This window comes from Spermophilus citellus (genome assembly GCF_964194105.1).
Source record: "Spermophilus citellus genome assembly, chromosome: 15".
NCBI lineage: Eukaryota > Metazoa > Chordata > Mammalia > Rodentia > Sciuridae > Spermophilus > Spermophilus citellus.
Genome location: NC_138195.1, coordinates 6,841,823 through 6,913,911, shown reverse-complemented (window position 1 = coordinate 6,913,911; position 72,089 = coordinate 6,841,823).

Here is a 72,089-nt window from a genome sequence, read left to right as displayed (position 1 = left end):
ATTTCTCCTATATTCATAGATGTATTTGGAACTCTACATCCAACACGGTTTGTGCTAGCTTCTTCAAACTTGACACAATAAAGTAGTTTCACGTTCTATCTCTACGTTTTCGTTCCTCTTAATGTAGCCCTAAGCAGTGACTGGCGAGAAACACTTTCATGGAAAGGGGTTGCCAGGCTGCCCAAAATTACAAATCTCCAGAAATCTCAGCAAATATTTTTTCACCAAAACTGGATGATACTTTCAGGTAATGATCAGTACACTAAGGCGACTAGGTTCCCCAAATTTTGTTCTTCTATGTTGAAGCGTTCGTTTCCAGTAACAGTTTGAATTTTTAGGTTTCACTCTGTTTTCTCCTATATTGATAGATGTATTTGGAACTCTAAATCCAACACGGTTTGTGCTAGCTTCTTGAAACTTGACACAATAAAGTAGTTTCACGTTCTATCTCTACGTATTCGTTCCTCTTAATGTAGCCCTAAGCAGTGACTGGCGAGAAACACTTTCATGGAAAGGGGTTGCCAGGCTGCCCAAAATTACGAATCTCCAGAAATCTCAGCAAATATTTTTTCACCCAAACTGGATGATACTTTCAGGTAATGATCAGTACACTATGGCAACTTGGTTCCCCAAATTTCTTTCTTCTATGTTGAAGCGTTCGTTTCCAGTAACAGTTTGAATTTTTAGGTTTCACTCTGTTTTCTCCTATATTGATAGATGTATTTGGAACTCTAAATCCAACACGGTTTGTGCTAGCTTCTTGAAACTTGACACAATAAAGTAGTTTCACGTTCTATCTCTATGTTTTGTTTCCTCTTGATATAGCCCTAAGCAGTGACTGGCGAGAAACACTTTCATGGAAAGGGGTTGCCAGGCTTCCCAAAATTACAAATCTCCAGAAATCTCAGCAAATATTTTTTCACCCAAACTGGATGATACTTTCAGGTAATGATCAGTACACTAAGGCGACTTGGTTCCCCAAATTTCGTTCTTCTATGTTGAAGCGTTCGTTTCCAGTAACAGTTTGAATTTTTAGGTTTCACTCTGTTTTCTCCTATATTGATAGACGTATTTGGAACTCTAAATCCAACACGGTTTGTGCTAGCTTCTTGAAACTTGACACAATAAAGTAGTTTCACGTTCTATCTCTATGTTTTGTTTCCTCTTGATATAGCCCTAAGCAGTGACTGGCGAGAAACACTTTCATGGAAAGGGGTTGCCAGGTTTCCCAAAATTACAAATCTACAGAAATCTCAGCAAATATTTTTTCACCCAAACTGGATGATACTTTAAGGTAATGATAAGTACACTAAGGCGAATTGGTTCCCCAAATTTTGTTCTTCTATGAAGCCTTCGTTTCCAGTAACAGTTTGAATTTTTAGGTTTCACTCTGTTTTCTCCTATATTGATAGATGTATTTGGAACTCTAAATCCAACACGGTTTGTGCTAGCTTCTTGAAACTTGACACAATAAAGTAGTTTCACGTTCTATCTCTATGTTTTGTTTCCTCTTGATGTAGCCCTAAGCAGTGACTGGCGAGAAACACTTTCATGGAAAGGGGTTGCCAGGCTTCCCAAAATTACGAATCTCCAGAAATCTCAGCAAATATTTTTTCACCCAAACTGGATGATACTTTCAGGTAATGATCAGTACACTAAGGCGACTAGCTTCCCCAAATTTTGTTCTTCTATGTTGAAGCGTTCGTTTCCAGTAACAGTTTGAATTTTTAGGTTTCACTCTGTTTTCTCCTATATTGATAGATGTATTTGGAACTCTAAATCCAACACGGTTTGTGCTAGCTTCTTGAAACTTGACACAATAAAGTAGTTTCACGTTCTATCTCTACGTTTTGTTTCCTCTTAATGTAGCCCTAAGCAGTGACTGGCGAGAAACACTTTCATGGAAAGGGGTTGCCAGGCTGCCCAAAATTACGAATCTCCAGAAATCTCAGCAAATATTTTTTCACCCAAACTGGATGATACTTTCAGGTAATGATCAGTACACTAAGGCGACTTGGTTCCCCAAATTTCCTTCTTCTATGTTGAAGCGTTCGTTTCCTGTAACAGTTTGAATTTTAGGTTTCACTCTGTTTTCTCCTATATTGATAGATGTATTTGGAACTCTAAATCCAACACGGTTTGTGCTAGCTTCTTGAAACTTGACACAATAAAGTAGTTTCACGTTCTATCTCTACGTTTTGTTTCCTCTTGATATAGCCCTAAGCAGAGACTGGCGAGAAACACTTTCATGGAAAGGGGTTCCCAGGTTTCCCAAAATTACAAATCTCCAGAAATCTCAGCAAATATTTTTTCACCCAAACTGGATGATACTTTCAGGTAATGATAAGTACACTAAGGCGACTTGGTTCCCCAAATTTCGTTCTTCTATGAAGCCTTCGTTTCCAGTAACAGTTTGAATTTTTAGGTTTCACTCTGTTTTCTCCTATATTGATAGATGTATTTGGAACTCTAAATCCAACACGGTTTGTGCTAGCTTCTTGAAACTTGACACAATAAAGTAGTTTCACGTTCTATCTCTATGTTTTGTTTCCTCTTGATGTAGCCCTAAGCAGTGACTGGCGAGAAACACTTTCATGGAAAGGGGTTCCCAGGCTTCCCAAAATTACAAATCTCCAGAAATCTCAGCAAATATTTTTTCACCCAAACTGGATGATACTTTCAGGTAATGATCAGTACACTAAGGCGACTAGGTTCCCCAAATTTTGTTCTTCTATGTTGAAGCGTTCGTTTCCAGTAACAGTTTGAATTTTTAGGTTTCACTCTGTTTTCGCCTATATTGATAGATGTATTTGGAACTCTAAATCCAACACGGTTTGTGCTAGCTTCTTGAAACTTGACACAATAAAGTAGTTTCACGTTCTATCTCTATGTTTTTTTTCCTCTTGATATAGCCCTAAGCAGTGACTGGCGAGAAACACTTTCATGGAAAGGGGTTGCCCGGTTTCCCAAAATTACAAATCTCCAGAAATCTCAGCAAATATTTTTTCACCCAAACTGGATGATACTTTCAGGTAATGATAAGTACACTAAGGCGACTTGGTTCCCCAAATTTCGTTCTTCTATGTTGAAGCGTTCGTTTCCAGTAACAGTTTGAATTTTTAGGTTTCACTCTTTTCTCCTATATTGATAGATGTATTTGGAACTCTACATCCAACACGGTTTGTGCTAGCTTCTTGAAACTTGACACAATAAAGTAGTTTCACGTTCTATCTCTATGTTTTGTTTCCTCTTGATGTAGCCCTAAGCAGTGACTGGCGAGAAACACTTTCATGGAAAGGGGTTGCCAGGTTTCCCAAAATTACAAATATCCAGAAATCTCAGCAAATATTTTTTCACCCAAACTGGATGATACTTTCAGGTAATGATAAGTACACTAAGGCGACTTGGTTCCCCAAATTTCGTTCTTCTATGTTGAAGCGTTCGTTTCCAGTAACAGTTTGAATTTTTAGGTTTCACTCTGTTTTCTCCTATATTGATAGACGTATTTGGAACTCTAAATCCAACACGGTTTGTGCTAGCTTCTTGAAACTTGACACAATAAAGTAGTTTCACGTTCTATCTCTATGTTTTGTTTCCTCTTGATGTAGCCCTAAGCAGTGACTGGCGAGAAACACTTTCATGGAAAGGGGTTGCCAGGCTTCCCAAAATTACAAATCTCCAGAAATCTCAGCAAATATTTTTTCACCCAAACTGGATGATACTTTCAGGTAATGATCAGTACACTAAGGCGACTAGGTTCCCCAAATTTTGTTCTTCTATGTTGAAGCGTTCGTTTCCAGTAACAGTTTGAATTTTTAGGTTTCACTCTGTTTTCTCCTATATTGATAGATTTATTTGGAACTCTAAATCCAACACGGTTTGTGCTAGCTTCTTGACACTTGACACAATAAAGTAGTTTCACGTTCTATCTCTACATTTTGTTTCCTCTTAATGTAGCCCTAAGCAGTGACTGGCGAGAAACACTTTCATGGAAAGGGGTTGCCAGGCTGCCCAAAATTACGAATCTCCAGAAATCTCAGCAAATATTTTTTCACCCAAACTGGATGATACTCTCAGGTAATGATCAGTACACTAAGGCGACTTGGTTCCCCAAATTTCCTTCTTCTATGTTGAAGCGTTCGTTTCCTGTAACAGTTTGAATTTTTAGGTTTCACTCTGTTTTCTCCTGTATTGATAGATGTATTTGGAACTCTAAATCCAACACGGTTTGTGCTAGCTTCTTGAAACTTGACACAATAAAGTAGTTTCACGTTCTATCTCTATGTTTTGTTTCCTCTTGATATAGCCCTAAGCAGTGACTGGCGAGAAACACTTTCATGGAAAGGGGTTGCCAGGTTTCCCAAAATTACAAATCTCCAGAAATCTCAGCAAATATTTTTTCACCCAAACTGGATGATACTTTCAGGTAATGATAAGTACACTAAGGCGACTTGGTTCCCCAAATTTCGTTCTTCTATGTTGAAGCGTTCGTTTCCAGTAACAGTTTGAATTTTTAGGTTTCACTCTGTTTTCTCCTATATTGATAGACGTATTTGGAACTCTAAATCCATCACGGTTTGTGCTAGCTTCTTGAAACTTGACACAATAAAGTAGTTTCACGTTCTATCTCTATGTTTTGTTTCCTCTTGATGTAGCCCTAAGCAGTGACTGGCGAGAAACACTTTCATGGAAAGGGGTTGCCAGGCTGCCCAAAATTACGAATCTCCAGAAATCTCAGCAAATATTTTTTCACCCAAACTGGATGATACTTTCAGGTAATGATCAGTACACTAAGGCGACTAGGGTCCCCAAATTTTGTTCTTCTATGTTGAAGCCTTCGTTTCCAGTAACAGTTTGAATTTTTAGGTTTCACTCTGTTTTCTCCTATATTGATAGATGTATTTGGAACTCTAAATCCAACACGGTTTGTGCTAGCTTCTTGAAACTTGACACAATAAAGTAGTTTCACGTTCTATCTCTACGTTTTGTTTCCTCTTAATGTAGCCCTAAGCAGTGACTGGCGAGAAACACTTTCATGGAAAGGGGTTGCCAGGCTGCCCAAAATTACGAATCTCCAGAAATCTCAGCAAATATTTTTTCACCCAAACTGGATGATACTTTCAGGTAATGATCAGTACACTAAGGCGACTTGGTTCCCCAAATTTCCTTCTTCTATGTTGAAGCGTTCGTTTCCTGTAACAGTTTGAATTTTAGGTTTCACTCTGTTTTCTCCTATATTGATAGATGTATTTGGAACTCTAAATCCAACACGGTTTGTGCTAGCTTCTTGAAACTTGACACAATAACGTAGTTTCACGTTCTATCTCTATGTTTTGTTTCCTCTTGATATAGCCCTAAGCAGAGACTGGCGAGAAACACTTTCATGGAAAGGGGTTGCCAGGTTTCCCAAAATTACAAATCTCCAGAAATCTCAGCAAATATTTTTCACCCAAACTGGATGATACTTTCAGGTAATGATAAGTACACTAAGGCGACTTGGTTCCCCAAATTTCGTTCTTCTATGAAGCCTTCGTTTCCAGTAACAGTTTGAATTTTTAGGTTTCACTCTGTTTTCTCCTATATTGATAGATGTATTTGGAACTCTAAATCCAACACGGTTTGTGCTAGCTTCTTGAAACTTGACACAATAAAGTAGTTTCACGTTCTATCTCTATGTTTTGTTTCCTCTTGATGTAGCCCTAAGCAGTGACTGGCGAGAAACACTTTCATGGAAAGGGGTTCCCAGGCTTCCCAAAATTACAAATCTCCAGAAATCTCAGCAAATATTTTTTCACCCAAACTGGATGATACTTTCAGGTAATGATCAGTACACTAAGGCGACTCGGTTCCCCAAATTTTGTTCTTCTATGTTGAAGCGTTCGTTTCCAGTAACAGTTTGAATTTTTAGGTTTCACTCTGTTTTCGCCTATATTGATAGATGTATTTGGAACTCTAAATCCAACACGGTTTGTGCTAGCTTCTTGAAACTTGACACAATAAATAGTTTCACGTTCTATCTCTATGTTTTGTTTCCTCTTGATATAGCCCTAAGCAGTGACTGGCGAGAAACACTTTCTTGGAAAGGGGTTGCCCGGTTTCCCAAAATTACAAATCTCCAGAAATCTCAGCAAATATTTTTTCACCCAAACTGGATGATACTTTCAGGTAATGATCAGTACACTAAGGCGACTAGGTTCCCCAAATTTCGTTCTTCTATGTTGAAGCGTTCGTTTCCAGTAACAGTTTGAATTTTTAGGTTTCACTCTTTTCTCCTATATTGATAGATGTATTTGGAACTCTACATCCAACACGGTTTGTGCTAGCTTCTTGAAACTTGACACAATAAAGTAGTTTCACGTTCTATCTCTATGTTTTGTTTCCTCTTGATGTAGCCCTAAGCAGTGACTGGCGAGAAACACTTTCATGGAAAGGGGTTGCCAGGTTTCCCAAAATTACAAATATCCAGAAATCTCAGCAAATATTTTTTCACCCAAACTGGATGATACTTTCAGGTAATGATAAGTACACTAAGGCGACTTGGTTCCCCAAATTTCGTTCTTCTATGTTGAAGCGTTCGTTTCCAGTAACAGTTTGAATTTTTAGGTTTCACTCTGTTTTCTCCTATATTGATAGACGTATTTGGAACTCTAAATCCAACACAGTTTGTGCTAGCTTCTTGAAACTTGACACAATAAAGTAGTTTCACGTTCTATCTCTATGTTTTGTTTCCTCTTGATGTAGCCCTAAGCAGTGACTGGCGAGAAACACTTTCATGGAAAGGGGTTGCCAGGCTTCCCAAAATTACAAATCTCCAGAAATCTCAGCAAATATTTTTTCACCCAAACTGGATGATACTTTCAGGTAATGATCAGTACACTAAGGCGACTAGGTTCCCCAAATTTTGTTCTTCTATGTTGAAGCGTTCGTTTCCAGTAACAGTTTGAATTTTTAGGTTTCACTCTGTTTTCTCCTATATTGATAGATGTATTTGGAACTCTAAATCCAACACGGTTTGTGCTAGCTTCTTGAAACTTGACACAATAAAGTAGTTTCACGTTCTATCTCTACGTATTCGTTCCTCTTAATGTAGCCCTAAGCAGTGACTGGCGAGAAACACTTTCATGGAAAGGGGTTGCCAGGCTGCCCAAAATTACGAATCTCCAGAAATCTCAGCAAATATTTTTTCACCCAAACTGGATGATACTTTCAGGTAATGATCAGTACACTATGGCAACTTGGTTCCCCAAATTTCTTTCTTCTATGTTGAAGCGTTCTTTTCGTGTAACAGTTTGAATTTTTAGGTTTCACTCTGTTTTCTCCTATATTGATAGATGTATTTGGAACTCTAAATCCAACACGGTTTGTGCTAGCTTCTTGAAACTTGACACAATAAAGTAGTTTCACGTTCTATCTCTATGTTTTGTTTCCTCTTGATATAGCCCTAAGCAGTGACTGGCGAGAAACACTTTCATGGAAAGGGGTTGCCAGGCTTCCCAAAATTACAAATCTCCAGAAATCTCAGCAAATATTTTTTCACCCAAACTGGATGATACTTTCAGGTAATGATCAGTACACTAAGGCGACTTGGTTCCCCAAATTTCGTTCTTCTATGTTGAAGCGTTCGTTTCCAGTAACAGTTTGAATTTTTAGGTTTCACTCTGTTTTCTCCTATATTGATAGACGTATTTGGAACTCTAAATCCAACACGGTTTGTGCTAGCTTCTTGAAACTTGACACAATAAAGTAGTTTCACGTTCTATCTCTATGTTTTGTTTCCTCTTGATATAGCCCTAAGCAGTGACTGGCGAGAAACACTTTCATGGAAAGGGGTTGCCAGGTTTCCCAAAATTACAAATCTACAGAAATCTCAGCAAATATTTTTTCACCCAAACTGGATGATACTTTAAGGTAATGATAAGTACACTAAGGCGACTTGGTTCCCCAAATTTTGTTCTTCTATGAAGCCTTCGTTTCCAGTAACAGTTTGAATTTTTAGGTTTCACTCTGTTTTCTCCTATATTGATAGATGTATTTGGAACTCTAAATCCAACACGGTTTGTGCTAGCTTCTTGAAACTTGACACAATAAAGTAGTTTCACGTTCTATCTCTATGTTTTGTTTCCTCTTGATGTAGCCCTAAGCAGTGACTGGCGAGAAACACTTTCATGGAAAGGGGTTGCCAGGCTTCCCAAAATTACGAATCTCCAGAAATCTCAGCAAATATTTTTTCACCCAAACTGGATGATACTTTCAGGTAATGATCAGTACACTAAGGCGACTAGCTTCCCCAAATTTTGTTCTTCTATGTTGAAGCGTTCGTTTCCAGTAACAGTTTGAATTTTTAGGTTTCACTCTGTTTTCTCCTATATTGATAGATGTATTTGGAACTCTAAATCCAACACGGTTTGTGCTAGCTTCTTGAAACTTGACACAATAAAGTAGTTTCACGTTCTATCTCTATGTTTTGTTTCCTCTTGATGTAGCCCTAAGCAGTGACTGGCGAGAAACACTTTCATGGAAAGGGGTTCCCAGGCTTCCCAAAATTACAAATCTCCAGAAATCTCAGCAAATATTTTTTCACCCAAACTGGATGATACTTTCAGGTAATGATCAGTACACTAAGGCGACTAGGTTCCCCAAATTTTGTTCTTCTATGTTGAAGCGTTCGTTTCCAGTAACAGTTTGAATTTTTAGGTTTCACTCTGTTTTCGCCTATATTGATAGATGTATTTGGAACTCTAAATCCAACACGGTTTGTGCTAGCTTCTTGAAACTTGACACAATAAAGTAGTTTCACGTTCTATCTCTACGTTTTGTTTCCTCTTGATATAGCCCTAAGCAGAGACTGGCGAGAAACACTTTCATGGAAAGGGGTTGCCAGGTTTCCCAAAATTACAAATCTCCAGAAATCTCAGCAAATATTTTTTCACCCAAACTGGATGATACTTTCAGGTAATGATAAGTACACTAAGGCGACTTGGTTCCCCAAATTTCGTTCTTCTATGAAGCCTTCGTTTCCAGTAACAGTTTGAATTTTTAGGTTTCACTCTGTTTTCTCCTATATTGATAGATGTATTTGGAACTCTAAATCCAACACGGTTTGTGCTAGCTTCTTGAAACTTGACACAATAAAGTAGTTTCACGTTCTATCTCTATGTTTTGTTTCCTCTTGATGTAGCCCTAAGCAGTGACTGGCGAGAAACACTTTCATGGAAAGGGGTTCCCAGGCTTCCCAAAATTACAAATCTCCAGAAATCTCAGCAAATATTTTTTCACCCAAACTGGATGATACTTTCAGGTAATGATCAGTACACTAAGGCGACTAGGTTCCCCAAATTTTGTTCTTCTATGTTGAAGCGTTCGTTTCCAGTAACAGTTTGAATTTTTAGGTTTCACTCTGTTTTCGCCTATATTGATAGATGTATTTGGAACTCTAAATCCAACACGGTTTGTGCTAGCTTCTTGAAACTTGACACAATAAAGTAGTTTCACGTTCTATCTCTATGTTTTTTTCCTCTTGATATAGCCCTAAGCAGTGACTGGCGAGAAACACTTTCATGGAAAGGGGTTGCCCGGTTTCCCAAAATTACAAATCTCCAGAAATCTCAGCAAATATTTTTTCACCCAAACTGGATGATACTTTCAGGTAATGATAAGTACACTAAGGCGACTTGGTTCCCCAAATTTCGTTCTTCTATGTTGAAGCGTTCGTTTCCAGTAACAGTTTGAATTTTTAGGTTTCACTCTTTTCTCCTATATTGATAGATGTATTTGGAACTCTACATCCAACACGGTTTGTGCTAGCTTCTTGAAACTTGACACAATAAAGTAGTTTCACGTTCTATCTCTATGTTTTGTTTCCTCTTGATGTAGCCCTAAGCAGTGACTGGCGAGAAACACTTTCATGGAAAGGGGTTGCCAGGTTTCCCAAAATTACAAATATCCAGAAATCTCAGCAAATATTTTTTCACCCAAACTGGATGATACTTTCAGGTAATGATAAGTACACTAAGGCGACTTGGTTCCCCAAATTTCGTTCTTCTATGTTGAAGCGTTCGTTTCCAGTAACAGTTTGAATTTTTAGGTTTCACTCTGTTTTCTCCTATATTGATAGACGTATTTGGAACTCTAAATCCAACACGGTTTGTGCTAGCTTCTTGAAACTTGACACAATAAAGTAGTTTCACGTTCTATCTCTATGTTTTGTTTCCTCTTGATGTAGCCCTAAGCAGTGACTGGCGAGAAACACTTTCATGGAAAGGGGTTGCCAGGCTTCCCAAAATTACAAATCTCCAGAAATCTCAGCAAATATTTTTTCACCCAAACTGGATGATACTTTCAGGTAATGATGAGTACACTAAGGCGACTAGGTTCCCCAAATTTTGTTCTTCTATGTTGAAGCGTTCGTTTCCAGTAACAGTTTGAATTTTTAGGTTTCACTCTGTTTTCTCCTATATTGATAGATTTATTTGGAACTCTAAATCCAACACGGTTTGTGCTAGCTTCTTGACACTTGACACAATAAAGTAGTTTCACGTTCTATCTCTACATTTTGTTTCCTCTTAATGTAGCCCTAAGCAGTGACTGGCGAGAAACACTTTCATGGAAAGGGGTTGCCAGGCTGCCCAAAATTACGAATCTCCAGAAATCTCAGCAAATATTTTTTCACCCAAACTGGATGATACTCTCAGGTAATGATCAGTACACTAAGGCGACTTGGTTCCCCAAATTTCCTTCTTCTATGTTGAAGCGTTCGTTTCCTGTAACAGTTTGAATTTTTAGGTTTCACTCTGTTTTCTCCTGTATTGATAGATGTATTTGGAACTCTAAATCCAACACGGTTTGTGCTAGCTTCTTGAAACTTGACACAATAAAGTAGTTTCACGTTCTATCTCTATGTTTTGTTTCCTCTTGATATAGCCCTAAGCAGTGACTGGCGAGAAACACTTTCATGGAAAGGGGTTGCCAGGTTTCCCAAAATTACAAATCTCCAGAAATCTCAGCAAATATTTTTTCACCCAAACTGGATGATACTTTCAGGTAATGATAAGTACACTAAGGCGACTTGGTTCCCCAAATTTCGTTCTTCTATGTTGAAGCGTTCGTTTCCAGTAACAGTTTGAATTTTTAGGTTTCACTCTGTTTTCTCCTATATTGATAGACGTATTTGGAACTCTAAATCCATCACGGTTTGTGCTAGCTTCTTGAAACTTGACACAATAAAGTAGTTTCACGTTCTATCTCTATGTTTTGTTTCCTCTTGATGTAGCCCTAAGCAGTGACTGGCGAGAAACACTTTCATGGAAAGGGGTTGCCAGGCTGCCCAAAATTACGAATCTCCAGAAATCTCAGCAAATATTTTTTCACCCAAACTGGATGATACTTTCAGGTAATGATCAGTACACTAAGGCGACTAGGGTCCCCAAATTTTGTTCTTCTATGTTGAAGCCTTCGTTTCCAGTAACAGTTTGAATTTTTAGGTTTCACTCTGTTTTCTCCTATATTGATAGATGTATTTGGAACTCTAAATCCAACACGGTTTGTGCTAGCTTCTTGAAACTTGACACAATAAAGTAGTTTCACGTTCTATCTCTACGTTTTGTTTCCTCTTAATGTAGCCCTAAGCAGTGACTGGCGAGAAACACTTTCATGGAAAGGGGTTGCCAGGCTGCCCAAAATTACGAATCTCCAGAAATCTCAGCAAATATTTTTTCACCCAAACTGGATGATACTTTCAGGTAATGATCAGTACACTAAGGCGACTTGGTTCCCCAAATTTCCTTCTTCTATGTTGAAGCGTTCGTTTCCTGTAACAGTTTGAATTTTAGGTTTCACTCTGTTTTCTCCTATATTGATAGATGTATTTGGAACTCTAAATCCAACACGGTTTGTGCTAGCTTCTTGAAACTTGACACAATAAAGTAGTTTCACGTTCTATCTCTATGTTTTGTTTCCTCTTGATATAGCCCTAAGCAGAGACTGGCGAGAAACACTTTCATGGAAAGGGGTTGCCAGGTTTCCCAAAATTACAAATCTCCAGAAATCTCAGCAAATATTTTTTCACCCAAACTGGATGATACTTTCAGGTAATGATAAGTACACTAAGGCGACTTGGTTCCCCAAATTTCGTTCTTCTATGAAGCCTTCGTTTCCAGTAACAGTTTGAATTTTTAGGTTTCACTCTGTTTTCTCCTATATTGATAGATGTATTTGGAACTCTAAATCCAACACGGTTTGTGCTAGCTTCTTGAAACTTGACACAATAAAGTAGTTTCACGTTCTATCTCTATGTTTTGTTTCCTCTTGATGTAGCCCTAAGCAGTGACTGGCGAGAAACACTTTCATGGAAAGGGGTTCCCAGGCTTCCCAAAATTACAAATCTCCAGAAATCTCAGCAAATATTTTTTCACCCAAACTGGATGATACTTTCAGGTAATGATCAGTACACTAAGGCGACTCGGTTCCCCAAATTTTGTTCTTCTATGTTGAAGCGTTCGTTTCCAGTAACAGTTTGAATTTTTAGGTTTCACTCTGTTTTCGCCTATATTGATAGATGTATTTGGAACTCTAAATCCAACACGGTTTGTGCTAGCTTCTTGAAACTTGACACAATAAATAGTTTCACGTTCTATCTCTATGTTTTGTTTCCTCTTGATATAGCCCTAAGCAGTGACTGGCGAGAAACACTTTCTTGGAAAGGGGTTGCCCGGTTTCCCAAAATTACAAATCTCCAGAAATCTCAGCAAATATTTTTTCACCCAAACTGGATGATACTTTCAGGTAATGATCAGTACACTACGGCGACTAGGTTCCCCAAATTTCGTTCTTCTATGTTGAAGCGTTCGTTTCCAGTAACAGTTTGAATTTTTAGGTTTCACTCTTTTCTCCTATATTGATAGATGTATTTGGAACTCTACATCCAACACGGTTTGTGCTAGCTTCTTGAAACTTGACACAATAAAGTAGTTTCACGTTCTATCTCTATGTTTTGTTTCCTCTTGATGTAGCCCTAAGCAGTGACTGGCGAGAAACACTTTCATGGAAAGGGGTTGCCAGGTTTCCCAAAATTACAAATATCCAGAAATCTCAGCAAATATTTTTTCACCCAAACTGGATGATACTTTCAGGTAATGATAAGTACACTAAGGCGACTTGGTTCCCCAAATTTCGTTCTTCTATGTTGAAGCGTTCGTTTCCAGTAACAGTTTGAATTTTTAGGTTTCACTCTGTTTTCTCCTATATTGATAGACGTATTTGGAACTCTAAATCCAACACAGTTTGTGCTAGCTTCTTGAAACTTGACACAATAAAGTAGTTTCACGTTCTATCTCTATGTTTTGTTTCCTCTTGATGTAGCCCTAAGCAGTGACTGGCGAGAAACACTTTCATGGAAAGGGGTTGCCAGGCTTCCCAAAATTACAAATCTCCAGAAATCTCAGCAAATATTTTTTCACCCAAACTGGATGATACTTTCAGGTAATGATCAGTACACTAAGGCGACTAGGTTCCCCAAATTTTGTTCTTCTATGTTGAAGCGTTCGTTTCCAGTAACAGTTTGAATTTTTAGGTTTCACTCTGTTTTCTCCTATATTGATAGATTTATTTGGAACTCTAAATCCAACACGGTTTGTGCTAGCTTCTTGAAACTTGACACAATAAAGTAGTTTCACGTTCTATCTCTACATTTTGTTTCCTCTTAATGTAGCCCTAAGCAGTGACTGGCGAGAAACACTTTCATGGAAAGGGGTTGCCAGGCTGCCCAAAATTACGAATCTCCAGAAATCTCAGCAAATATTTTTTCACCCAAACTGGATGATACTTTCAGGTAATGATCAGTACACTAAGACGACTTGGTTCCCCAAATTTCCTTCTTCTATGTTGAAGCGCTCGTTTCCTGTAACAGTTTGAATTTTTAGGTTTCACTCTGTTTTCTCCTATATTGATAGATGTATTTGGAACTCTAAATCCAACACGGTTTGTGCTAGCTTCTTGAAACTTGACACAATAAAGTAGTTTCACGTTCTATCTCTACGTTTTCGTTCCTCTTAATGTAGCCCTAAGCAGTGACTGGCGAGAAACACTTTCATGGAAACGGGTTGCCAGGCTGCCCAAAATTACGAATCTCTAGAAATCTCAGCAAATATTTTTTCACCCAAACTGGATGATACTTTCAGGTAATGATCAGTACACTAAGGCGACTTGGTTCCCCAAATTTCCTTCTTCTATGTTGAAGCGTTCTTTTCCTGTAACAGTTTGAATTTTTAGGTTTCACTCTGTTTTCTCCTATATTGATAGATGTATTTGGAACTCTAAATCCAACACGGTTTGTGCTAGCTTCTTGAAACTTGACACAATAAAGTAGTTTCAGGTTCTATCTCTATGCTTTGTTTCCTCTTGATATAGCCCTAAGCAGTGACTGGCGAGAAACACTTTCATGGAAAGGGGTTGCCAGGTTTCCCAAAATTACAAATCTCCAGAAATCTCAGCAAATATTTTTTCACCCAAACTGGATGATACTTTCAGGTAATGATAAGTACACTAAGGCGACTTGGTTCCCCAAATTTCGTTCTTCTATGTTGAAGCCTTCGTTTCCAGTAACAGTTTGAATTTTTAGGTTTCACTCTGTTTTCTCCTATATTGATAGATGTATTTGGAACTCTAAATCCAACACGGTTTGTGCTAGCTTCTTGAAACTTGACACAATAAAGTAGTTTCACGTTCTATCTCTATGTTTTGTTTCCTCTTGATATAGCCCTAAGCAGTGACTGGCGAGAAACACTTTCATGGAAAGGGGTTGCCAGGCTTCCCAAAATTACGAATCTCCAGAAATCTCAGCAAATATTTTTTCACCCAAACTGGATGATACTTTCAGGTAATGATCAGTACACTAAGGCGACTTGGTTCCCCAAATTTCGTTCTTCTATGTTGAAGCGTTCGTTTCCAGTAACAGTTTGAATTTTTAGGTTTCACTCTGTTTTCTCCTATATTGATAGACGTATTTGGAACTCTAAATCCAACACGGTTTGTGCTAGCTTCTTGAAACTTGACACAATAAAGTAGTTTCACGTTCTATCTCTATGTTTTGTTTCCTCTTGATATAGCCCTAAGCAGTGACTGGCGAGAAACACTTTCATGGAAAGGGGTTGCCAGGTTTCCCAAAATTACAAATCTCCAGAAATCTCAGCAAATATTTTTTCACCCAAACTGGATGATACTTTCAGGTAATGATAAGTACACTAAGGCGACTTGGTTCCCCAAATTTCGTTCTTCTATGAAGCCTTCGTTTCCAGTAACAGTTTGAATTTTTAGGTTTCACTCTGTTTTCTCCTATATTGATAGATGTATTTGGAACTCTAAATCCAACACGGTTTGTGCTAGCTTCTTGAAACTTGACACAATAAAGTAGTTTCACGTTCTATCTCTATGTTTTGTTTCCTCTTGATGTAGCCCTAAGCAGTGACTGGCGAGAAACACTTTCATGGAAAGGGGTTGCCGGGCTTCCCAAAATTACAAATCTCCAGAAATCTCAGCAAATATTTTTTCACCCAAACTGGATGATACTTTCAGGTAATGATCAGTACACTAAGGCGACTTGGTTCCCCAAATTTCCTTCTTCTATGTTGAAGCGCTCGTTTCCTGTAACAGTTTGAATTTTTAGGTTTCACTCTGTTTTCTCCTATATAGATACATGTATTTGGAACTCTAAATCCAACACGGTTTGTGCTAGCTTCTTGAAACTTGACACAATAAAGTAGTTTCACGTTCTATCTCTATGTTTTGTTTCCTCTTGATATAGCCCTAAGCAGTGACTGGCGAGAAACACTTTCATGGAAAGGGGTTGCCAGGTTTCCCAAAATTGCAAATCTCCAGAAATCTCAGCAAATATTTTTTCACCCAAACTGGATGATACTTTCAGGTAATGATACGTACACTAAGGCGACTTGGTTCCCCAAATTTCGTTCTTCTATGTTGAAGCGTTCGTTTCCAGTAACAGTTTGAATTTTTAGGTTTCACTCTGTTTTCTCCTATATTGATAGATGTATTTGGAACTCTACATCCAACACGGTTTGTGCTAGCTTCTTGAAACTTGACACAATAAAGTAGTTTCACGTTCTATCTCTATGTTTTGTTTCCTCTTGATATAGCCCTAAGCAGTGACTGGCGAGAAACACTTTCATGGAAAGGGGTTGCCAGGTTTCCCAAAATTACAAATCTCCAGAAATCTCAGCAAATATTTTTTCACCCAAACTGGATGATACTTTCAGGTAATGATACGTACACTAAGGCGACTTGGTTCCCCAAATTTCGTTCTTCTATGTTGAAGCGTTCGTTTCCAGTAACAGTTTGAATTTTTAGGTTTCACTCTGTTTTCTCCTATATTGATAGATGTATTTGGAACTCTACATCCAACACGGTTTGTGCTAGCTTCTTGAAACTTGACACAATAAAGTAGTTTCACGTTATATCTCTACGTTTTGTTTCCTCTTGATGTAGCCCTAAGCAGTGACTGGCGAGAAACACTTTCATGGAAAGGGGTTGCCAGGCTTCCCAAAATTACAAATCTCCAGAAATCTCAGCAAATATTTTTTCACCCAAACTGGATGATACTTTCAGGTAATGATCAGTACACTAAGGCGACTAGGTTCCCCAAATTTTGTTCTTCTATGTTGAAGCGTTCGTTTCCAGTAACAGTTTGAATTTTTAGGTTTCACTCTGTTTTCTCCTATATTGATAGATGTATTTGGAACTCTAAATCCAACACGGTTTGTGCTAGCTTCTTGAAACTTGACACAATAAAGTAGTTTCACGTTCTATCTCTACGTTTTCGTTCCTCTTAATGTAGCCCTAAGCAGTGACTGGCGAGAAACACTTTCATGGAAAGGGGTTGCCAGGCTGCCCAAAATTACGAATCTCCAGAAATCTCAGCAAATATTTTTTCACCCAAACTGGATGATACTTTCAGGTAATGATCAGTACACTAAGGCAACTTGGTTCCCCAAATTTCCTTCTTCTATGTTGAAGCGTTCTTTTCCTGTAACAGTTTGAATTTTTAGGTTTCACTCTGTTTTCTCCTATATTGATAGATGTATTTGGAACTCTAAATCCAACACGGTTTGTGCTAGCTTCTTGAAACTTGACACAATAAAGTAGTTTCACGTTCTATCTCTATGTTTTGTTTCCTCTTGATGTAGCCCTAAGCAGTGACTGGCGAGAAACACTTTCATGGAAAGGGGTTGCCAGGCTTCCCAAAATTACGAATCTCCAGAAATCTCAGCAAATATTTTTTCACCCAAACTGGATGATACTTTCAGGTAATGATCAGTACACTAAGGCGACTAGGTTCCCCAAATTTTGTTCTTCTATGTTGAAGCGTTCGTTTCCAGTAACAGTTTGAATTTTTAGGTTTCACTCTGTTTTCTCCTATATTGATAGACGTATTTGGAACTCTAAATCCAACACAGTTTGTGCTAGCTTCTTGAAACTTGACACAATAAAGTAGTTTCACGTTCTATCTCTATGTTTTGTTTCCTCTTGATGTAGCCCTAAGCAGTGACTGGCGAGAAACACTTTCATGGAAAGGGGTTGCCAGGCTTCCCAAAATTACAAATCTCCAGAAATCTCAGCAAATATTTTTTCACCCAAACTGGATGATACTTTCAGGTAATGATCAGTACACTAAGGCGACTAGGTTCCCCAAATTTTGTTCTTCTATGTTGAAGCGTTCGTTTCCAGTAACAGTTTGAATTTTTAGGTTTCACTCTGTTTTCTCCTATATTGATAGATTTATTTGGAACTCTAAATCCAACACGGTTTGTGCTAGCTTCTTGAAACTTGACACAATAAAGTAGTTTCACGTTCTATCTCTACATTTTGTTTCCTCTTAATGTAGCCCTAAGCAGTGACTGGCGAGAAACACTTTCATGGAAAGGGGTTGCCAGGCTGCCCAAAATTACGAATCTCCAGAAATCTCAGCAAATATTTTTTCACCCAAACTGGATGATACTTTCAGGTAATGATCAGTACACTAAGACGACTTGGTTCCCCAAATTTCCTTCTTCTATGTTGAAGCGCTCGTGTCCTGTAACAGTTTGAATTTTTAGGTTTCACTCTGTTTTCTCCTATATTGATAGATGTATTTGGAACTCTAAATCCAACACGGTTTGTGCTAGCTTCTTGAAACTTGACACAATAAAGTAGTTTCACGTTCTATCTCTACGTTTTCGTTCCTCTTAATGTAGCCCTAAGCAGTGACTGGCGAGAAACACTTTCATGGAAACGGGTTGCCAGGCTGCCCAAAATTACGAATCTCTAGAAATCTCAGCAAATATTTTTTCACCCAAACTGGATGATACTTTCAGGTAATGATCAGTACACTAAGGCGACTTGGTTCCCCAAATTTCCTTCTTCTATGTTGAAGCGTTCTTTTCCTGTAACAGTTTGAATTTTTAGGTTTCACTCTGTTTTCTCCTATATTGATAGATGTATTTGGAACTCTAAATCCAACACGGTTTGTGCTAGCTTCTTGAAACTTGACACAATAAAGTAGTTTCAGGTTCTATCTCTATGTTTTGTTTCCTCTTGATATAGCCCTAAGCAGTGACTGGCGAGAAACACTTTCATGGAAAGGGGTTGCCAGGTTTCCCAAAATTACAAATCTCCAGAAATCTCAGCAAATATTTTTTCACCCAAACTGGATGATACTTTCAGGTAATGATAAGTACACTAAGGCGACTTGGTTCCCCAAATTTCGTTCTTCTATGTTGAAGCCTTCGTTTCCAGTAACAGTTTGAATTTTTAGGTTTCACTCTGTTTTCTCCTATATTGATAGATGTATTTGGAACTCTAAATCCAACACGGTTTGTGCTAGCTTCTTGAAACTTGACACAATAAAGTAGTTTCACGTTCTATCTCTATGTTTTGTTTCCTCTTGATATAGCCCTAAGCAGTGACTGGCGAGAAACACTTTCATGGAAAGGGGTTGCCAGGCTTCCCAAAATTACGAATCTCCAGAAATCTCAGCAAATATTTTTTCACCCAAACTGGATGATACTTTCAGGTAATGATCAGTACACTAAGGCGACTTGGTTCCCCAAATTTCGTTCTTCTATGTTGAAGCGTTCGTTTCCAGTAACAGTTTGAATTTTTAGGTTTCACTCTGTTTTCTCCTATATTGATAGACGTATTTGGAACTCTAAATCCAACACGGTTTGTGCTAGCTTCTTGAAACTTGACACAATAAAGTAGTTTCACGTTCTATCTCTATGTTTTGTTTCCTCTTGATATAGCCCTAAGCAGTGACTGGCGAGAAACACTTTCATGGAAAGGGGTTGCCAGGTTTCCCAAAATTACAAATCTCCAGAAATCTCAGCAAATATTTTTTCACCCAAACTGGATGATACTTTCAGGTAATGATAAGTACACTAAGGCGACTTGGTTCCCCAAATTTCGTTCTTCTATGAAGCCTTCGTTTCCAGTAACAGTTTGAATTTTTAGGTTTCACTCTGTTTTCTCCTATATTGATAGATGTATTTGGAACTCTAAATCCAACACGGTTTGTGCTAGCTTCTTGAAACTTGACACAATAAAGTAGTTTCACGTTCTATCTCTATGTTTTGTTTCCTCTTGATGTAGCCCTAAGCAGTGACTGGCGAGAAACACTTTCATGGAAAGGGGTTGCCGGGCTTCCCAAAATTACAAATCTCCAGAAATCTCAGCAAATATTTTTTCACCCAAACTGGATGATACTTTCAGGTAATGATCAGTACACTAAGGCGACTTGGTTCCCCAAATTTCCTTCTTCTATGTTGAAGCGCTCGTTTCCTGTAACAGTTTGAATTTTTAGGTTTCACTCTGTTTTCTCCTATATAGATACATGTATTTGGAACTCTAAATCCAACACGGTTTGTGCTAGCTTCTTGAAACTTGACACAATAAAGTAGTTTCACGTTCTATCTCTATGTTTTGTTTCCTCTTGATATAGCCCTAAGCAGTGACTGGCGAGAAACACTTTCATGGAAAGGGGTTGCCAGGTTTCCCAAAATTGCAAATCTCCAGAAATCTCAGCAAATATTTTTTCACCCAAACTGGATGATACTTTCAGGTAATGATACGTACACTAAGGCGACTTGGTTCCCCAAATTTCGTTCTTCTATGTTGAAGCGTTCCTTTCCAGTAACAGTTTGAATTTTTAGGTTTCACTCTGTTTTCTCCTATATTGATAGATGTATTTGGAACTCTACATCCAACACGGTTTGTGCTAGCTTCTTGAAACTTGACACAATAAAGTAGTTTCACGTTCTATCTCTATGTTTTGTTTCCTCTTGATATAGCCCTAAGCAGTGACTGGCGAGAAACACTTTCATGGAAAGGGGTTGCCAGGTTTCCCAAAATTACAAATCTCCAGAAATCTCAGCAAATATTTTTTCACCCAAACTGGATGATACTTTCAGGTAATGATACGTACACTAAGGCGACTTGGTTCCCCAAATTTCGTTCTTCTATGTTGAAGCGTTCGTTTCCAGTAACAGTTTGAATTTTTAGGTTTCACTCTGTTTTCTCCTATATTGATAGATGTATTTGGAACTCTACATCCAACACGGTTTGTGCTAGCTTCTTGAAACTTGACACAATAAAGTAGTTTCACGTTATATCTCTACGTTTTGTTTCCTCTTGATGTAGCCCTAAGCAGTGACTGGCGAGAAACACTTTCATGGAAAGGGGTTGCCAGGCTTCCCAAAATTACAAATCTCCAGAAATCTCAGCAAATATTTTTTCACCCAAACTGGATGATACTTTCAGGTAATGATCAGTACACTAAGGCGACTAGGTTCCCCAAATTTTGTTCTTCTATGTTGAAGCGTTCGTTTCCAGTAACAGTTTGAATTTTTAGGTTTCACTCTGTTTTCTCCTATATTGATAGATGTATTTGGAACTCTAAATCCAACACGGTTTGTGCTAGCTTCTTGAAACTTGACACAATAAAGTAGTTTCACGTTCTATCTCTACGTTTTCGTTCCTCTTAATGTAGCCCTAAGCAGTGACTGGCGAGAAACACTTTCATGGAAAGGGGTTGCCAGGCTGCCCAAAATTACGAATCTCCAGAAATCTCAGCAAATATTTTTTCACCCAAACTGGATGATACTTTCAGGTAATGATCAGTACACTAAGGCAACTTGGTTCCCCAAATTTCCTTCTTCTATGTTGAAGCGTTCTTTTCCTGTAACAGTTTGAATTTTTAGGTTTCACTCTGTTTTCTCCTATATTGATAGATGTATTTGGAACTCTAAATCCAACACGGTTTGTGCTAGCTTCTTGAAACTTGACACAATAAAGTAGTTTCACGTTCTATCTCTATGTTTTGTTTCCTCTTGATGTAGCCCTAAGCAGTGACTGGCGAGAAACACTTTCATGGAAAGGGGTTGCCAGGCTTCCCAAAATTACGAATCTCCAGAAATCTCAGCAAATATTTTTTCACCCAAACTGGATGATACTTTCAGGTAATGATCAGTACACTAAGGCGACTAGGTTCCCCAAATTTTGTTCTTCTATGTTGAAGCGTTCGTTTCCAGTAACAGTTTGAATTTTTAGGTTTCACTCTGTTTTCTCCTATATTGATAGATTTATTTGGAACTCTAAATCCAACACGGTTTGTGCTAGCTTCTTGAAACTTGACACAATAAAGTAGTTTCACGTTCTATCTCTACATTTTGTTTCCTCTTAACGTAGCCCTAAGCAGTGACTGGCGAGAAACACTTTCATGGAAAGGGGTTGCCAGGCTGCCCAAAATTACGAATCTCCAGAAATCTCAGCAAATATTTTTTCACCCAAACTGGATGATACTTTCAGGTAATGATCAGTACACTAAGGCGACTTGGTTCCCCAAATTTCCTTCTTCTATGTTGAAGCGCTCGTTTCCTGTAACAGTTTGAATTTTTAGGTTTCACTCTGTTTTCTCTTATATAGATACATGTATTTGGAACTCTAAATCCAACACGGTTTGTGCTAGCTTCTTGAAACTTGACACAATAAAGTAGTTTCACGTTCTATCTCTATGTTTTGTTTCCTCTTGATATAGCCCTAAGCAGTGACTGGCGAGAAACACTTTCATGGAAAGGGGTTGCCAGGTTTCCCAAAATTACAAATCTCCAGAAATCTCAGCAAATATTTTTTCACCCAAACTGGATGATACTTTCAGGTAATGATACGTACACTAAGGCGACTTGGTTTTCCAAATTTCGTTCTTCTATGTTGAAGCGTTCGTTTCCAGTAACAGTTTGAATTTTTAGGTTTCAATCTGATTTCTCCTATATTGATAGATGTATTTGGAACTCTACATCCAACACGGTTTGTGCTAGCTTCTTCAAACTTGACACAATAAAGTAGTTTCACGTTCTATCTCTACGTTTTCGTTCCTCTTAATGTAGCCCTAAGCAGTGACTGGCGAGAAACACTTTCATGGAAAGGGGTTGCCAGGCTGCCCAAAATTACAAATCTCCAGAAATCTCAGCAAATATTTTTTCACCAAAACTGGATGATACTTTCAGGTAATGATCAGTACACTAAGGCGACTAGGTTCCCCAAATTTTGTTCTTCTATGTTGAAGCGTTCGTTTCCAGTAACAGTTTGAATTTTTAGGTTTCACTCTGTTTTCTCCTATATTGATAGATGTATTTGGAACTCTAAATCCAACACGGTTTGTGCTAGCTTCTTGAAACTTGACACAATAAAGTAGTTTCACGTTCTATCTCTACGTTTTCGTTCCTCTTAATGTAGCCCTAAGCAGTGACTGGCGAGAAACACTTTCATGGAAAGGGGTTGCCAGGCTGCCCAAAATTACGAATCTCCAGAAATCTCAGCAAATATTTTTTCACCCAAACTGGATGATACTTTCAGGTAATGATCAGTACACTAAGGCAACTTGGTTCCCCAAATTTCCTTCTTCTATGTTGAAGCGTTCTTTTCCTGTAACAGTTTGAATTTTTAGGTTTCACTCTGTTTTCTCCTATATTGATAGATGTATTTGGAACTCTAAATCCAACACGGTTTGTGCTAGCTTCTTGAAACTTGACACAATAAAGTAGTTTCACGTTCTATCTCTATGTTTTGTTTCCTCTTGATATAGCCCTAAGCAGTGACTGGCGAGAAACACTTTCATGGAAAGGGGTTGCCAGGCTTCCCAAAATTACAAATCTCCAGAAATCTCAGCAAATATTTTTTCACCCAAACTGGATGATACTTTCAGGTAATGATCAGTACACTAAGGCGACTTGGTTCTCCAAATTTCGTTCTTCTATGTTGAAGCGTTCGTTTCCAGTAACAGTTTGAATTTTTAGGTTTCACTCTGTTTTCTCCTATATTGATAGACGTATTTGGAACTCTAAATCCAACACGGTTTGTGCTAGCTTCTTGAAACTTGACACAATAAAGTAGTTTCACGTTCTATCTCTATGTTTTGTTTCCTCTTGATATAGCCCTAAGCAGTGACTGGCGAGAAACACTTTCATGGAAAGGGGTTGCCAGTTTTCCCAAAATTACAAATCTCCAGAAATCTCAGCAAATATTTTTTCACCCAAACTGGATGATACTTTCAGGTAATGATAAGTACACTAAGGCGACTTGGTTCCCCAAATTTCGTTCTTCTATGAAGCCTTCGTTTCCAGTAACAGTTTGAATTTTTAGGTTTCACTCTGTTTTCTCCTATATTGATAGATGTATTTGGAACTCTAAATCCAACACGGTTTGTGCTAGCTTCTTGAAACTTGACACAATAAAGTAGTTTCACGTTCTATCTCTATGTTTTGTTTCCTCTTGATGTAGCCCTAAGCAGTGACTGGCGAGAAACACTTTCATGGAAAGGGGTTCCCAGGCTTCCCAAAATTACAAATCTCCAGAAATCTCAGCAAATATTTTTTCACCCAAACTGGATGATACTTTCAGGTAATGATCAGTACACTAAGGCGACTAGGTTCCCCAAATTTTGTTCTTCTATGTTGAAGCGTTCGTTTCCAGTAACAGTTTGAATTTTTAGGTTTCACTCTGTTTTCGCCTATATTGATAGATGTATTTGGAACTCTAAATCCAACACGGTTTGTGCTAGCTTCTTGAAACTTGACACCATAAAGTAGTTTCACGTTCTATCTCTATGTTTTGTTTCCTCTTGATATAGCCCTAAGCAGTGACTGGCGAGAAACACTTTCATGGAAAGGGGTTGCCCGGTTTCCCAAAATTACAAATCTCCAGAAATCTCAGCAAATATTTTTTCACCCAAACTGGATGATACTTTCAGGTAATGATAAGTACACTAAGGCGACTTGGTTCCCCAAATTTCGTTCTTCTATGTTGAAGCGTTCGTTTCCAGTAACAGTTTGAATTTTTAGGTTTCACTCTGTTTTCTCCTATATTGATAGACATATTTGGAACTCTAAATCCAACACGGTTTGTGCTAGATTCTTGAAACTTGACACAATAAAGTAGTTTCACGTTCTATCTCTATGTTTTGTTTCCTCTTGATGTAGCCCTAAGCAGTGACTGGCGAGAAACACTTTCATGGAAAGGGGTTGCCAGGCTTCCCAAAATTACAAATCTCCAGAAATCTCAGCAAATATTTTTTCACCCAAACTGGATGATACTTTCAGGTAATGATCAGTACACTAAGGCGACTTGGTTCCCCAAATTTCTTTCTTCTATGTTGAAGCGCTCGTTTCCTGTAACAGTTTGAATTTTTAGGTTTCACTCTGTTTTCTCCTATATAGATACATGTATTTGGAACTCTAAATCCAACACGGTTAGTGCTAGCTACTTGAAACTTGACACAATAAAGTAGTTTCACGTTCTATCTCTATGTTTTGTTTCCTCTTGATATAGCCCTAAGCAGTGACTGGCGAGAAACACTTTCATGGAAAGGGGTTGCCAGGTTTCCCAAAATTACAAATCTCCAGAAATCTCAGCAAATATTTTTTCACCCAAACTGGATGATACTTTCAGGTAATGATACGTACACTAAGGCGACTTGGTTCCCCAAATGTCGTTCTTCTATGTTGAAGCGTTCGTTTCCAGTAACAGTTTGAATTTTTAGGTTTCACTCTGTTTTCTCCTATATTGATAGATGTATTTGGAACTCTACATCCAACACGGTTTGTGCTAGCTTCTTGAAACTTGACACAATAAAGTAGTTTCACGTTCTATCTCTACGTTTTCGTTCCTCTTAATGTAGCCCTAAGCAGTGACTGGCGAGAAACACTTTCATGGAAAGGGGTTGCCAGGCTGCCCAAAATTACAAATCTCCAGAAATCTCAGCAAATATTTTTTCACCCAAACTGGATGATACTTTCAGGTAATGATCAGTACACTAAGGCGACTAGGTTCCCCAAATTTTGTTCTTCTATGTTGAAGCGTTCGTTTCCAGTAACAGTTTGAATTTTTAGGTTTCACTCTGTTTTCTCCTATATTGATAGATGTATTTGGAACTCTAAATCCAACACGGTTTGTGCTAGCTACTTGAAACTTGACACAATAAAGTAGTTTCACGTTCTATCTCTACGTTTTCGTTCCTCTTAATGTAGCCCTAAGCAGTGACTGGCGAGAAACACTTTCATGGAAAGGGGTTGCCAGGCTGCCCAAAATTACGAATCTCCAGAAATCTCAGCAAATATTTTTTCACCCAAACTGGATGATACTTTCAGGTAATGATCAGTACACTAAGGCAACTTGGTTCCCCAAATTTCCTTCTTCTATGTTGAAGCGTTCTTTTCCTGTAACAGTTTGAATTTTTAGGTTTCACTCTGTTTTCTCCTATATTGATAGATGTATTTGGAACTCTAAATCCAACACGGTTTGTGCTAGCTTCTTGAAACTTGACACAATAAAGTAGTTTCACGTTCTATCTCTATGTTTTGTTTCCTCTTGATATAGCCCTAAGCAGTGACTGGCGAGAAACACTTTCATGGAAAGGGGTTGCCAGGTTTCCCAAAATTACAAATCTCCAGAAATCTCAGCAAATATTTTTTCACCCAAACTGGATGATACTTTCAGGTAATGATAAGTACACTAAGGCGACTTGGTTCCCCAAATTTCGTTCTTCTATGTTGAAGCCTTCGTTTCCAGTAACAGTTTGAATTTTTAGGTTTCACTCTGTTTTCTCCTATATTGATAGATGTATTTGGAACTCTAAATCCAACACGGTTTGTGCTAGCTTCTTGAAACTTGACACAATAAAGTAGTTTCACGTTCTATCTCTATGTTTTGTTTCCTCTTGATGTAGCCCTAAGCAGTGACTGGCGAGAAACACTTTCATGGAAAGGGGTTGCCAGGCTTCCCAAAATTACAAATCTCCAGAAATCTCAGCAAATATTTTTTCAACCAAACTGGATGATACTTTCAGGTAATGATCAGTACACTAAGGCGACTAGGTTCCCCAAATTTTGTTCTTCTATGTTGAAGCGTTCGTTTCCAGTAACAGTTTGAATTTTTAGGTTTCACTCTGTTTTCTCCTATATTGATAGATGTATTTGGAACTCTAAATCCAACACGGTTTGTGCTAGCTTCTTGAAACTTGACACAATAAAGGAGTTTCACGTTCTATCTCTATGTTTTGTTTCCTCTTGATATAGCCCTAAGCAGTGACTGGCGAGAAACACTTTAATGGAAAGGGGTTGCCCGGTTTCCCAAAATTACAAATCTCCAGAAATCTCAGCAAATATTTTTTCACGCAAACTGGATGATACTTTCAGGTAATGATAAGTACACTAAGGCGACTTGGTTCCCCAAATTTCGTTCTTCTATGTTGAAGCGTTCGTTTCCAGTAACAGTTTGAATTTTTAGGTTTCACTCTTTTCTCCTATATTGATAGATGTATTTGGAACTCTAAATCCAACATGGTTTGTGCTAGCTTCTTGAAACTTGACACAATAAAGTAGTTTCAAGTTCTATCTCTATGTTTTGTTTCCTCTTGATATAGCCCTAAGCAGTGACTGGCGAGAAACACTTTCATGGAAAGGGGTTGCCCGGTTTCCCAAAATTACAAATCTCCAGAAATCTCAGCAAATATTTTTTCACCCAAACTGGATGATACTTTCAGGTAATGATAAGTACACTAAGGCGACTTGGTTCCCCAAATTTCGTTCTTCTATGTTGAACCGTTCGTTTCCAGTAACAGTTTGAATTTTTAGGTTTCACTCTGTTTTCTCCTATATTGATAGACGTATTTGGAACTCTAAATCCAACATGGTTTGTGCTAGCTTCTTGAAACTTGACACAATAAAGTAGTTTCACGTTCTATCTCTATGTTTTGTTTCCTCTTGATGTAGCCCTAAGCAGTGACTGGCGAGAAACACTTTCATGGAAAGGGGTTGCCAGGCTTCCCAAAATTACAAATCTCCAGAAATCTCTGCAAATATTTTTTCACCCAAACTGGATGATACTTTCAGGTAATGATCAGTACACTAAGGCGACTAGGTTCCCCAAATTTTGTTCTTCTATGTTGAAGCGTTCGTTTCCAGTAACAGTTTGAATTTTTAGGTTTCACTCTGTTTTCTCCTATATTGATAGATTTATTTGGAACTCTAAATCCAACACGGTTTGTGCTAGCTTCTTGAAACTTGACACAATAAAGTAGTTTCACGTTCTATCTCTACGTTTTGTTTCCTCTTAATGTAGCCCTAAGCAGTGACTGGCGAGAAACACTTTCATGGAAAGGGGTTGCCAGGCTGCCCAAAATTACGAATCTCCAGAAATCTCAGCAAATATTTTTTCACCCAAACTGGATGATACTTTCAGGTAATGATCAGTACACTAAGGCGACTTGGTTCCCCAAATTTCCTTCTTCTATGTTGAAGCGCTCGTTTCCTGTAACAGTTTGAATTTTTAGGTTTCACTGTGTTTTCTCCTATATAGATACATGTATTTGGAACTCTAAATCCAACACGGTTTGTGCTAGCCACTTCAAACTTGACACAATAAAGTAGTTTCACGTTCTATCTCTATGTTTTGTTTCCTCTTGATATAGCCCTAAGCAGTGACTGGCGAGAAACACTTTCATGGAAAGGGGTTGCCAGGTTTCCCAAAATTACAAATCTCCAGAAATCTCAGCAAATATTTTTTCACCCAAACTGGATGATACTTTCAGGTAATGATACGTACACTAAGGCGACTTGGTTCCCCAAATTTCGTTCTTCTATGTTGAAGCGTTCGTTTCCAGTAACAGTTTGAATTTTTAGGTTTCACTCTGTTTTCTCCTATATTGATAGATGTATTTGGAACTCTACATCCAACACGGTTTGTGCTAGCTTCTTGAAACTTGACACAATAAAGTAGTTTCACGTTCTATCTCTATGTTTTGTTTCCTCTTGATATAGCCCTAAGCAGTGACTGGCGAGAAACACTTTCATGGAAAGGGGTTGCCAGGTTTCCCAAAATTACAAATCTCCAGAAATCTCAGCAAATATTTTTTCACTCAAACTGGATGATACTTTCAGGTAATGATACGTACACTAAGGCGACTTGGTTCCCCAAATTTCGTTCTTCTATGTTGAAGCGTTCGTTTCCAGTAACAGTTTGAATTTTTAGGTTTCACTCTGTTTTCTCCTATATTGATAGATGTATTTGGAACTCTACATCCAACACGGTTTGTGCTAGCTTCTTGAAACTTGACACAATAAAGTAGTTTCACGTTCTATCTCTACGTTTTGTTTCCTCTTGATGTAGCCCTAAGCAGTGACTGGCGAGAAACACTTTCATGGAAAGGGGTTGCCAGGCTTCCCAAAATTACAAATCTCCAGAAATCTCAGCAAATATTTTTTCACCCAAACTGGATGATACTTTCAGGTAATGATCAGTACACTAAGGCGACTAGGTTCCCCAAATTTTGTTCTTCTATGTTGAAGCGTTCGTTTCCAGTAACAGTTTGAATTTTTAGGTTTCACTCTGTTTTCTCCTATATTGATAGATGTATTTGGAACTCTAAATCCAACACGGTTTGTGCTAGCTTCTTGAAACTTGACACAATAAAGTAGTTTCACGTTCTATCTCTACGTTTTCGTTCCTCTTAATGTAGCCCTAAGCAGTGACTGGCGAGAAACACTTTCATGGAAAGGGGTTGCCAGGCTGCCCAAAATTACGAATATCCAGAAATCTCAGCAAATATTTTTTCACCCAAACTGGATGATACTTTCAGGTAATGATCAGTACACTAAGGCAACTTGGTTCCCCAAATTTCCTTCTTCTATGTTGAAGCGTTCTTTTCCTGTAACAGTTTGAATTTTTAGGTTTCACTCTGTTTTCTCCTATATTGATAGATGTATTTGGAACTCTAAATCCAACACGGTTTGTGCTAGCTTCTTGAAACTTGACACAATAAAGTAGTTTCACGTTCTATCTCTATGTTTCGTTTCTTCTTGATATAGCCCTAAGCAGTGACTGGCGAGAAACACTTTCATGGAAAGGGGTTGCCAGGTTTCCCAAAATTACAAATCTCCAGAAATCTCAGCAAATATTTTTTCACCCAAACTGGATGATACTTTCAGGTAATGATAAGTACACTAAGGCGACTTGGTTCCCCAAATTTCGTTCTTCTATGTTGAAGCCTTCGTTTCCAGTAACAGTTTGAATTTTTAGGTTTCACTCTGTTTTCTCCTATATTGATAGATGTATTTGGAACTCTAAATCCAACACGGTTTGTGCTAGCTTCTTGAAACTTGACACAATAAAGTAGTTTCACGTTCTATCTCTATGTTTTGTTTCCTCTTGATGTAGCCCTAAGCAGTGACTGGCGAGAAACACTTTCATGGAAAGGGGTTGCCAGGCTTCCCAAAATTACGAATCTCCAGAAATCTCAGCAGATATTTTTTCACCCAAACTGGATGATACTTTCAGGTAATGATCAGTACACTAAGGCGACTTGGTTCCCCAAATTTCCTTCTTCTATGTTGAAGCGTTCGTTTCCAGTAACAGTTTGAATTTTTAGGTTTCACTCTGTTTTCTCCTATATTGATAGATGTATTTGGAACGCTAAATCCAACACGGTTTGTGCTAGCTTCTTGAAACTTGACACAATAAAGTAGTTTCACGTTCTATCTCTATGTTTTGTTTCCTCTTGATATAGCCCTAAGCAGTGACTGGCGAGAAACACTTTCATGGAAAGGGGTTGCCAGGTTTCCCAAAATTACAAATCTCCAGAAATCTCAGCAAATATTTTTTCACCCAAACTGGATGATACTTTCAGGTAATGATAAGTACACTAAGGCGACTTGGTTCCCCAAATTTCGTTCTTCTATGTTGAAGCCTTCGTTTCCAGTAACAGTTTGAATTTTTAGGTTTCACTCTGTTTTCTCCTATATTGATAGATGTATTTGGAACTCTAAATCCAACACGGTTTGTGCTAGCTTCTTGAAACTTGACACAATAAAGTAGTTTCACGTTCTATCTCTATGTTTTGTTTCCTCTTGATATAGCCCTAAGCAGTGACTGGCGAGAAACACTTTCATGGAAAGGGGTTGCCAGGCTGCCCAAAATTACAAATCTCCAGAAATCTCAGCAGATATTTTTTCACCCAAACTGGATGATACTTTCAGGTAATGATCAGTACACTAAGGCGACTTGGTTCCCCAAATTTCGTTCTTCTATGTTGAAGCGTTCGTTTCCAGTAACAGTTTGAATTTTTAGGTTTCACTCTGTTTTCTCCTATATTGATAGACGTATTTGGAACTCTAAATCCAACACGGTTTGTGCTAGCTTCTTGAAACTTGACACAATAAAGTAGTTTCACGTTCTATCTCTATGTTTTGTTTCCTCTTGATATAGCCCTAAGCAGTGACTGGCGAGAAACACTTTCATGGAAAGGGGTTGCCAGGTTTCCCAAAATTACAAATCTCCAGAAATCTCAGCAAATATTTTTTCACCCAAACTGGATGATACTTTCAGGTAATGATAAGTACACTAAGGCGACTTGGTTCCCCAAATTTCGTTCTTCTATGTTGAAGCCTTCGTTTCCAGTAACAGTTTGAATTTTTAGGTTTCACTCTGTTTTCTCCTATATTGATAGATGTATTTGGAACTCTAAATCCAACACGGTTTGTGCTAGCTTCTTGAAACTTGACACAATAAAGTAGTTTCACGTTCTATCTCTATGTTTTGTTTCCTCTTGATATAGCCCTAAGCAGTGACTGGCGAGAAACACTTTCATGGAAAGGGGTTGCCAGGCTGCCCAAAATTACAAATCTCCAGAAATCTCAGCAGATATTTTTTCACCCAAACTGGATGATACTTTCAGGTAATGATCAGTACACTAAGGCGACTTGGTTCCCCAAATTTCGTTCTTCTATGTTGAAGCGTTCGTTTCCAGTAACAGTTTGAATTTTTAGGTTTCACTCTGTTTTCTCCTATATTGATAGACGTATTTGGAACTCTAAATCCAACACGGTTTGTGCTAGCTTCTTGAAACTTGACACAATAAAGTAGTTTCACGTTCTATCTCTATGTTTTGTTTCCTCTTGATATAGCCCTAAGCAGTGACTGGCGAGAAACACTTTCATGGAAAGGGGTTGCCAGGTTTCCCAAAATTACAAATCTCCAGAAATCTCAGCAAATATTTTTTCACCCAAACTGGATGATACTTTCAGGTAATGATAAGTACACTAAGGCGACTTGGTTCCCCAAATTTCGTTCTTCTATGAAGCCTTCGTTTCCAGTAACAGTTTGAATTTTTAGGTTTCACTCTGTTTTCTCCTATATTGATAGATGTATTTGGAACTCTACATCCAACACGGTTTGTGCTAGCTTCTTGAAACTTGACACAATAAAGTAGTTTCACGTTCTATCTCTATGTTTTGTTTCCTCTTGATGTAGCCCTAAGCAGTGACTGGCGAGAAACACTTTCATGGAAAGGGGTTGCCAGGCTTCCCAAAATTACAAATCTCCAGAAATCTCAGCAAATATTTTTTCACCCAAACTGGATGATACTTTCAGGTAATGATCAGTACACTAAGGCGACTAGGTTCCCCAAATTTTGTTCTTCTATGTTGAAGCGTTCGTTTCCAGTAACAGTTTGAATTTTTAGGTTTCACTCTGTTTTCGCCTATATTGATAGATGTATTTGGAACTCTAAATCCAACACGGTTTGTGCTAGCTTCTTGAAACTTGACACAATAAAGGAGTTTCACGTTCTATCTCTATGTTTTGTTTCCTCTTGATATAGCCCTAAGCAGTGACTGGCGAGAAACACTTTCATGGAAAGGGGTTGCCAGGCTGCCCAAAATTACAAATCTCCAGAAATCTCAGCAGATATTTTTTCACCCAAACTGGATGATACTTTCAGGTAATGATCAGTACACTAAGGCGACTTGGTTCCCCAAATTTCGTTCTTCTATGTTGAAGCGTTCGTTTCCAGTAACAGTTTGAATTTTTAGGTTTCACTCTGTTTTCTCCTATATTGATAGACGTATTTGGAACTCTAAATCCAACACGGTTTGTGCTAGCTTCTTGAAACTTGACACAATAAAGTAGTTTCACGTTCTATCTCTATGTTTTGTTTCCTCTTGATATAGCCCTAAGCAGTGACTGGCGAGAAACACTTTCATGGAAAGGGGTTGCCAGGTTTCCCAAAATTACAAATCTCCAGAAATCTCAGCAAATATTTTTTCACCCAAACTGGATGATACTTTCAGGTAATGATAAGTACACTAAGGCGACTTGGTTCCCCAAATTTCGTTCTTCTATGAAGCCTTCGTTTCCAGTAACAGTTTGAATTTTTAGGTTTCACTCTGTTTTCTCCTATATTGATAGATGTATTTGGAACTCTACATCCAACACGGTTTGTGCTAGCTTCTTGAAACTTGACACAATAAAGTAGTTTCACGTTCTATCTCTATGTTTTGTTTCCTCTTGATGTAGCCCTAAGCAGTGACTGGCGAGAAACACTTTCATGGAAAGGGGTTGCCAGGCTTCCCAAAATTACAAATCTCCAGAAATCTCAGCAAATATTTTTTCACCCAAACTGGATGATACTTTCAGGTAATGATCAGTACACTAAGGCGACTAGGTTCCCCAAATTTTGTTCTTCTATGTTGAAGCGTTCGTTTCCAGTAACAGTTTGAATTTTTAGGTTTCACTCTGTTTTCGCCTATATTGATAGATGTATTTGGAACTCTAAATCCAACACGGTTTGTGCTAGCTTCTTGAAACTTGACACAATAAAGGAGTTTCACGTTCTATCTCTATGTTTTGTTTCCTCTTGATATAGCCCTAAGCAGTGACTGGCGAGAAACACTTTCATGGAAATGGGTTGCCCGGTTTCCCAAAATTACAAATCTCCAGAAATCTCAGCAAATATTTTTTCACCCAAACTGGATGATACTTTCAGGTAATGATAAGTACACTAAGGGGACTTGGTTCCCCAAATTTCGTTCTTCTATGTTGAAGCGTTCGTTTCCAGTAACAGTTTGAATTTTTAGGTTTCACTCTTTTCTCCTATATTGATAGATGTATTTGGAACTCTACATCCAACACAGTTTGTGCTAGCTTCTTGAAACTTGACACAATAAAGTAGTTTCACGTTCTATCTCTATGTTTTGTTTCCTCTTGATATAGCCCTAAGCAGTGACTGGCGAGAAACACTTTCATGGAAAGGGGTTGCCAGGTTTCCCAAAATTACAAATATCCAGAAATCTCAGCAAATATTTTTTCACCCAAACTGGATGATACTTTCAGGTAATGATAAGTACACTAAGGCGACTTGGTTCCCCAAATTTCGTTCTTCTATGTTGAAGCGTTCGTTTCCAGTAACAGTTTGAATTTTTAGGTTTCACTCTGTTTTCTCCTATATTGATAGACGTATTTGGAACTCTAAATCCAACACGGTTTGTGCTAGCTTCTTGAAACTTGACACAATAAAGTAGTTTCACGTTCTATCTCTATGTTTTGTTTCCTCTTGATGTAGCCCTAAGCAGTGACTGGCGAGAAACACTTTCATGGAAAGGGGTTGCCAGGCTTCCCAAAATTACAAATCTCCAGAAATCTCAGCAAATATTTTTTCACCCAAACTGGATGATACTTTCAGGTAATGATAAGTACACTAAGGCGACTTGGTTCCCCAAATTTCGTTCTTCTATGAAGCCTTCGTTTCCAGTAACAGTTTGAATTTTTAGGTTTCACTCTGTTTTCTCCTATATTGATAGATGTATTTGGAACTCTAAATCCAACACGGTTTGTGCTAGCTTCTTGAAACTTGACACAATAAAGTAGTTTCACGTTCTATCTCTATGTTTTGTTTCCTCTTGATGTAGCCCTAAGCAGTGACTGGCGAGAAACACTTTCATGGAAAGGGGTTGCCAGGCTTCCCAAAATTACAAATCTCCAGAAATCTCAGCAAATATTTTTTCACCCAAACTGGATGATACTTTCAGGTAATGATCAGTACACTAAGGCGACTAGGTTCCCGAAATTTTGTTCTTCTATGTTGAAGCGTTCGTTTCCAGTAACAGTTTGAATTTTTAGGTTTCACTCTGTTTTCGCCTATATTGATAGATGTATTTGGAACTCTAAATCCAACACGGTTTGTGCTAGCTTCTTGAAACTTGACACAATAAAGGAGTTTCACGTTCTATCTCTATGTTTTGTTTCCTCTTGATATAGCCCTAAGCAGTGACTGGCGAGAAACACTTTCATGGAAAGGGGTTGCCCGGTTTCCCAAAATTACAAATCTCCAGAAATCTCAGCAAATATTTTTTCACCCAAACTGGATGATACTTTCAGGTAATGATAAGTACACTAAGGCGACTTGGTTCCCCAAATTTCGTTCTTCTATGTTGAAGCGTTCGTTTCCAGTAACAGTTTGAATTTTTAGGTTTCACTCTTTTCTCCTATATTGATAGATGTATTTGGAACTCTACATCCAACACAGTTTGTGCTAGCTTCTTGAAACTTGACACAATAAAGTAGTTTCACGTTCTATCTCTATGTTTTGTTTCCTCTTGATATAGCCCTAAGCAGTGACTGGCGAGAAACACTTTCATGGAAAGGGGTTGCCAGGTTTCCCAAAATTACAAATATCCAGAAATCTCAGCAAATATTTTTTCACCCAAACTGGATGATACTTTCAGGTAATGATAAGTACACTAAGGCGACTTGGTTCCCCAAATTTCGTTCTTCTATGTTGAAGCGTTCGTTTCCAGTAACAGTTTGAATTTTTAGGTTTCACTCTGTTTTCTCCTATATTGATAGACGTATTTGGAACTCTAAATCCAACACGGTTTGTGCTAGCTTCTTGAAACTTGACACAATAAAGTAGTTTCACGTTCTATCTCTATGTTTTGTTTCCTCTTGATGTAGCCCTAAGCAGTGACTGGCGAGAAACACTTTAATGGAAAGGGGTTGCCAGGCTTCCCAAAATTACAAATCTCCAGAAATCTCAGCAAATATTTTTTCACCCAAACTGGGTGATACTTTCAGGTAATGATCAGTACACTAAGGCGACTAGGTTCCCCAAATTTTGTTCTTCTATGTTGAAGCGTTCGTTTCCAGTAACAGTTTGAATTTTTAGGTTTCACTCTGTTTTCTCCTATATTGATAGATGTATTTGGAACTCTAAATCCAACACGGTTTGTGCTAGCTTCTTGAAACTTGACACAATAAAGTAGTTTCATGTTCTATCTCTACATTTTGTTTCCTCTTAATGTAGCCCTTAGCAGTGACTGGCGAGAAACACTTTCATGGAAAGGGGTTGCCAGGCTGCCCAAAATTACGAATCTCCAGAAATCTCAGCAAATATTTTTTCACCCAAACTGGATGATACTTTCAGGTAATGATCAGTACACTAAGGCGACTTGGTTCCCCAAATTTCCTTCTTCTATGTTGAAGCGCTCGTTTCCTGTAACAGTTTGAATTTTTAGGTTTCACTCTGTTTTCTCCTATATAGATACATGTATTTGGAACTCTAAATCCAACACGGTTTGTGCTAGCTTCTTGAAACTTGACACAATAAAGTAGTTTCACGTTCTATCTCTATGTTTTGTTTCCTCTTGATATAGCCCTAAGCAGTGACTGGCGAGAAACACTTTCATGGAAAGGGGTTGCCAGGTTCCCAAAATTACAAATCTCCAGAAATCTCAGCAAATATTTTTTCACCCAAACTGGATGATACTTTCAGGTAATGATACGTACACTAAGGCGACTTGGTTCCCCAAATTTCGTTCTTCTATGTTGAAGCGTTCGTTTCCAGTAACAGTTTGAATTTTTAGGTTTCACTCTGTTTTCTCCTATATTGATAGATGTATTTGGAACTCTAAATCCAACACGGTTTGTGCTAGCTTCTTGAAACTTGACACAATAAAGTAGTTTCACGTTCTATCTCTATGTTTTGTTTCCTCTTGATATAGCCCTAAGCAGTGACTGGCGAGAAACACTTTCATGGAAAGGGGTTGCCAGTCTGCCCAAAATTACAAATCTCCAGAAATCTCAGCAGATATTTTTTCACCCAAACTGGATGATACTTTCAGGTAATGATCAGTACACTAAGGCGACTTGGTTCCCCAAATTTCGTTCTTCTATGTTGAAGCGTTCGTTTCCAGTAACAGTTTGAATTTTTAGGTTTCACTCTGTTTTCTCCTATATTGATAGACGTATTTGGAACTCTAAATCCAACACGGTTTGTGCTAGCTTCTTGAAACTTGACACAATAAAGTAGTTTCACGTTCTATCTCTATGTTTTGTTTCCTCTTGATATAGCCCTAAGCAGTGACTGGCGAGAAACACTTTCATGGAAAGGGGTTGCCAGGTTTCCCAAAATTACAAATCTCCAGAAATCTCAGCAAATATTTTTTCACCCAAGCTGGATGATACTTTCAGGTAATGATAAGTACACTAAGGCGACTTGGTTCCCCAAATTTCGTTCTTCTATGAAGCCTTCGTTTCCAGTAACAGTTTGAATTTTTAGGTTTCACTCTGTTTTCTCCTATATTGATAGATGTATTTGGAACTCTAAATCCAACACGGTTTGTGCTAGCTTCTTGAAACTTGACACAATAAAGTAGTTTCACGTTCTATCTCTATGTTTTGTTTCCTCTTGATGTAGCCCTAAGCAGTGACTGGCGAGAAACACTTTCATGGAAAGGGGTTGCCAGGCTTCCCAAAATTACAAATCTCCAGAAATCTCAGCAAATATTTTTTCACCCAAACTGGATGATACTTTCAGGTAATGATCAGTACACTAAGGCGACTAGGTTCCCCAAATTTTGTTCTTCTATGTTGAAGCGTTCGTTTCCAGTAACAGTTTGAATTTTTAGGTTTCACTCTGTTTTCGCCTATATTGATAGATGTATTTGGAACTCTAAATCCAACACGGTTTGTGCTAGCTTCTTGAAACTTGACACAATAAAGGAGTTTCACGTTCTATCTCTATGTTTTGTTTCCTCTTGATATAGCCCTAAGCAGTGACTGGCGAGAAACACTTTCATGGAAAGGGGTTGCCAGGTTTCCCAAAATTACAAATATCCAGAAATCTCAGCAAATATTTTTTCACCCAAACTGGATGATACTTTCAGGTAATGATAAGTACACTAAGGCGACTTGGTTCCCCAAATTTCGTTCTTCTATGTTGAAGCGTTCGTTTCCAGTAACAGTTTGAATTTTTAGGTTTCACTCTGTTTTCTCCTATATTGATAGAAGTATTTGGAACTCTAAATCCAACACGGTTTGTGCTAGCTTCTTGAAACTTGACACAATAAAGTAGTTTCACGTTCTATCTCTATGTTTTGTTTCCTCTTGATGTAGCCCTAAGCAGTGACTGGCGAGAAACACTTTCATGGAAAGGGGTTGCCAGGCTTCCCAAAATTACAAATCTCCAGAAATCTCAGCAAATATTTTTTCACCCAAACTGGATGATACTTTCAGGTAATGATACGTACACTAAGGCGACTTGGTTCCCCAAATTTCGTTCTTCTATGTTGAAGCGTTCGTTTCCAGTAACAGTTTGAATTTTTAGGTTTCACTCTGTTTTCTCCTATATTGATAGATGTATTTGGAACTCTACATCCAACACGGTTTGTGCTAGCTTCTTGAAACTTGACACAATAAAGTAGTTTCACGTTCTATCTCTACGTTTTCGTTCCTCTTAATGTAGCCCTAAGCAGTGACTGGCGAGAAACACTTTCATGGAAAGGGGTTGCCAGGCTGCCCAAAATTACGAATATCCAGAAATCTCAGCAAATATTTTTTCACCCAAACTGGATGATACTTTCAGGTAATGATCAGTACACTAAGGCAACTTGGTTCCCCAAATTTCCTTCTTCTATGTTGAAGCGTTCTTTTCCTGTAACAGTTTGAATTTTTAGGTTTCACTCTGTTTTCTCCTATATTGATAGATGTATTTGGAACTCTAAATCCAACACGGTTTGTGCTAGCTTCTTGAAACTTGACACAATAAAGTAGTTTCACGTTCTATCTCTATGTTTCGTTTCCTCTTGATATAGCCCTAAGCAGTGACTGGCGAGAAACACTTTCATGGAAAGGGGTTGCCAGGTTTCCCAAAATTACAAATCTCCAGAAATCTCAGCAAATATTTTTTCACCCAAACTGGATGATACTTTCAGGTAATGATAAGTACACTAAGGCGACTTGGTTCCCCAAATTTCGTTCTTCTATGTTGAAGCCTTCGTTTCCAGTAACAGTTTGAATTTTTAGGTTTCACTCTGTTTTCTCCTATATTGATAGATGTATTTGGAACTCTAAATCCAACACTGTTTGTGCTAGCTTCTTGAAACTTGACACAATAAAGTAGTTTCACGTTCTATCTCTATGTTTTGTTTCCTCTTGATGTAGCCCTAAGCAGTGACTGGCGAGAAACACTTTCATGGAAAGGGGTTGCCAGGCTTCCCAAAATTACGAATCTCCAGAAATCTCAGCAGATATTTTTTCACCCAAACTGGATGATACTTTCAGGTAATGATCAGTACACTAAGGCGACTTGGTTCCCCAAATTTCCTTCTTCTATGTTGAAGCGTTCGTTTCCTGTAACTGTTTGAATTTTTAGGTTTCACTCTGTTTTCTCCTATATTGATAGACGTATTTGGAACTCTAAATCCAACACGGTTTGTGCTAGCTTCTTGAAACTTGACACAATAAAGTAGTTTCACGTTCTATCTCTACGTTTTCGTTCCTCTTAATGTAGCCCTAAGCAGTGACTGGCGAGAAACACTTTCATGGAAAGGGGTTGCCAGGCTGCCCAAAATTACGAATCTCCAGAAATCTCAGCAAATATTTTTTCACCCAAACTGGATGATACTCTCAGGTAATGATCAGTACACCTAGGCGACTTGGTTCCCCAAATTTCCTTCTTCTATGTTGAAGCGTTCGTTTCCTGTAACAGTTTGAATTTTTAGGTTTCACTCTGTTTTCTCCTGTATTGATAGATGTATTTGGAACTCTAAATCCAACACGGTTTGTGCTAGCTTCTTGAAACTTGACACAATAAAGTAGTTTCACGTTCTATCTCTATGTTTTGTTTCCTCTTGATATAGCCCTAAGCAGTGACTGGCGAGAAACACTTTCATGGAAAGGGGTTGCCAGGTTTCCCAAAATTACAAATCTCCAGAAATCTCAGCAAATATTTTTTCACCCAAACTGGATGATACTTTCAGGTAATGATAAGTACACTAAGGCGACTTGGTTCCCCAAATTTCGTTCTTCTATGTTGAAGCGTTCGTTTCCAGTAACAGTTTGAATTTTTAGGTTTCACTCTGTTTTCTCCTATATTGATAGACGTATTTGGAACTCTAAATCCATCACGGTTTGTGCTAGCTTCTTGAAACTTGACACAATAAAGTACTTTCACGTTCTATCTCTATGTTTTGTTTCCTCTTGATGTAGCCCTAAGCAGTGACTGGCGAGAAACACTTTCATGGAAAGGGGTTGCCAGGCTGCCCAAAATTACGAATCTCCAGAAATCTCAGCAAATATTTTTTCACCCAAACTGGATGATACTTTCAGGTAATGATCAGTACACTAAGGCGACTTGGTTCCCCAAATTTCGTTCTTCTATGTTGAAGCGTTCGTTTCCAGTAACAGTTTGAATTTTTAGGTTTCACTCTGTTTTCTCCTATATGGATAGATGTATTTGGAACTCTAAATCCAACACGGTTTGTGCTAGCTTCTTGAAACTTGACACAATAAAGTAGTTTCACGTTCTATCTCTACGTTTTGTTTCCTCTTAATGTAGCCCTAAGCAGTGACTGGCGAGAAACACTTTCATGGAAAGGGGTTGCCAGGCTGCCCAAAATTACGAATCTCCAGAAATCTCAGCAAATATTTTTTCACCCAAACTGGATGATACTTTCAGGTAATGATCAGTACACTAAGGCGACTTGGTTCCCCAAATTTCCTTCTTCTATGTTGAAGCGTTCGTTTCCTGTAACAGTTTGAATTTTAGGTTTCACTCTGTTTTCTTCTATATTGATAGATGTATTTGGAACTCTAAATCCAACACGGTTTGTGCTAGCTTCTTGAAACTTGACACAATAAAGTAGTTTCACGTTCTATCTCTATGTTTTGTTTCCTCTTGATATAGCCCTAAGCAGAGACTGGCGAGAAACACTTTCATGGAAAGGGGTTGCCAGGTTTCCCAAAATTACAAATCTCCAGAAATCTCAGCAAATATTTTTTCACCCAAACTGGATGATACTTTCAGGTAATGATAAGTACACTAAGGCGACTTGGTTCCCCAAATTTCGTTCTTCTATGAAGCCTTCGTTTCCAGTAACAGTTTGAATTTTTAGGTTTCACTCTGTTTTCTCCTATATTGATAGATGTATTTGGAACTCTAAATCCAACACGGTTTGTGCTAGCTTCTTGAAACTTGACACAATAAAGTAGTTTCACGTTCTATCTCTATGTTTTGTTTCCTCTTGATGTAGCCCTAAGCAGTGACTGGCGAGAAACACTTTCATGGAAAGGGGTTCCCAGGCTTCCCAAAATTACAAATCTCCAGAAATCTCAGCAAATATTTTTTCACCCAAACTGGATGATACTTTCAGGTAATGATCAGTACACTAAGGCGACTCGGTTCCCCAAATTTTGTTCTTCTATGTTGAAGCGTTCGTTTCCAGTAACAGTTTGAATTTTTAGGTTTCACTCTGTTTTCGCCTATATTGATAGATGTATTTGGAACTCTAAATCCAACACGGTTTGTGCTAGCTTCTTGAAACTTGACACAATAAATAGTTTCACGTTCTATCTCTATGTTTTGTTTTCTCTTGATATAGCCCTAAGCAGTGACTGGCGAGAAACACTTTCTTGGAAAGGGGTTGCCCGGTTTCCCAAAATTACAAATCTCCAGAAATCTCAGCAAATATTTTTTCACCCAAACTGGATGATACTTTCAGGTAATGATCAGTACACTAAGGCGACTAGGTTCCCAAAATTTCGTTCTTCTATGTTGAAGCGTTCGTTTCCAGTAACAGTTTGAATTTTTAGGTTTCACTCTTTTCTCCTATATTGATAGATGTATTTGGAACTCTACATCCAACACGGTTTGTGCTAGCTTCTTGAAACTTGACACAATAAAGTAGTTTCACGTTCTATCTCTATGTTTTGTTTCCTCTTGATGTAGCCCTAAGCAGTGACTGGCGAGAAACACTTTCATGGAAAGGGGTTGCCAGGTTTCCCAAAATTACAAATATCCAGAAATCTCAGCAAATATTTTTTCACCCAAACTGGATGATACTTTCAGGTAATGATAAGTACACTAAGGCGACTTGGTTCCCCAAATTTCGTTCTTCTATGTTGAAGCGTTCGTTTCCAGTAACAGTTTGAATTTTTAGGTTTCACTCTGTTTTCTCCTATATTGATAGATTTATTTGGAACTCTAAATCCAACACGGTTTGTGCTAGCTTCTTGAAACTTTACACAATAAAGTAGTTTCACGTTCTATCTCTACATTTTGTTTCCTCTTAATGTAGCCCTAAGCAGTGACTGGCGAGAAACACTTTCATGGAAAGGGGTTGCCAGGCTGCCCAAAATTACGAATCTCCAGAAATCTCAGCAAATATTTTTTCACCCAAACTGGATGATACTTTCAGGTAATGATCAGTACACTAAGACGACTTGGTTCCCCAAATTTCCTTCTTCTATGTTGAAGCGCTCGTTTCCTGTAACAGTTTGAATTTTTAGGTTTCACTCTGTTTTCTCCTATATTGATAGATGTATTTGGAACTCTAAATCCAACACGGTTTGTGCTAGCTTCTTGAAACTTGACACAATAAAGTAGTTTCACGTTCTATCTCTACGTTTTCGTTCCTCTTAATGTAGCCCTAAGCAGTGACTGGCGAGAAACACTTTCATGGAAACGGGTTGCCAGGCTGCCCAAAATTACGAATCTCTAGAAATCTCAGCAAATATATTTTCACCCAAACTGGATGATACTTTCAGGTAATGATCAGTACACTAAGGCGACTTGGTTCCCCAAATTTCCTTCTTCTATGTTGAAGCGTTCTTTTCCTGTAACAGTTTGAATTTTTAGGTTTCACTCTGTTTTCTCCTATATTGATAGATGTATTTGGAACTCTAAATCCAACACGGTTTGTGCTAGCTTCTTGAAACTTGACACAATAAAGTAGTTTCAGGTTCTATCTCTATGTTTTGTTTCCTCTTGATATAGCCCTAAGCAGTGACTGGCGAGAAACACTTTCATGGAAAGGGGTTGCCAGGTTTCCCAAAATTACAAATCTCCAGAAATCTCAGCAAATATTTTTTCACCCAAACTGGATGATACTTTCAGGTAATGATAAGTACACTAAGGCGACTTGGTTCCCCAAATTTCGTTCTTCTATGTTGAAGCCTTCGTTTCCAGTAACAGTTTGAATTTTTAGGTTTCACTCTGTTTTCTCCTATATTGATAGATGTATTTGGAACTCTAAATCCAACACGGTTTGTGCTAGCTTCTTGAAACTTGACACAATAAAGTAGTTTCACGTTCTATCTCTATGTTTCGTTTCCTCTTGATATAGCCCTAAGCAGTGACTGGCGAGAAACACTTTCATGGAAAGGGGTTGCCAGGTTTCCCAAAATTACAAATCTCCAGAAATCTCAGCAAATATTTTTTCACCCAAACTGGATGATACTTTCAGGTAATGATAAGTACACTAAGGCGACTTGGTTCCCCAAATTTCGTTCTTCTATGTTGAAGCCTTCGTTTCCAGTAACAGTTTGAATTTTTAGGTTTCACTCTGTTTTCTCCTATATTGATAGATGTATTTGGAACTCTAAATCCAACACTGTTTGTGCTAGCTTCTTGAAACTTGACACAATAAAGTAGTTTCACGTTCTATCTCTATGTTTTGTTTCCTCTTGATGTAGCCCTAAGCAGTGACTGGCGAGAAACACTTTCATGGAAAGGGGTTGCCAGGCTTCCCAAAATTACGAATCTCCAGAAATCTCAGCAGATATTTTTTCACCCAAACTGGATGATACTTTCAGGTAATGATCAGTACACTAAGGCGACTTGGTTCCCCAAATTTCCTTCTTCTATGTTGAAGCGTTCGTTTCCTGTAACTGTTTGAATTTTTAGGTTTCACTCTGTTTTCTCCTATATTGATAGACGTATTTGGAACTCTAAATCCAACACGGTTTGTGCTAGCTTCTTGAAACTTGACACAATAAAGTAGTTTCACGTTCTATCTCTACGTTTTCGTTCCTCTTAATGTAGCCCTAAGCAGTGACTGGCGAGAAACACTTTCATGGAAAGGGGTTGCCAGGCTGCCCAAAATTACGAATCTCCAGAAATCTCAGCAAATATTTTTTCACCCAAACTGGATGATACTCTCAGGTAATGATCAGTACACTAAGGCGACTTGGTTCCCCAAATTTCCTTCTTCTATGTTGAAGCGTTCGTTTCCTGTAACAGTTTGAATTTTTAGGTTTCACTCTGTTTTCTCCTGTATTGATAGATGTATTTGGAACTCTAAATCCAACACGGTTTGTGCTAGCTTCTTGAAACTTGACACAATAAAGTAGTTTCACGTTCTATCTCTATGTTTTGTTTCCTCTTGATATAGCCCTAAGCAGTGACTGGCGAGAAACACTTTCATGGAAAGGGGTTGCCAGGTTTCCCAAAATTACAAATCTCCAGAAATCTCAGCAAATATTTTTTCACCCAAACTGGATGATACTTTCAGGTAATGATAAGTACACTAAGGCGACTTGGTTCCCCAAATTTTGTTCTTCTATGTTGAAGCGTTCGTTTCCAGTAACAGTTTGAATTTTTAGGTTTCACTCTGTTTTCTCCTATATTGATAGACGTATTTGGAACTCTAAATCCATCACGGTTTGTGCTAGCTTCTTGAAACTTGACACAATAAAGTAGTTTCACGTTCTATCTCTATGTTTTGTTTCCTCTTGATGTAGCCCTAAGCAGTGACTGGCGAGAAACACTTTCATGGAAAGGGGTTGCCAGGCTGCCCAAAATTACGAATCTCCAGAAATCTCAGCAAATATTTTTTCACCCAAACTGGATGATACTTTCAGGTAATGATCAGTACACTAAGGCGACTAGGGTCCCCAAATTTTGTTCTTCTATGTTGAAGCCTTCGTTTCCAGTAACAGTTTGAATTTTTAGGTTTCACTCTGTTTTCTCCTATATTGATAGATGTATTTGGAACTCTAAATCCAACACGGTTTGTGCTAGCTTCTTGAAACTTGACACAATAAAGTAGTTTCACGTTCTATCTCTACGTTTTGTTTCCTCTTAATGTAGCCCTAAGCAGTGACTGGCGAGAAACACTTTCATGGAAAGGGGTTGCCAGGCTGCCCAAAATTACGAATCTCCAGAAATCTCAGCAAATATTTTTTCACCCAAACTGGATGATACTTTCAGGTAATGATCAGTACACTAAGGCGACTTGGTTCCCCAAATTTCCTTCTTCTATGTTGAAGCGTTCGTTTCCTGTAACAGTTTGAATTTTAGGTTTCACTCTGTTTTCTCCTATATTGATAGATGTATTTGGAACTCTAAATCCAACACGGTTTGTGCTAGCTTCTTGAAACTTGACACAATAAAGTAGTTTCACGTTCTATCTCTATGTTTTGTTTCCTCTTGATATAGCCCTAAGCAGAGACTGGCGAGAAACACTTTCATGGAAAGGGGTTGCCAGGTTTCCCAAAATTACAAATCTCCAGAAATCTCAGCAAATATTTTTTCACCCAAACTGGATGATACTTTCATGTAATGATAAGTACACTAAGGCGACTTGGTTCCCCAAATTTCGTTCTTCTATGAAGCCTTCGTTTCCAGTAACAGTTTGAATTTTTAGGTTTCACTCTGTTTTCTCCTATATTGATAGATGTATTTGGAACTCTAAATCCAACACGGTTTGTGCTAGCTTCTTGAAACTTGACACAATAAAGTAGTTTCACGTTCTATCTCTATGTTTTGTTTCCTCTTGATGTAGCCCTAAGCAGTGACTGGCGAGAAACACTTTCATGGAAAGGGGTTCCCAGGCTTCCCAAAATTACAAATCTCCAGAAATCTCAGCAAATATTTTTTCACCCAAACTGGATGATACTTTCAGGTAATGATCAGTACACTAAGGCGACTCGGTTCCCCAAATTTTGTTCTTCTATGTTGAAGCGTTCGTTTCCAGTAACAGTTTGAATTTTTAGGTTTCACTCTGTTTTCGCCTATATTGATAGATGTATTTGGAACTCTAAATCCAACACGGTTTGTGCTAGCTTCTTGAAACTTGACACAATAAATAGTTTCACGTTCTATCTCTATGTTTTGTTTCCTCTTGATATAGCCCTAAGCAGTGACTGGCGAGAAACACTTTCTTGGAAAGGGGTTGCCCGGTTTCCCAAAATTACAAATCTCCAGAAATCTCAGCAAATATTTTTTCACCCAAACTGGATGATACTTTCAGGTAATGATCAGTACACTAAGGCGACTAGGTTCCCAAAATTTCGTTCTTCTATGTTGAAGCGTTCGTTTCCAGTAACAGTTTGAATTTTTAGGTTTCACTCTTTTCTCCTATATTGATAGATGTATTTGGAACTCTACATCCAACACGGTTTGTGCTAGCTTCTTGAAACTTGACACAATAAAGTAGTTTCACGTTCTATCTCTATGTTTTGTTTCCTCTTGATGTAGCCCTAAGCAGTGACTGGCGAGAAACACTTTCATGGAAAGGGGTTGCCAGGTTTCCCAAAATTACAAATATCCAGAAATCTCAGCAAATATTTTTTCACCCAAACTGGATGATACTTTCAGGTAATGATAAGTACACTAAGGCGACTTGGTTCCCCAAATTTCGTTCTTCTATGTTGAAGCGTTCGTTTCCAGTAACAGTTTGAATTTTTAGGTTTCACTCTGTTTTCTCCTATATTGATAGATTTATTTGGAACTCTAAATCCAACACGGTTTGTGCTAGCTTCTTGAAACTTGACACAATAAAGTAGTTTCACATTCTATCTCTACATTTTGTTTCCTCTTAATGTAGCCCTAAGCAGTGACTGGCGAGAAACACTTTCATGGAAAGGGGTTGCCAGGCTGCCCAAAATTACGAATCTCCAGAAATCTCAGCAAATATTTTTTCACCCAAACTGGATGATACTTTCAGGTAATGATCAGTACACTAAGACGACTTGGTTCCCCAAATTTCCTTCTTCTATGTTGAAGCGCTCGTTTCCTGTAACAGTTTGAATTTTTAGGTTTCACTCTGTTTTCTCCTATATTGATAGATGTATTTGGAACTCTAAATCCAACACGGTTTGTGCTAGCTTCTTGAAACTTGACACAATAAAGTAGTTTCACGTTCTATCTCTACGTTTTCGTTCCTCTTAATGTAGCCCTAAGCAGTGACTGGCGAGAAACACTTTCATGGAAACGGGTTGCCAGGCTGCCCAAAATTACGAATCTCTAGAAATCTCAGCAAATATATTTTCACCCAAACTGGATGATACTTTCAGGTAATGATCAGTACACTAAGGCGACTTGGTTCCCCAAATTTCCTTCTTCTATGTTGAAGCGTTCTTTTCCTGTAACAGTTTGAATTTTTAGGTTTCACTCTGTTTTCTCCTATATTGATAGATGTATTTGGAACTCTAAATCCAACACGGTTTGTGCTAGCTTCTTGAAACTTGACACAATAAAGTAGTTTCAGGTTCTATCTCTATGTTTTGTTTCCTCTTGATATAGCCCTAAGCAGTGACTGGCGAGAAACACTTTCATGGAAAGGGGTTGCCAGGTTTCCCAAAATTACAAATCTCCAGAAATCTCAGCAAATATTTTTTCACCCAAACTGGATGATACTTTCAGGTAATGATAAGTACACTAAGGCGACTTGGTTCCCCAAATTTCGTTCTTCTATGTTGAAGCCTTCGTTTCCAGTAACAGTTTGAATTTTTAGGTTTCACTCTGTTTTCTCCTATATTGATAGATGTATTTGGAACTCTAAATCCAACACGGTTTGTGCTAGCTTCTTGAAACTTGACACAATAAAGTAGTTTCACGTTCTATCTCTATGTTTTGTTTCCTCTTGATATAGCCCTAAGCAATGACTGGCGAGAAACACTTTCATGGAAAGGGGTTGCCAGGCTTCCCAAAATTACGAATCTCCAGAAATCTCAGCAAATATTTTTTCACCCAAACTGGATGATACTTTCAGGTAATGATCAGTACACTAAGGCGACTTGGTTCCCCAAATTTCGTTCTTCTATGTTGAAGCGTTCGTTTCCAGTAACAGTTTGAATTTTTAGGTTTCACTCTGTTTTCTCCTATATTGATAGACGTATTTGGAACTCTAAATCCAACACGGTTTGTGCTAGCTTCTTGAAACTTGACACAATAAAGTAGTTTCACGTTCTATCTCTATGTTTTGTTTCCTCTTGATATAGCCCTAAGCAGTGACTGGCGAGAAACACTTTCATGGAAAGGGGTTGCCAGGTTTCCCAAAATTACAAATCTCCAGAAATCTCAGCAAATATTTTTTCACCCAAACTGGATGATACTTTCAGGTAATGATAAGTACACTAAGGCGACTTGGTTCCCCAAATTTCGTTCTTCTATGAAGCCTTCGTTTCCAGTAACAGTTTGAATTTTTAGGTTTCACTCTGTTTTCTCCTATATTGATAGATGTATTTGGAACTCTAAATCCAACACGGTTTGTGCTAGCTTCTTGAAACTTGACACAATAAAGTAGTTTCACGTTCTATCTCTATGTTTTGTTTCCTCTTGATGTAGCCCTAAGCAGTGACTGGCGAGAAACACTTTCATGGAAAGGGGTTGCCGGGCTTCCCAAAATTACAAATCTCCAGAAATCTCAGCAAATATTTTTTCACCCAAACTGGATGATACTTTCAGGTAATGATCAGTACACTAAGGCGACTTGGTTCCCCAAATTTCCTTCTTCTATGTTGAAGCGCTCGTTTCCTGTAACAGTTTGAATTTTTAGGTTTCACTCTGTTTTCTCCTATATAGATACATGTATTTGGAACTCTAAATCCAACACGGTTTGTGCTAGCTTCTTGAAACTTGACACAATAAAGTAGTTTCACGTTCTATCTCTATGTTTTGTTTCCTCTTGATATAGCCCTAAGCAGTGACTGGCGAGAAACACTTTCATGGAAAGGGGTTGCCAGGTTTCCCAAAATTGCAAATCTCCAGAAATCTCAGCAAATATTTTTTCACCCAAACTGGATGATACTTTCAGGTAATGATACGTACACTAAGGCGACTTGGTTCCCCAAATTTCGTTCTTCTATGTTGAAGCGTTCGTTTCCAGTAACAGTTTGAATTTTTAGGTTTCACTCTGTTTTCTCCTATATTGATAGATGTATTTGGAACTCTACATCCAACACGGTTTGTGCTAGCTTCTTGAAACTTGACACAATAAAGTAGTTTCACGTTCTATCACTATGTTTTGTTTCCTCTTGATATAGCCCTAAGCAGTGACTGGCGAGAAACACTTTCATGGAAAGGGGTTGCCAGGTTTCCCAAAATTACAAATCTCCAGAAATCTCAGCAAATATTTTTTCACCCAAACTGGATGATACTTTCAGGTAATGATACGTACACTAAGGCGACTTGGTTCCCCAAATTTCGTTCTTCTATGTTGAAGCGTTCGTTTCCAGTAACAGTTTGAATTTTTAGGTTTCACTCTGTTTTCTCCTATATTGATAGATGTATTTGGAACTCTACATCCAACACGGTTTGTGCTAGCTTCTTGAAACTTGACACAATAAAGTAGTTTCACGTTATATCTCTACGTTTTGTTTCCTCTTGATGTAGCCCTAAGCAGTGACTGGCGAGAAACACTTTCATGGAAAGGGGTTGCCAGGCTTCCCAAAATTACAAATCTCCAGAAATCTCAGCAAATATTTTTTCACCCAAACTGGATGATACTTTCAGGTAATGATCAGTACACTAAGGCGACTAGGTTCCCCAAATTTTGTTCTTCTATGTTGAAGCGTTCGTTTCCAGTAACAGTTTGAATTTTTAGGTTTCACTCTGTTTTCTCCTATATTGATAGATGTATTTGGAACTCTAAATCCAACACGGTTTGTGCTAGCTTCTTGAAACTTGACACAATAAAGTAGTTTCACGTTCTATCTCTACGTTTTCGTTCCTCTTAATGTAGCCCTAAGCAGTGACTGGCGAGAAACACTTTCATGGAAAGGGGTTGCCAGGCTGCCCAAAATTACGAATATCCAGAAATCTCAGCAAATATTTTTTCACCCAAACTGGATGATACTTTCAGGTAATGATCAGTACACAAAGGCAACTTGGTTCCCCAAATTTCCTTCTTCTATGTTGAAGCGTTCTTTTCCTGTAACAGTTTGAATTTTTAGGTTTCACTCTGTTTTCTCCTATATTGATAGATGTATTTGGAACTCTAAATCCAACACGGTTTGTGCTAGCTTCTTGAAACTTGACACAATAAAGTAGTTTCACGTTCTATCTCTATGTTTCGTTTCCTCTTGATATAGCCCTAAGCAGTGACTGGCGAGAAACACTTTCATGGAAAGGGGTTGCCAGGTTTCCCAAAATTACAAATCTCCAGAAATCTCAGCAAATATTTTTTCACCCAAACTGGATGATACTTTCAGGTAATGATAAGTACACTAAGGCGACTTGGTTCCCCAAATTTCGTTCTTCTATGTTGAAGCCTTCGTTTCCAGTAACAGTTTGAATTTTTAGGTTTCACTCTGTTTTCTCCTATATTGATAGATGTATTTGGAACTCTAAATCCAACACGGTTTGTGCTAGCTTCTTGAAACTTGACACAATAAAGTAGTTTCACGTTCTATCTCTATGTTTTGTTTCCTCTTGATGTAGCCCTAAGCAGTGACTGGCGAGAAACACTTTCATGGAAAGGGGTTGCCAGGCTTCCCAAAATTACGAATCTCCAGAAATCTCAGCAAATATTTTTTCACCCAAACTGGATGATACTTTCAGGTAATGATCAGTACACTAAGGCGACTTGGTTCCCCAAATTTCCTTCTTCTATGTTGAAGCGTTCGTTTCCTGTAACAGTTTGAATTTTTAGGTTTCACTCTGTTTTCTCCTGTATTGATAGATGTATTTGGAACTCTAAATCCAACACGGTTTGTGCTAGCTTCTTGAAACTTGACACAATAAAGTAGTTTCACGTTCTATCTCTATGTTTTGTTTCCTCTTGATGTAGCCCTAAGCAGTGACTGGCGAGAAACACTTTCATGGAAAGGGGTTGCCAGGCTTCCCAAAATTACGAATCTCCAGAAATCTCAGCAAATATTTTTTCACCCAAACTGGATGATACTTTCAGGTAATGATCAGTACACTAAGGCGACTTGGTTCCCCAAATTTCGTTCTTCTATGTTGAAGCGTTCGTTTCCAGTAACAGTTTGAATTTTTAGGTTTCACTCTGTTTTCTCCTATATTGATAGACGTATTTGGAACTCTAAATCCAACACGGTTTGTGCTAGCTTCTTGAAACTTGACACAATAAAGTAGTTTCACGTTCTATCTCTATGTTTTGTTTCCTCTTGATGTAACCCTAAGCAGTGACTGGCGAGAAACACTTTCATGGAAAGGGGTTGCCAGGCTTCCCAAAATTACAAATCTCCAGAAATCTCAACAAATATTTTTTCACCCAAACTGGATGATACTTTCAGGTAATGATCAGTACACTAAGGCGACTAGGTTCCCCAAATTTTGTTCTTCTATGTTGAAGCGTTCGTTTCCAGTAACAGTTTGAATTTTTAGGTTTCACTCTGTTTTCTCCTATATTGATAGACGTATTTGGAACTCTAAATCCAACACGGTTTGTGCTAGCTTCTTGAAACTTGACACAATAAAGTAGTTTCACGTTCTATCTCTACGTTTTCGTTCCTCTTAATGTAGCCCTAAGCAGTGACTGGCGAGAAACACTTTAATGGAAAGGGGTTGCCAGGCTGCCCAAAATTACGAATCTCCAGAAATCTCAGCAAATATTTTTTCACCCAAACTGGATGATACTTTCAGGTAATGATCAGTACACTAAGGCGACTTGGTTCCCCAAATTTCCTTCTTCTATGTTGAAGCGTTCGTTTCCTGTAACAGTTTGAATTTTTAGGTTTCACTCTGTTTTCTCCTGTATTGATAGATGTATTTGGAACTCTAAATCCAACACGGTTTGTGCTAGCTTCTTGAAACTTGACACAATAAAGTAGTTTCACGTTCTATCTCTATGTTTTGTTTCCTCTTGATATAGCCCTAAGCAGTGACTGGCGAGAAACACTTTCATGGAAAGGGGTTGCCAGGTTTCCCAAAATTACAAATCTCCAGAAATCTCAGCAAATATTTTTTCACCCAAACTGGATGATACTTTCAGGTAATGATAAGTACACTAAGGCGACTTGGTTCCCCAAATTTCGTTCTTCTATGTTGAAGCGTTCGTTTCCAGTAACAGTTTGAATTTTTAGGTTTCACTCTGTTTTCTCCTATATTGATAGACGTATTTGGAACTCTAAATCCATCACGGTTTGTGCTAGCTTCTTGAAACTTGACACAATAAAGTAGTTTCACGTTCTATCTCTATGTTTTGTTTCCTCTTGATGTAGCCCTAAGCAGTGACTGGCGAGAAACACTTTCATGGAAAGGGGTTGCCCGGCTTCCCAAAATTACGAATCTCCAGAAATCTCAGCAAATATTTTTTCACCCAAACTGGATGATACTTTCAGGTAATGATCAGTACACTAAGGCGACTTGGTTCCCCAAATTTCGTTCTTCTATGTTGAAGCGTTCGTTTCCAGTAACAGTTTGAATTTTTAGGTTTCACTCTGTTTTCTCCTATATTGATAGACGTATTTGGAACTCTAAATCCAACACGGTTTGTGCTAGCTTCTTGAAACTTGACACAATAAAGTAGTTTCACGTTCTATCTCTATGTTTTGTTTCCTCTTGATGTAGCCCTAAGCAGTGACTGGCGAGAAACACTTTCATGGAAAGGGGTTGCCAGGTTTCCCAAAATTACAAATCTCCAGAAATCTCAGCAAATATTTTTTCACCCAAACTGGATGATACTTTCAGGTAATGATACGTACACTAAGGCGACTTGGTTCCCCAAATTTCGTTCTTCTATGTTGAAGCGTTCGTTTCCAGTAACAGTTTGAATTTTTAGGTTTCACTCTGTTTTCTCCTATATTGATAGATGTATTTGGAACTCTACATCCAACACGGTTTGTGCTAGCTTCTTGAAACTTGACACAATAAAGTAGTTTCACGTTCTATCTCTACGTTTTGTTTCCTCTTGATTAGCCCTAAGCAGTGACTGGCGAGAAACACTTTCATGGAAAGGGGTTGCCAGGCTTCCCAAAATTACAAATCTCCAGAAATCTCAGCAAATATTTTTTCACCCAAACTGGATGATACTTTCAGGTAATGATCAGTACACTAAGGCGACTAGGTTCCCCAAATTTTGTTCTTCTATGTTGAAGCGTTCGTTTCCAGTAACAATTTGAATTTTTAGGTTTCACTCTGTTTTCTCCTATATTGATAGATGTATTTGGAACTCTAAATCCAACACGGTTTGTGCTAGCTTCTTGAAACTTGACACAATAAAGTAGTTTCACGTTCTATCTCTACGTTTTCGTTCCTCTTAATGTAGCCCTAAGCAGTGACTGGCGAGAAACACTTTCATGGAAAGGGGTTGCCAGGCTGCCCAAAATTACGAATATCCAGAAATCTCAGCAAATATTTTTTCACCCAAACTGGATGATACTTTCAGGTAATGATCAGTACACTAAGGCGACTAGGTTCCCCAAATTTTGTTCTTCTATGTTGAAGCGTTCGTTTCCAGTAACAGTTTGAATTTTTAGGTTTCACTCTGTTTTCTCCTATATTGATAGATGTATTTGGAACTCTAAATCCAACACGGTTTGTGCTAGCTTCTTGAAACTTGACACAATAAAGTAGTTTCACATTCTATCTCTATGTTTCGTTTCCTCTTGATATAGCCCTAAGCAGTGACTGGCGAGAAACACTTTCATGGAAAGGGGTTGCCAGGTTTCCCAAAATTACAAATCTCCAGAAATCTCAGCAAATATTTTTTCACCCAAACTGGATGATACTTTCAGGTAATGATAAGTACACTAAGGCGACTTGGTTCCCCAAATTTCCTTCTTCTATGTTGAAGCGTTCGTTTCCAGTAACAGTTTGAATTTTTAGGTTTCACTCTGTTTTCTCCTATATTGATAGATGTATTTGGAACTCTAAATCCAACACGGTTTGTGCTAGCTTCTTGAAACTTGACACAATAAAGTAGTTTCACGTTCTATCTCTACGTTTTGTTTCCTCTTGATGTAGCCCTAAGCAGTGACTGGCGAGAAACACTTTCATGGAAAGGGGTTGCCAGGCTTCCCAAAATTACGAATCTCCAGAAATCTCAGCAAATATTTTTTCACCCAAACTGGATGATACTTTCAGGTAATGATCAGTACACTAAGGCGACTTGGTTCCCCAAATTTCCTTCTTCTATGTTGAAGCGTTCGTTTCCTGTAACAGTTTGAATTTTTAGGTTTCACTCTGTTTTCTCCTGTATTGATAGATGTATTTGGAACTCTAAATCCAACACGGTTTGTGCTAGCTTCTTGAAACTTGACACAATAAAGTAGTTTCACGTTCTATCTCTATGTTTTGTTTCCTCTTGATGTAGCCCTAAGCAGTGACTGGCGAGAAACACTTTCATGGAAAGGGGTTGCCAGGCTTCCCAAAATTACGAATCTCCAGAAATCTCAGCAAATATTTTTTCACCCAAACTGGATGATACTTTCAGGTAATGATCAGTACACTAAGGCGACTTGGTTCCCCAAATTTCGTTCTTCTATGTTGAAGCGTTCGTTTCCAGTAACAGTTTGAATTTTTAGGTTTCACTCTGTTTTCTCCTATATTGATAGACGTATTTGGAACTCTAAATCCAACACGGTTTGTGCTAGCTTCTTGAAACTTGACACAATAAAGTAGTTTCACGTTCTATCTCTATGTTTTGTTTCCTCTTGATGTAGCCCTAAGCAGTGACTGGCGAGAAACACTTTCATGGAAAGGGGTTGCCAGGCTTCCCAAAATTACAAATCTCCAGAAATCTCAACAAATATTTTTTCACCCAAACTGGATGATACTTTCAGGTAATGATCAGTACACTAAGGCGACTAGGTTCCCCAAATTTTGTTCTTCTATGTTGAAGCGTTCGTTTCCAGTAACAGTTTGAATTTTTAGGTTTCACTCTGTTTTCTCCTATATTGATAGACGTATTTGGAACTCTAAATCCAACACGGTTTGTGCTAGCTTCTTGAAACTTGACACAATAAAGTAGTTTCACGTTCTATCTCTACGTTTTCGTTCCTCTTAATGTAGCCCTAAGCAGTGACTGGCGAGAAACACTTTCATGGAAAGGGGTTGCCAGGCTGCCCAAAATTACGAATCTCCAGAAATCTCAGCAAATATTTTTTCACCCAAACTGGATGATACTTTCAGGTAATGATCAGTACACTAAGGCGACTTGGTTCCCCAAATTTCGTTCTTCTATGTTGAAGCGTTCGTTTCCTGTAACAGTTTGAATTTTTAGGTTTCACTCTGTTTTCTCCTGTATTGATAGATGTATTTGGAACTCTAAATCCAACACGGTTTGTGCTAGCTTCTTGAAACTTGACACAATAAAGTAGTTTCACGTTCTATCTCTATGTTTTGTTTCCTCTTGATATAGCCCTAAGCAGTGACTGGCGAGAAACACTTTCATGGAAAGGGGTTGCCAGGTTTCCCAAAATTACAAATCTCCAGAAATCTCAGCAAATATTTTTTCACCCAAACTGGATGATACTTTCAGGTAATGATAAGTACACTAAGGCGACTTGGTTCCCCAAATTTCGTTCTTCTATGTTGAAGCGTTCGTTTCCAGTAACAGTTTGAATTTTTAGGTTTCACTCTGTTTTCTCCTATATTGATAGACGTATTTGGAACTCTAAATCCATCACGGTTTGTGCTAGCTTCTTGAAACTTGACACAATAAAGTAGTTTCACGTTCTATCTCTATGTTTTGTTTCCTCTTGATGTAGCCCTAAGCAGTGACTGGCGAGAAACACTTTCATGGAAAGGGGTTGCCAGGCTTCCCAAAATTACGAATCTCCAGAAATCTCAGCAAATATTTTTTCACCCAAACTGGATGATACTTTCAGGTAATGATCAGTACACTAAGGCGACTTGGTTCCCCAAATTTCGTTCTTCTATGTTGAAGCGTTCGTTTCCAGTAACAGTTTGAATTTTTAGGTTTCACTCTGTTTTCTCCTATATTGATAGACGTATTTGGAACTCTAAATCCAACACGGTTTGTGCTAGCTTCTTGAAACTTGACACAATAAAGTAGTTTCACGTTCTATCTCTATGTTTTGTTTCCTCTTGATGTAGCCCTAAGCAGTGACTGGCGAGAAACACTTTCATGGAAAGGGGTTGCCAGGCTTCCCAAAATTACAAATCTCCAGAAATCTCAACAAATATTTTTTCACCCAAACTGGATGATACTTTCAGGTAATGATCAGTACACTAAGGCGACTAGGTTCCCCAAATTTTGTTCTTCTATGTTGAAGCGTTCGTTTCCAGTAACAGTTTGAATTTTTAGGTTTCACTCTGTTTTCTCCTATATTGATAGACGTATTTGGAACTCTAAATCCAACACGGTTTGTGCTAGCTTCTTGAAACTTGACACAATAAAGTAGTTTCACGTTCTATCTCTACGTTTTCGTTCCTCTTAATGTAGCCCTAAGCAGTGACTGGCGAAAAACACTTTCATGGAAAGGGGTTGACAGGCTGCCCAAAATTACGAATCTCCAGAAATCTCAGCAAATATTTTTTCACCCAAACTGGATGATACTTTCAGGTAATGATCAGTACACTAAGGCAACTTGGTTCCCCAAATTTCCTACTTCTATGTTGAAGCGTTCTTTTCCTGTAACAGTTTGAATTTTTAGGTTTCACTCTGTTTTCTCCTATATTGATAGATGTATTTGGAACTCTAAATCCAACACGGTTTGTGCTAGCTTCTTGAAACTTGACACAATAAAGTAGTTTCACGTTCTATCTCTATGTTTTGTTTCCTCTTGATATAGCCGTAAGCAGTGACTGGCGAGAAACACTTTCATGGAAAGGGGTTGCCAGGTTTCCCAAAATTACAAATCTCCAGAAATCTCAGCAAATATTTTTTCACCCAAACTGGATGATACTTTCAGGTAATGATAAGTACACTAAGGCGACTTGGTTCCCCAAATTTCGTTCTTCTATGTTGAAGCCTTCGTTTCCAGTAACAGTTTGAATTTTTAGGTTTCACTCTGTTTTCTCCTATATTGATAGATGTATTTGGAACTCTAAATCCAACACGGTTTGTGCTAGCTTCTTGAAACTTGACACAATAAAGTAGTTTCACGTTCTATCTCTACGTTTTCGTTCCTCTTAATGTAGCCCTAAGCAGTGACTGGCGAGAAACACTTTCATGGAAAGGGGTTGCCAGGCTGCCCAAAATTACGAATCTCCAGAAATCTCAGCAAATATTTTTTCACCCAAACTGGATGATACTTTCAGGTAATGATCAGTACACTAAGGCGACTTGGTTCCCCAAATTTCCTTCTTCTATCTTGAAGCGTTCGTTTCCTGTAACAGTTTGAATTTTTAGGTTTCACTCTGTTTTCTCCTGTATTGATAGATGTATTTGGAACTCTAAATCCAACACGGTTTGTGCTAGCTTCTTGAAACTTGACACAATAAAGTAGTTTCACGTTCTATCTCTATGTTTTGTTTCCTCTTGATATAGCCCTAAGCAGTGACTGGCGAGAAACACTTTCATGGAAAGGGGTTGCCAGGTTTCCCAAAATTACAAATCTCCAGAAATCTCAGCAAATATTTTTTCACCCAAACTGGATGATACTTTCAGGTAATGATAAGTACACTAAGGCGACTTGGTTCCCCAAATTTCGTTCTTCTATGTTGAAGCGTTCGTTTCCAGTAACAGTTTGAATTTTTAGGTTTCACTCTGTTTTCTCCTATATTGATAGACGTATTTGGAACTCTAAATCCATCACGGTTTGTGCTAGCTTCTTGAAACTTGACACAATAAAGTAGTTTCACGTTCTATCTCTATGTTTTGTTTCCTCTTGATGTAGCCCTAAGCAGTGACTGGCGAGAAACACTTTCATGGAAAGGGGTTGCCAGGCTTCCCAAAATTACGAATCTCCAGAAATCTCAGCAAATATTTTTTCACCCAAACTGGATGATACTTTCAGGTAATGATCAGTACACTAAGGCGACTTGGTTCCCCAAATTTCGTTCTTCTATGTTGAAGCGTTCGTTTCCAGTAACAGTTTGAATTTTTAGGTTTCACTCTGTTTTCTCCTATATTGATAGACGTATTTGGAACTCTAAATCCAACACGGTTTGTGCTAGCTTCTTGAAACTTGACACAATAAAGTAGTTTCACGTTCTATCTCTATGTTTTGTTTCCTCTTGATGTAGCCCTAAGCAGTGACTGGCGAGAAACACTTTCATGGAAAGGGGTTGCCAGGCTTCCCAAAATTACAAATCTCCAGAAATCTCAACAAATATTTTTTCACCCAAACTGGATGATACTTTCAGGTAATGATCAGTACACTAAGGCGACTAGGTTCCCCAAATTTTGTTCTTCTATGTTGAAGCGTTCGTTTCCAGTAACAGTTTGAATTTTTAGGTTTCACTCTGTTTTCTCCTATATTGATAGACGTATTTGGAACTCTAAATCCAACACGGTTTGTGCTAGCTTCTTGAAACTTGACACAATAAAGTAGTTTCACGTTCTATCTCTACGTTTTCGTTCCTCTTAATGTAGCCCTAAGCAGTGACTGGCGAGAAACACTTTCATGGAAAGGGGTTGACAGGCTGCCCAAAATTACGAATCTCCAGAAATCTCAGCAAATATTTTTTCACCCAAACTGGATGATACTTTCAGGTAATGATCAGTACACTAAGGCAACTTGGTTCCCCAAATTTCCTACTTCTATGTTGAAGCGTTCTTTTCCTGTAACAGTTTGAATTTTTAGGTTTCACTCTGTTTTCTCCTATATTGATAGATGTATTTGGAACTCTAAATCCAACACAGTTTGTGCTAGCTTCTTGAAACTTGACACAATAAAGTAGTTTCACGTTCTATCTCTATGTTTTGTTTCCTCTTGATATAGCCCTAAGCAGTGACTGGCGAGAAACACTTTCATGGAAAGGGGTTGCCAGGTTTCCCAAAATTACAAATCTCCAGAAATCTCAGCAAATATTTTTTCACCCAAACTGGATGATACTTTCAGGTAATGATAAGTACACTAAGGCGACTTGGTTCCCCAAATTTCGTTCTTCTATGTTGAAGCCTTCGTTTCCAGTAACAGTTTGAATTTTTAGGTTTCACTCTGTTTTCTCCTATATTGATAGATGTATTTGGAACTCTAAATCCAACACGGTTTGTGCTAGCTTCTTGAAACTTGACACAATAAAGTAGTTTCACGTTCTATCTCTATGTTTTGTTTCCTCTTGATGTAGCCCTAAGCAGTGACTGGCGAGAAACACTTTCATGGAAAGGGGTTGCCAGGCTTCCCAAAATTACAAATCTCCAGAAATCTCAACAAATATTTTTTCACCCAAACTGGATGATACTTTCAGGTAATGATCAGTACACTAAGGCGACTAGGTTCCCCAAATTTTGTTCTTCTATGTTGAAGCGTTCGTTTCCAGTAACAGTTTGAATTTTTAGGTTTCACTCTGTTTTCTCCTATATTGATAGACGTATTTGGAACTCTAAATCCAACACGGTTTGTGCTAGCTTCTTGAAACTTGACACAATAAAGTAGTTTCACGTTCTATCTCTACGTTTTCTTTCCTCTTAATGTAGCCCTAAGCAGTGACTGGCGAGAAACACTTTCATGGAAAGGAGTTGCCAGGCTGCCCAAAATTACGAATCTCCAGAAATCTCAGCAAATATTTTTTCACCCAAACTGGATGATACTTTCAGCTAATGATCAGTACACTAAGGCGACTTGGTTCCCCAAATTTCCTTCTTCTATGTTGAAGCGTTCGTTTCCTGTAACAGTTTGAATTTTTAGGTTTCACTCTGTTTTCTCCTGTATTGATAGATGTATTTGAAACTCTAAATCCAACACGGTTTGTGCTAGCTTCTTGAAACTTGACACAATAAAGTAGTTTCACGTTCTATCTCTATGTTTTGTTTCCTCTTGATATAGCCCTAAGCAGTGACTGGCGAGAAACACTTTCATGGAAAGGGGTTGCCAGGTTTCCCAAAATTACAAATCTCCAGAAATCTCAGCAAATATTTTTTCACCCAAACTGGATGATACTTTCAGGTAATGATAAGTACACTAAGGCGACTTGGTTCCCCAAATTTCGTTCTTCTATGTTGAAGCCTTCATTTCCAGTAACAGTTTGAATTTTTAGGTTTCACTCTGTTTTCTCCTATATTGATAGATGTATTTGGAACTCTAAATCCAACACGGTTTGTGCTAGCTTCTTGAAACTTGACACAATAAAGTAGTTTCACGTTCTATCTCTATGTTTTGTTTCCTCTTGATGTAGCCCTAAGCAGTGACTGGCGAGAAACACTTTCATGGAAAGGGGTTGCCAGGCTTCCCAAAATTACAAATCTCCAGAAATCTCAACAAATATTTTTTCACCCAAACTGGATGATACTTTCAGGTAATGATCAGTACACTAAGGCGACTAGGTTCCCCAAATTTTGTTCTTCTATGTTGAAGCGTTCGTTTCCAGTAACAGTTTGAATTTTTAGGTTTCACTCTGTTTTCTCCTATATTGATAGACGTATTTGGAACTCTAAATCCAACACGGTTTGTGCTAGCTTCTTGAAACTTGACACAATAAAGTAGTTTCACGTTCTATCTCTACGATTTCTTTCCTCTTAATGTAGCCCTAAGCAGTGACTGGCGAGAAACACTTTCATGGAAAGGAGTTGCCAGGCTGCCCAAAATTACGAATCTCCAGAAATCTCAGCAAATATTTTTTCACCCAAACTGGATGATACTTTCAGCTAATGATCAGTACACTAAGGCGACTTGGTTCCCCAAATTTCCTTCTTCTATGTTGAAGCGTTCGTTTCCTGTAACAGTTTGAATTTTTAGGTTTCACTCTGTTTTCTCCTGTATTGATAGATGTATTTGAAACTCTAAATCCAACACGGTTTGTGCTAGCTTCTTGAAACTTGACACAATAAAGTAGTTTCACGTTCTATCTCTATGTTTTGTTTCCTCTTGATATAGCCCTAAGCAGTGACTGGCGAGAAACACTTTCATGGAAAGGGGTTGCCAGGTTTCCCAAAATTACAAATCTCCAGAAATCTCAGCAAATATTTTTTCACCCAAACTGGATGATACTTTCAGGTAATGATAAGTACACTAAGGCGACTTGGTTCCCCAAATTTCGTTCTTCTATGTTGAAGCGTTCGTTTCCAGTAACAGTTTGAATTTTTAGGTTTCACTCTGTTTTCTCCTATATTGATAGATGTATTTGGAACTCTAAATCCAACACGGTTTGTGCTAGCTTCTTGAAACTTGACACAATAAAGTAGTTTCATGTTCTATCTCTATGTTTTGTTTCCTCTTGATGTAGCCCTAAGCAGTGACTGGCGAGAAACACTTTCATGGAAAGGGGTTGCCAGGCTTCCCAAAATTACGAATCTCCAGAAATCTCAGCAGATATTTTTCCACCCAAACTGGATGATACTTTCAGGTAATGATCAGTACACTAAGGCCACTTGGTTCCCCAAATTTCGTTCTTCTATGTTGAAGCGTTCGTTTCCAGTAACAGTTTGAATTTTTAGGTTTCACTCTGTTTTCTCCTATATTGATAGACGTATTTGGAACTCTAAATGCAACACGGTTTGTGCTAGCTTCTTGAAACTTGACACAATAAAGTAGTTTCACGTTCTATCTCTATGTTTTGTTTCCTCTTGATATAGCCCTAAGCAGTGACTGGCGAGAAACCCTTTCATGGAAAGGGGTTGCCAGGTTTCCCAAAATTACAAATCTCCAGAAATCTCAGCAAATATTTTTTCACCCAAACTGGATGATACTTTCAGGTAATGATAAGTACACTAAGGCGACTTGGTTCCCCAAATTTTGTTCTTCTATGTTGAAGCGTTCGTTTCCAGTAACAGTTTGAATTTTTAGGTTTCACTCTGTTTTCTCCTATATTGATAGATGTATTTGGAACTCTAAATCCAACACGGTTTGTGCTAGCTTCTTGAAACTTGACACAATAAAGTAGTTTCACGTTCTATCTCTATGTTTTGTTTCCTCTTGATGTAGCCCTAAGCAGTGACTGGCGAGAAACACTTTCATGGAAAGGGGTTGCCAGGCTTCCCAAAATTACGAATCTCCAGAAATCTCAGCAGATATTTTTCCACCCAAACTGGATGATACTTTCAGGTAATGATCAGTACACTAAGGCCACTTGGTTCCCCAAATTTCGTTCTTCTATGTTGAAGCGTTCGTTTCCAGTAACAGTTTGAATTTTTAGGTTTCACTCTGTTTTCTCCTATATTGATAGACGTATTTGGAACTCTAAATCCAACACGGTTTGTGCTAGCTTCTTGAAACTTGACACAATAAAGTAGTTTCACGTTCTATCTCTATGTTTTGTTTCCTCTTGATGTAGCCCTAAGCAGTGACTGGCGAGAAACACTTTCATGGAAAGGGGTTGCCAGGCTTCCCAAAATTACAAATCTCCAGAAATCTCAGCAAATATTTTTTCACCCAAACTGGATGATACTTTCAGGTAATGATCAGTACACTAAGGCGACTAGGTTCCCCAAATTTTGTTCTTCTATGTTGAAGCGTTCGTTTCCAGTAACAGTTTGAATGTTTAGGTTTCACTCTGTTTTCTCCTATATTGATAGACGTATTTGGAACTCTAAATCCAACACGGTTTGTGCTAGCTTCTTGAAACTTGACACAATATAGTAGTTTCACGTTCTATCTCTATGTTTTGTTTCCTCTTGATGTATCCCTAAGCAGTGACTGGCGAGAAACACTTTCATGGAAAGGGGTTGCCAGGCTTCCCAAAATTACGAATCTCCAGAAATCTCAGCAAATATTTTTTCACCCAAACTGGATGATACTTTCAGGTAATGATCAGTACACTAAGGCGACTTGGTTCCCCAAATTTCGTTCTTCTATGTTGAAGCGTTCGTTTCCAGTAACAGTTTGAATTTTTAGGTTTCACTCTGTTTTCTCCTATATTGATAGACGTATTTGGAACTCTAAATCCAACACGGTTTGTGCTAGCTTCTTGAAACTTGACACAATATAGTAGTTTCACGTTCTATCTCTATGTTTTGTTTCCTCTTGATGTAGCCCTAAGCAGTGACTGGCGAGAAACACTTTCATGGAAAGGGGTTGCCAGGCTTCCCAAAATTACAAATCTCCAGAAATCTCAACAAATATTTTTTCACCCAAACTGGATGATACTTTCAGGTAATGATCAGTACACTAAGGCGACTAGGTTCCCCAAATTTTGTTCTTCTATGTTGAAGCGTTCTTTTCCAGTAACAGTTTGAATGTTTAGGTTTCACTCTGTTTTCTCCTATATTGATAGACGTATTTGGAACTCTAAATCCAACACGGTTTGTGCTAGCTTCTTGAAACTTGACACAATAAAGTAGTTTCACATTCTATCTCTACGTTTTCTTTCCTCTTAATGTAGCCCTAAGCAGTGACTGGCGAGAAACACTTTCATGGAAAGGAGTTGCCAGGCTGCCCAAAATTACGAATCTCCAGAAATCTCAGCAAATATTTTTTCACCCAAACTGGATGATACTTTCAGGTAATGATAAGTACACTAAGGCGACTTGGTTCCCCAAATTTCCTTCTTCTATGTTGAAGCGTTCGTTTCCTGTAACAGTTTGAATTTTTAGGTTTCACTCTGTTTTCTCCTGTATTGATAGATGTATTTGAAACTCTAAATCCAACACGGTTTGTGCTAGCTTCTTGAAACTTGACACAATAAAGTAGTTTCACGTTCTATCTCTATGTTTTGTTTCCTCTTGATATAGCCCTAAGCAGTGACTGGCGAGAAACACTTTCATGGAAAGGGGTTGCCAGGTTTCCCAAAATTACAAATCTCCAGAAATCTCAGCAAATATTTTTTCACCCAAACTGGATGATACTTTCAGGTAATGATAAGTACACTAAGGCGACTTGGTTCCCCAAATTTCGTTCTTCTATGTTGAAGCGTTCGTTTCCAGTAACAGTTTGAATTTTTAGGTTTCACTCTGTTTTCTCCTATATTGATAGATGTATTTGGAACTCTAAATCCAACACGGTTTGTGCTAGCTTCTTGAAACTTGACACAATAAAGTAGTTTCACGTTCTATCTCTATGTTTTGTTTCCTCTTGATGTAGCCCTAAGCAGTGACTGGCGAGAAACACTTTCATGGAAAGGGGTTGCCAGGCTTCCCAAAATTACGAATCTCCAGAAATCTCAGCAAATATTTTTCCACCCAAACTGGATGATACTTTCAGGTAATGATCAGTACACTAAGGCGACTTGGTTCCCCAAATTTCGTTCTTCTATGTTGAAGCGTTCGTTTCCAGTAACAGTTTGAATTTTTAGGTTTCACTCTGTTTTCTCCTATATTGATAGACGTATTTGGAACTCTAAATCCAACACGGTTTGTGCTAGCTTCTTGAAACTTGACACAATAAAGTAGTTTCACGTTCTATCTCTATGTTTTGTTTCCTCTTGATGTAGCCCTAAGCAGTGACTGGCGAGAAACACTTTCATGGAAAGGGGTTGCCAGGCTTCCCAAAATTACGAATCTCCAGAAATCTCAGCAAATATTTTTTCACCCAAACTGGATGATACTTTCAGGTAATGATCAGTACACTAAGGCGACTAGGTTCCCCAAATTTTGTTCTTCTATGTTGAAGCGTTCGTTTCCAGTAACAGTTTGAATGTTTAGGTTTCACTCTGTTTTCTCCTATATTGATAGACGTATTTGGAACTCTAAATCCAACACGGTTTGTGCTAGCTTCTTGAAACTTGACACAATAAAGTAGTTTCACGTTCTATCTCTACGTTTTCGTTCCTCTTAATGTAGCCCTAAGCAGTGACTGGCGAGAAACACTTTCATGGAAAGGGGTTGCCAGGATGCCCAAAATTACGAATCTCCAGAAATCTCAGCAAATATTTTTTCACCCAAACTGGATGATACTTTCAGGTAATGATCAGTACACTAAGGCGACTGGTTCCCCAAATTTCCTTCTTCTATGTTGAAGCGTTCGTTTCCTGTAACAGTTTGAATTTTTAGGTTTCACTCTGTTTTCGCCTATATTGATAGACGTATTTGGAACTCTAAATCCAACACGGTTTGTGCTAGCTTCTTGAAACTTGACACAATAAAGTAGTTTCACGTTCTATCTCTACGTTTTCGTTCCTCTTAATGTAGCCCTAAGCAGTGACTGGCGAGAAACACTTTCATGGAAAGGGGTTGCCAGGCTGCCCAAAATTACGAATCTCCAGAAATCTCAGCAAATATTTTTTCACCCAAACTGGATGATACTTTCAGGTAATGATCAGTACACTAAGGCAACTTGGTTCCCCAAATTTCCTTCTTCTATGTTGAAGCGTTCTTTTCCTGTAACAGTTTGAATTTTTAGGTTTCACTCTGTTTTCTCCTATATTGATAGATGTATTTGGAACTCTAAATCCAACACGGTTTGTGCTAGCTTCTTGAAACTTGACACAATAAAGTAGTTTCACGTTCTATCTCTATGTTTTGTTTCCTCTTGATATAGCCCTAAGCAGTGACTGGCGAGAAACACTTTCATGGAAAGGGGTTGCCAGGTTTCCCAAAATTACAAATCTCCAGAAATCTCAGCAAATATTTTTTCACCCAAACTGGATGATACTTTCAGGTAATGATAAGTACACTAAGGCGACTTGGTTCCCCAAATTTCCTTCTTCTATGTTGAAGCCTTCGTTTCCAGTAACAGTTTGAATTTTTAGGTTTCACTCTGTTTTCTCCTATATTGATAGATGTATTTGGAACTCTAAATCCAACACGGTTTGTGCTAGCTTCTTGAAACTTGACACAATAAAGTAGTTTCACGTTCTATCTCTATGTTTTGTTTCCTCTTGATGTAGCCCTAAGCAGTGACTGGCGAGAAACACTTTCATGGAAAGGGGTTGCCAGGCTTCCCAAAATTACGAATCTCCAGAAATCTCAGCAAATATTTTTTCACCCAAACTGGATGATACTTTCAGGTAATGATCAGTACACTAAGGCGACTTGGTTCCCCAAATTTCGTTCTTCTATGTTGAAGCCTTCGTTTCCAGTAACAGTTTGAATTTTTAGGTTTCACTCTGTTTTCTCCTATATTGATAGACGTATTTGGAACTCTAAATCCAACACGGTTTGTGCTAGCTTCTTGAAACTTGACACAATAAAGTAGTTTCACGTTCTATCTCTGTTTTGTTTCCTCTTGATGTAGCCCTAAGCAGTGACTGGCGAGAAACACTTTCATGGAAAGGGGTTGCCAGGCTTCCCAAAATTACAAATCTCCAGAAATCTCAACAAATATTTTTTCACCCAAACTGGATGATACTTTCAGGTAATGATCAGTACACTTAGGCGACTAGGTTCCCCAAATTTTGTTCTTCTATGTTGAAGCGTTCGTTTCCAGTAACAGTTTGAATTTTTAGGTTTCACTCTGTTTTCTCCTATATTGATAGATGTATTTGGAACTCTAAATCCAACACGGTTTGTGCTAGCTTCTTGAAACTTGACACAATAAAGTAGTTTCACGTTCTATCTCTATGTTTTGTTTCCTCTTGATGTATCCCTAAGCAGTGACTGGCGAGAAACACTTTCATGGAAAGGGGTTGCCAGGCTTCCCAAAATTACGAATCTCCAGAAATCTCAGCAAATATTTTTTCACCCAAACTGGATGATACTTTCAGGTAATGATCAGTACACTAAGGCGACTTGGTTCCCCAAATTTTGTTCTTCTATGTTGAAGCGTTCGTTTCCAGTAACAGTTTGAATTTTTAGGTTTCACTCTGTTTTCTCCTATATTTATAGACGTATTTGGAAGTCTAAATCCAACACGGTTTGTGCTAGCTTCTTGAAACTTGACACAATAAAGTAGTTTCACGTTCTATCTCTATGTTTTGTTTCCTCTTGATGTAGCCCTAAGCAGTGACTGGCGAGAAACACTTTCATGGAAAGGGGTTGCCAGGCTTCCCAAAATTACAAATCTCCAGAAATCTCAGCAAATATTTTTTCACCCAAACTGGATGATACTTTCAGGTAATGATCAGTACACTAAGGCGACTAGGTTCACCAAATTTTGTTCTTCTATGTTGAAGCGTTCGTTTCCAGTAACAGTTTGAATTTTTAGGTTTCACTCTGTTTTCTCCTTTATTGATAGATGTATTTGGAACTCTAAATCCAACACGGTTTGTGCTAGCTTCTTGAAACTTGACACAATAAAGTAGTTTCACGTTCTATCTCTACGTTTTGTTTCCTCTTAATGTTGCCCTAAGCAGTGACTGGCGAGAAACACTTTCATGGAAAGGGGTTGCCAGGCTGCCCAAAATTACGAATCTCCAGAAATCTCAGCAAATATTTTTTCACCCAAACTGGATGATACTTTCAGGTAATGATCAGTACACTAAGGCGACTTGGTTCCCCAAATTTCCTTCTTCTATGTTGAAGCGTTCGTTTCCTGTAACAGTTTGAATTTTTAGGTTTCACTCTGTTTTCTCCTGTATTGATAGATGTATTTGAAACTCTAAATCCAACACGGTTTGTGCTAGCTTCTTGAAACTTGACACAATAAAGTAGTTTCACGTTCTATCTCTATGTTTTGTTTCCTCTTGATATAGCCCTAAGCAGTGACTGGCGAGAAACACTTTCATGGAAAGGGGTTGCCAGGCTTCCCAAAATTACGAATCTCCAGAAATCTCAGCAAATATTTTTTCACCCAAACTGGATGATACTTTCAGGTAATGATCAGTACACTAAGGCGACTTGGTTCCCCAAATTTCGTTCTTCTATGTTGAAGCGTTCGTTTCCAGTAACAGTTTGAATTTTTAGGTTTCACTCTGTTTTCTCCTATATTGATAGACGTATTTGGAACTCTAAATGCAACACGGTTTGTGCTAGCTTCTTGAAACTTGACACAATAAAGTAGTTTCACGTTCTATCTCTATGTTTTGTTTCCTCTTGATGTAGCCCTAAGCAGTGACTGGCGAGAAACACTTTCATGGAAAGGGGTTGCCAGGCTTTCCAAAATTACAAATCTCCAGAAATCTCAACAAATATTTTTTCACCCAAACTGGATGATACTTTCAGGTAATGATCAGTACACTAAGGCGACTAGGTTCCCCAAATTTTGTTCTTCTATGTTGAAGCGTTCGTTTCCAGTAACAGTTTGAATTTTTAGGTTTCACTCTGTTTTCTCCTATATTGATAGACGTATTTGGAACTCTAAATCCAACACGGTTTGTGCTAGCTTCTTGAAACTTGACACAATAAAGTAGTTTCACGTTCTATCTCTACGTTTTCGTTCCTCTTAATGTAGCCCTAAGCAGTGACTGGCGAGAAACACTTTCATGGAAAGGGGTTGACAGGCTGCCCAAAATTACGAATCTCCAGAAATCTCAGCAAATATTTTTTCACCCAAACTGGATGATACTTTCAGGTAATGATCAGTACACTAAGGCAACTTGGTTCCCCAAATTTCCTACTTCTATGTTGAAGCGTTCTTTTCCTGTAACAGTTTGAATTTTTAGGTTTCACTCTGTTTTCTCCTATATTGATAGATGTATTTGGAACTCTAAATCCAACACGGTTTGTGCTAGCTTCTTGAAACTTGACACAATAAAGTAGTTTCACGTTCTATCTCTATGTTTTGTTTCCTCTTGATATAGCCCTAAGCAGTGACTGGCGAGAAACACTTTCATGGAAAGGGGTTGCCAGGTTTCCCAAAATTACAAATCTCCAGAAATCTCAGCAAATATTTTTTCACCCAAACTGGATGATACTTTCAGGTAATGATAAGTACACTAAGGCGACTTGGTTCCCCAAATTTCGTTCTTCTATGTGGAAGCGTTCGTTTCCAGTAACAGTTTGAATTTTTAGGTTTCACTCTGTTTTCTCCTATATTGATAGATGTATTTGGAACTCTAAATCCAACACGGTTTGTGCTAGCTTCTTGAAACTTGACACAATAAAGTAGTTTCACGTTCTATCTCTATGTTTTGTTTCCTCTTGATGTAGCCCTAAGCAGTGACTGGCGAGAAACACTTTCATGGAAAGGGGTTGCCAGGCTTCCCAAAATTACGAATCTCCAGAAATCTCAGCAGATATTTTTCCACCCAAACTGGATGATACTTTCAGGTAATGATCAGTACACTAAGGCCACTTGGTTCCCCAAATTTCGTTCTTCTATGTTGAAGCGTTCGTTTCCAGTAACAGTTTGAATTTTTAGGTTTCACTCTGTTTTCTCCTATATTGATAGACGTATTTGGAACTCTAAATCCAACACGGTTTGTGCTAGCTTCTTGAAACTTGACACAATAAAGTAGTTTCACGTTCTATCTCTATGTTTTTGTTCCTCTTAATGTAGCCCTAAGCAGTGACTGGCGAGAAACACTTTCATGGAAAGGGGTTGCCAGGCTGCCCAAAATTACGAATCTCCAGAAATCTCAGCAAATATTTTTTCACCCAAACTGGATGATACTTTCAGGTAATGATCAGTACACTAAGGCAACTTGGTTCCCCAAATTTCCTTCTTCTATGTTGAAGCGTTCTTTTCCTGTAACAGTTTGAATTTTTAGGTTTCACTCTGTTTTCTCCTATATTGATAGATGTATTTGGAACTCTAAATCCAACACGGTTTGTGCTAGCTTCTTGAAACTTGACACAATAAAGTAGTTTCACGTTCTATCTCTATGTTTTGTTTCCTCTTGATATAGCCCTAAGCAGTGACTGGCGAGAAACACTTTCATGGAAAGGGGTTGCCAGGTTTCCCAAAATTACAAATCTCCAGAAATCTCAGCAAATATTTTTTCACCCAAACTGGATGATACTTTCAGGTAATGATAAGTACACTAAGGCGACTTGGTTCCCCAAATTTCGTTCTTCTATGTTGAAGCCTTCGTTTCCAGTAACAGTTTGAATTTTTAGGTTTCACTCTGTTTTCTCCTATATTGATAGATGTATTTGGAACTCTAAATCCAACACGGTTTGTGCTAGCTTCTTGAAACTTGACACAATAAAGTAGTTTCACGTTCTATCTCTATGTTTTGTTTCCTCTTGATGTAGCCCTAAGCAGTGACTGGCGAGAAACACTTTCATGGAAAGGGGTTGCCAGGCTTCCCAAAATTACGAATCTCCAGAAATCTCAGCAAATATTTTTTCACCCAAACTGGATGATACTTTCAGGTAATGATCAGTACACTAAGGCGACTTGGTTCCCCAAATTTCGTTCTTCTATGTTGAAGCCTTCGTTTCCAGTAACAGTTTGAATTTTTAGGTTTCACTCTGTTTTCTCCTATATTGATAGACGTATTTGGAACTCTAAATCCAACACGGTTTGTGCTAGCTTCTTGAAACTTGACACAATAAAGTAGTTTCACGTTCTATCTCTGTTTTGTTTCCTCTTGATGTAGCCCTAAGCAGTGACTGGCGAGAAACACTTTCATGGAAAGGGGTTGCCAGGCTTCCCAAAATTACAAATCTCCAGAAATCTCAACAAATATTTTTTCACCCAAACTGGATGATACTTTCAGGTAATGATCAGTACACTTAGGCGACTAGGTTCCCCAAATTTTGTTCTTCTATGTTGAAGCGTTCGTTTCCAGTAACAGTTTGAATTTTTAGGTTTCACTCTGTTTTCTCCTATATTGATAGACGTATTTGGAACTCTAAATCCAACACGGTTTGTGCTAGCTTCTTGAAACTTGACACAATAAAGTAGTTTCACGTTCTATCTCTATGTTTTGTTTCCTCTTGATGTATCCCTAAGCAGTGACTGGCGAGAAACACTTTCATGGAAAGGGGTTGCCAGGCTTCCCAAAATTACGAATCTCCAGAAATCTCAGCAAATATTTTTTCACCCAAACTGGATGATACTTTCAGGTAATGATCAGTACACTAAGGCAACTTGGTTCCCCAAATTTCGTTCTTCTATGTTGAAGCGTTCGTTTCCAGTAACAGTTTGAATTTTTAGGTTTCACTCTGTTTTCTCCTATATTTATAGACGTATTTGGAAGTCTAAATCCAACACGGTTTGTGCTAGCTTCTTGAAACTTGACACAATAAAGTAGTTTCACGTTCTATCTCTATGTTTTGTTTCCTCTTGATGTAGCCCTAAGCAGTGACTGGCGAGAAACACTTTCATGGAAAGGGGTTGCCAGGCTTCCCAAAATTACAAATCTCCAGAAATCTCAGCAAATATTTTTTCACCCAAACTGGATGATACTTTCAGGTAATGATCAGTACACTAAGGCGACTAGGTTCACCAAATTTTGTTCTTCTATGTTGAAGCGTTCGTTTCCAGTAACAGTTTGAATTTTTAGGTTTCACTCTGTTTTCTCCTATATTGATAGATGTATTTGGAACTCTAAATCCAACACGGTTTGTGCTAGCTTCTTGAAACTTGACACAATAAAGTAGTTTCACGTTCTATCTCTACGTTTTGTTTCCTCTTAATGTTGCCCTAAGCAGTGACTGGCGAGAAACACTTTCATGGAAAGGGGTTGCCAGGCTGCCCAAAATTACGAATCTCCAGAAATCTCAGCAAATATTTTTTCACCCAAACTGGATGATACTTTCAGGTAATGATCAGTACACTAAGGCGACTTGGTTCCCCAAATTTCCTTCTTCTATGTTGAAGCGTTCGTTTCCTGTAACAGTTTGAATTTTTAGGTTTCACTCTGTTTTCGCCTATATTGATAGACGTATTTGGAACTCTAAATCCAACACGGTTTGTGCTAGCTTCTTGAAACTTGACACAATAAAGTAGTTTCACGTTCTATCTCTACGTTTTCGTTCCTCTTAATGTAGCCCTAAGCAGTGACTGGCGAGAAACACTTTCATGGAAAGGGGTTGCCAGGCTGCCCAAAATTACGAATCTCCAGAAATCTCAGCAAATATTTTTTCACCCAAACTGGATGATACTTTCAGGTAATGATCAGTACACTAAGGCAACTTGGTTCCCCAAATTTCCTTCTTCTATGTTGAAGCGTTCTTTTCCTGTAACAGTTTGAATTTTTAGGTTTCACTCTGTTTTCTCCTATATTGATAGATGTATTTGGAACTCTAAATCCAACACGGTTTGTGCTAGCTTCTTGAAACTTGACACAATAAAGTAGTTTCACGTTCTATCTCTATGTTTTGTTTCCTCTTGATATAGCCCTAAGCAGTGACTGGCGAGAAACACTTTCATGGAAAGGGGTTGCCAGGTTTCCCAAAATTACAAATCTCCAGAAATCTCAGCAAATATTTTTTCACCCAAACTGGATGATACTTTCAGGTAATGATAAGTACACTAAGGCGACTTGGTTC